We start from the raw sequence: 72089 nt of genomic DNA, 5'->3' as shown, positions 1-72089 counted from the left end.
TACACAGACGTTAATTCCTATTTACTTGATAAGTGAATCCTATTGTGTTTGGTTAAGTCCTAACCTTTTTATCAAGTAACATATTTCGTTGTTGTATTGTCTCGATCTCGTATCCATAAACGATCATGAAAAAGCGGGGGTCTAACAACACCACCCAATATTTCGCTTAGCAATCTGTATGGACTAACTCCGAAATACTTTGCTAGAGAATCAACTAGACAGTCAGACTCAATCTAGATAAAAAGCATCTCAAGAAGTTATTATCTCAATCTCTCGATTTGATCTTTACTCAAGCAAATATAAATCTGCGAGTCTTTATCAAAGAGAGATAACTTGGACGGTACCAAAGACCAATGTCCAAGGATCAATCAATATCAATCAACAATCAAAGGTTGGATTTCCAATTGATGATCACGAACGCACAACCTGTATTATTTCTATTATATAAAATATAATGCGGAAAAGAAATAACACAGACACCAGAAGTTTTGTTAACGAGGAAACCGCAAATGCAGAAAAACCCCGGGACTAGTCCAGATTGAATACACACTGTATTAAGCTGCTACAGACACTAGCGTACTGCAAACTAACTTCAGACTGATCTATAGTTGAACCCCTACCAATCTCCCACTGATACAAGGTACAGTTGTACTCCTACGCCTCTGATCCCAGCAGGACACTGCGTACTTGATTCCCTTAGCTGATCTCACCCATAACTAAAAGTTGCTGCAACCTAAAATCACAGACTTGATAATAAACGAAGCTGTCTCACAAAGAAAAGTATATCGAAAGGATAAATCTGTCTCCCACAGATAAACCCTAGGTTTTGTTCCGTCTTTGGATATAAAATCAAGGTAACATGAATCAATTGATAATCCGGACTTATATTCCCGAAGAACAGCCTAGATTAATCAATCACCTCTCTACAATCCTTCCTGACTACACAAGTGGATTGTCGAGGAATCACAAACAGTGAGACGAAGATGGTTGTGATTCTTTATCTTGCCTATCGGAGAACTCTCACGATCTCAAGTCAATCAATCGATTGTACTCGTACGATAGAAGATGCAAGATCAGATCACACAACTACAATAAAAGTAGTATCCGTCTGGCTTCACAATCCCAATGAAGTATTTAAGTCGTTAACTCGAGTTTAGAGAAGAAACTCAAGAGTTAATGGAGATCGAATCTAGCGAGAGCACTAGTAGCACGCAGACGTGTGGGGATTAAGTTTTGCTCTAGCTAGAGGTCTCCTATATATAGCCTTTCAAATCAGGGTTTTGGCTTAGGTACAAAGCAAACTCTATTCACCGTTAGATGAAAACCTGATTTAGATTCAAGACAATATCTCTCAACCGTTAGATCGAAAGACATAGATTGTCACACAAACTTGGGTACACATTTACTGGGTTTGAGAAAACCATGCCCAAACGAGTACACGTATGTTGGTTCAACATGATAACCCAAAAGGTCAACCATATGAGCATCTCATATTAATCATGTTCTTCTTCACCATAACTAGTTCAATTGACTCAAATGAACTAGTTAAGAGTTGTTCAATTGCTATGAGATCTTATGTAACTACACAAGACACAATTGAAACAAAGATGATTCGATTCGATTAGAATCGGCTCATGAACATTATAGCCACGGTTTGCATAAAACATTCCTTAATAATTAATGTTTCATGTTCAGAGCACATCTTTAGATATTAACCTCTTAAGTTCACAAACAAGTTCGCGGACTTAAGTTAATCGGTTGAGTTTTCCAAACTCAGCAGAAATTCTCGGGTCGAGAACTTCCGCCAGTTCGCGGACTTAGCACACAAATGAGTTTTGGAAATCCCAGCATAAATTCTCGGTCGAGAACTTCCGTCAGTTCGCGGACTTGGCAAGCCAATTCCACAATCCTACCAATTTCTCTTGATCAACAAAGTTCGAAAACTTCGGTTCAAGGAATACATGGTTATATAATATAAACTCTCATTTCAATCATTGAAACATTCTCAAAGGGAGATATTCAGTCGTGAAAGAACAACTGACCTTTCTCGTCAGAGCAATTTCCAAAGTGATTGAAACTTTCATGACTTTCGTCACTAGGTGAAGATAAACCTAATCAAAGCGAAACGCTTTACCAACACATGATTTCGAGTAAAAGATAAGCAATGAATACTCAACTCGAAATATCAAGTTTATATGATCTAGTCTATATAGCATACGACTTTTTTCTCATAAGAAATAGGAGAAGAATAGATAGATTTTCGAGTGATAGATAAGTTCAAGTCTTGACATACCTTTTTTTTGATGAAGTTCCACGGTTCCTTGATGTAGATCTTCGTCGTTGTCGTTGAATCACCATGAAGTCCTTGAGCTCAACTACACTTTTCCTATCCTAGTCCGAGACTTAGATAATAGGCTAGAAATCAAGACTTTATAGTTTTGATCACTAACATTGACAAACATGCTTGATATAGCAACGCATGCGAGGTTGACCGAGCTATGCTCTAACAATCTCCCCCTTTGTCAATTTTAGTGACAAAACTATTAATACATATGGAATACAAAAAAGATAAACTTTAGTGGCTCCTATTCCATAGTCGAATCTTCAACGTTCCTTGAAATCTTCGTCCTTCGAAGTACTCCAATGATCCCAAAGGTTGTAAGTTTAGTATCACCGTTGTTGAAGATCCTTAGCTATAACAATGAGAGAAATCGAGATTCTCGATCATTATTATACAGTGTCATAGTATTATTATGAACATCAAAGTCCAATTGCATCACGACTTTAATAATAATACTATGGTGATATGTATCGCTCCCCCTTAGTCAATACTCCATCTCTATCATGGAAACCACTCCCCCTTACACAATGATCCGAAAACCATATGTATTTGTAGTGTGACCTACAATATTTCTCCCCTTTTTTATCAATAAAATTGGCAAAGGTACAAGAACGGGTTCATAATGAAATTTCCACAAGAGACATTTCATGATTAAAAGAAAGACAACATATCATCTTAATTTAGATGCAATCTTATAGCCGAAGCTAACAACATTCATCAAGGAGTTTTAAGACGCAAGATAACCCCTATAAAATTCCACAGCCGCACTCCCTGCAAGATATTACCATTAAGCACAAGTTCAAAAGAACTCTCCCCCATTTCCCAAAGGAACAACAAGAGCGACCTTAATTTCGAAAGAAAAGAATGATTTTTTATTTGGACACCAAAAACCATGAGAATGATTTTTTATATCCAAAACTCAACCAAAATACTCACAAGTAAACCCATGAATATTCTAATTGGAATACACAATTAAATCAAAACCACAAAAGTGATCAATTTAATTGAAAGTGCTCAACATAAGTAAACTCACAGAGTAACAGGATACGACTAAGTTAATCATATGGAGGTGACTAACTTAACCGTTCAAGTACTCAACATAAGGAAAACCTTACAGAATACGTGACTACATTAACCAATGGAACATGATAGTGTATCCGTTCATATACTCAACACAAGAGCTTGTGGAATATATGAAAACTCAACTAGATTAATTACAAGAGAGACTATAATTAATCTAATCGAAAAGCAAACAACCAAACTAATTACCGAAGTAATCAATTTAATTATTTTGGGCTGAACGTAAGAGATTATGGAACCCCGATTAAGATTATCATGGAACATGACCATCTTAACCGCACATGTACTCAACATAAGAAAGAAAACTTATGGAGTACAAAACTAAATAACCAAGGTTGATTAATTTAGTTCATAATGCTCAACATATAGCATCTTATGGAACAACCAACAAAGCCAAGGTTAATCAACTTAGTTGTAAGGTGCTCAACATAAGACACACAATGGAGCCTTCACGGTAAAACATAGCAAGATGGATCAATGAAGATCAATACCGTGGTTAACATACAAGGATCTATTCTATTTTTGCATCATTATATGCATAACAACTTAATAGACTTTATCCTTGTCACACAAAAGTTTTAATCCTATTTTCCATCAAATTTATGATTACATAGGCATAACTTTTGTATATGTCAAAAGTACATTTGTCCTTTCATCAATTACGAATACCAATTCATGGACGACTTTACTTTTGACCGCAATATGGGACCTTCAAGTTCACGGACGCAAACAATACATATCCCATAAAATTGCAATATCACAAACCAAGAAAATACTGCAATAATCATCATCCTCCAAATATTTTTAGAATTTAAAGCAATAAACCTAAAAAAATAAACATAAGAATATGAACACAAAAATAGCTATGTGTAGTCACAATCTTCGTTATTCAAAGCACTAGTTATTCTTCCAACTAATCCAAAAACAAGACATACTAGGCGACTAGAACCACGAGCAGATGAAAAACTAAAACTTTTCTGCAACCAGGGTTTGAACAAGAACGAGTTCTTCAGATGCCTTTCTTAGTTCGTCTTTTAGGTAGTCTAGATTCCATGTTGTGATATCAAGTTGTTCGCGTACGACCTTAAAGTCTTCAAAAAGATTTCCTACTAGTTGTGAAGAAATCTGAACTGGCAGTTTGTCTTTGTTTTCATGGTCAAGAGCATGAAAGCATGAGATATCAATAGGACACAACTCAACATCATCAAACTTGTTGCTTCCCTTCATTGTGCACTAAAAAGGGATATAGAAAATATTTTTTCACTACTGAAATATTTTATAAATAAATATAAGGTATTCCATCAAACCCTAGGGAACATGACGTTCGTGTGGGTTGGTGCACGAGCAAGATAGTCGGGCCTATGATAGACCAAGGAAGCCCAAGGAGAATAAAGAAAAGATTTTGAGGAGAAAACGGAAATAACATCGAATGCAGTACAATCCTGACAGCTTTCTCAAGATGAAAATCCTGAGAACAATGAGCATCCCTTTTTAACGAGGCACAAATTAAAAAAATATGCAACATGAGCATGTCAGGGTGTAATAGGATGAGCATCTTGCTCATCATTATTCACTTCTTCCTTTTTTTTTCATCGGTAATTAACAAACTACCATATTTAGTTGAAGAAGCATTATCAAGAGAAGATTTAGAAGTACCTGGGTTAACAACATTCCATGTTTTCTTGATATTCCGTCTTAGTCTGTTTATGTGAATCTTCAGATCAGAGACTCGGTTGTTGACATGTAAGAAGTCTGAATTGGAAGTCTTGGATTCACATTCCTTTTTGAGAACATTAGGGGAACTTGACACGTTTTTCTTTCTCCTGTTCCTTTATCTCCTTCCAGACTGATTTACAGCATCTGTTACACTTTTGCTGTTTTTCTTTCCACCATTGTAGGTATCCTTCGGTTTGAATACAAAATTAGGAAAAGTCCTATCACAGTATGTCCCTTGAGATTGAACATGGTTGATTTTAATCTGTGATATAGGTTTAACAACTTCTTTAGACATCCAATTAAGAATGTTGTGAAGTTTTTCATTCCTTATCCGAAGCCGACACCTTCGCTCAGATTGTCCATTGTTTCCGCAGTAATAGCATTTGAAGGACCTACATTCAGTATTTCTCTTTTGAGAAGATTTGGAAGAAGTAGAATCCTTGTTTTTGCAAGCTGACACAGGTTCTTCACATGGAGAAATATTAACAGCTTTAACAAACTTATTCTTATCACAGTTAGGAGTGTCTATTCCTTTATATCCCAATCCACGTTTATCATGAGGTTCTTTACAAGTTCCCAGCATAGAAGACAATTTTGTAGAGCTAGAACCGAACCTATTTAAATTCTCTTCCAGTAATTTCACCTTATTAAGAGCAGCGGTGAGTTTGGTTTCCAAGGATTTTTCTTTGGTAAGAAGACTGCGTTCTTTGTCATTGAAACACTTCTATTGAGATTCACATTTTGCTTCACTTTCAGCAAGCCTCTCTTTTAATATACAGAGGTTACGCAGAAGATTATCAAATTCAGATTTTTTTGAGCGAACCTCTTCTTCATGGTATTTGACGATAGATTGTAATAGTTTGTATCCACCATCATAACCTTTGAAGAGTTTTCTCAACTTTCTGTTTTCTTGACAGAGAGGACTCATATACTTTCTCAAGCAAGCAGTTGTCCTTGTTTCCTTCAATTCACGATTAAACAACTTGATGTATTGAGAAACTTCTTCATCAAGACTCTGTCCTTCTTCATAATCACTATCATCCGAGAGATCAGCCAACTGTTCATCAAGAGATTTCCTCCATTTGGATTTAGATTCGGTTGAAGGAGACGAGAAGGAATTTTCCTCAGTGGTTTCAGATTTTTGAAACTTATCATAGAGTTGTCCTGTACTAATGTTACGTTGTCAGAGATAGTACTCTTGTCCATAGAGTCAGAGCGCTACAAACACAGACTGATGAGGTATTTAACGTGTTTTCCTGCTTTGATACCAATTGAAAAAGCGGGGGTCTAACAACACCACCCAATATTTCGCTTAACATTCTGTATGAACTAACTCCGAAATACTTTGCTAGAGAATCAACTAGACAGTCAGACTCAATCTAGATAAAAAGCATCTCAAGAAGTTATTATCTCAATCTCTCGATTTGATCTTTACTCAAGCAAATAGAAATATGCGAGTCTTTATCAAAGAGAGATAACTTGGAACCAAAGACCAATGTCCAAGGATCAATCAATATCAATCAACAACCAAAGGTTGGATTTCCATTTGATGATCACGAACGCACAACCTGTATTATTTCTATTATATAAAATATAATGCGGAAAAGAAATAACACAGACACCAGAAGTTTTGTTAACGAGGAAACCGCAAATGCAGAAAAACCCCGGGACCTAGTCCAGATTGAATACACACTGTATTAAGCCTCTACAGACACTAGCCTATTGCAAACTCACTTCGGACTGATTTATAGTTGAAGCCCTACTAATCTCCCACTGATACAAGGTACAGTTGTACTCCTACGCCTCTGATCCCAGCAGGACACTGCGTACTTGATTCCCTTAGCTGATCTCACCCACAATTAAGAGTTGCTGCAACCCAAAATCACAAACTTAATAATAAATGAATCTGTCTCACAAAGAAAAGTATATCGAAAGGATAAATCTGTCTCCCACAGATAAACCCTAGGTTTTGTTCCGTCTTTCGATATAAAATCAAGGTAACAGGAACCAATTGATAATCCGGACTTATATTCCCGAAGAACAGCCTAGATTAATCAATCACCTCTCTACAATCCTTCCTGACTACACAAGTGGATTGTCGAGGAATCACAAACAGTGATACGAAGATGTTTGTGACTTCTTTATCTTGCCTATCGGAGAACTCTCACGATCTCAAGTAAATCAATCGATTGTACTCGTACGATAGAACATGCAAGATCAGATCACACAACTACGATAAAAGTAGTATCGATCTGGCTTCACAATCCCAATGAAGTCTTTAAGTCGTTAACTCGAGTTTAGAGAAGAAACTCAAGAGTTAATGGAGATCGACTCTACCGAGAGCACTAGTAGCACACAGACGTGTGGGGATTAAGTTTTTCTCTAGCTAGATGTCTCATATATATACCCTTTCAAATCAGAGTTTTGCCTTAGGTACAAAGCAAACTCTATTCACCGTTAGATGAAAACCTGATTTAGATTCAAGCCAATATCTCTCAACCGTTAGATCGAAAGACATAACTTGTCATACACACTTGGGTACACGTTACTGGGTTTGAGAAAACCATTCCCAAACGAGTACACGTATGTTGGTTCAACATGATAACCCAAAAGGTCAACCATATGAGCATCTCATATTAATCATGTTCTTCTTCACCATAACTAGTTCAATTGACTCAAATGAACTAGTTAAGAGTTGTTCAATTGCTATTAGATCTTATGTAACTACAAAAGACACAATTAAAACAAAGATGATTCGATTCGATTAGAATCGGCTCATGAACATTATAGCCACAATTTCCATAAAACATTCCTTAATAATTAATGTTTCATGTTCATAGCACATCTTTAGATCATAACCTCTTAAGTTCACGAACAAGTTCGCGGACTTAAGTTAATCGGTTGAGTTTCCAAACTCAACAGAAATTCTCGGGTCGAGAACTTCCGCCAGTTCGCGGACTTAGCACACAAACGAGTTTTGGAAATCCCAGCAAAAATTCTCGGTCGAGAAGTTCCGTCAGTTCGCGGACTGAGTCTGCGGACTGGGTTCACGGACTTGGCAAGCCAATTCCACAATCCTACCGATTTCTCTTGATCAACAAAGTTCGAAAATTTCGGTTCAAGGAATACATGGTTATATAATATAAACTCTCATTTCAATCATTGAAACATTCTCAGAGCGAAATATTTAGTCGTGAAGAACAACAAACCTTTCTCGTCAGAGCAATTTCCAAAGTGATTGAAACTTTCATGACTTTCTTCACTAGGTGAAGATAAACCTGATCAAATAGAAACGCTTTACCAACACATGATTTCGAGTAAAAGATAAGCAATGAATACTCAACTCGAAATATCAAGTTTATATGATCTAGTCTATATAGCATACGACTTTTGTCTCATAAGAAGTAGGAGAAGAATAGATAGAATTTCGAGTGATAGATAAGTTCAAGTCTTCACATACCTTTTTGTTGATGAAGTTCCACGGTTCCTTGGTGTAGATCTTCGTCGTTGTCGTTCAATCACCATGAAGTCCTTGAGCTCAACTACACTTTTCCTATCCTAGTCCGAGACTTAGCTAATAGGCTAGAAATCAAGACTTTATAGTTTTGATCACTAACATTGACAAACATGCTTGATATAGCAACGCATGCGAGTTTGACCGAGCTATGTTCTAACAGATCACACGAAGTGTGAACCGGTTAGTTGTATTGTCTCGACCCAGTCCATAGACAATCACTTTCGGAGAAAGGACTTATAGGTAGGAAAAGTTTTAGCTTGAGGTATATTTGGGTACCCTCGCCTTTTCAATTGGCATCATAGTAGGCAAACACGAAAAGATCTAACAATCTGTGTTTGGTGCGATCCAACTTAGAAGAATTGAATCTAATGAATGATTCAGTTAACGTAAACCAAGACATCAAGAGTTTTGAATTAACACTTGATGATGGCATCTACGAATCAATATCTGAAGATATCATCACTAAAGATTCTACTAGACAAGTTAATCTTGTTAATAATGTAGAAACCGATGACGACTGGAAAATACATCTACAAGAAGGGTTAGATGAAATTTCCGATGATGATGATGACTCAGATTTTGAACAACAAGTATAAGAGGATATCTCATAATACTCTAAATTGTTGGATCCTTTGAAAAATGAAAAACTGAGAAATTCGGATTTTATTGGTTTTATGGCTCCTCTTTGTCGTGAGAACAAGAAACTGAGGAAGGTTTTTCAAGGATATTATATTGGTTACCACACCAGTAATTGTCTTCTTAAAGATCGTACAAACGATCTAAATTATAAGAAATTAAAATGTGAAAATCTTCGAAGAGAACTGTTTTTGTCAGAAAAGAAACGTGCTGAATCGGAAGCAATATTTAATTCTCGACAAATACAGGGTCTTGAAGAAAAATCCAGTGCTAGTCTCTCTCAAACAAAATTGTTAGAGAAATATCATGATGTTGCTCTTAAAAATATTCACTTGTTGGAAGAGAAACTTGTTGAATCCGATGCAAGGATTAACTCTCAAGAAAAGAGTTTTGAAGAGAAAGAAGGTGTATATCTCTCACGAGAAAAACACCTTGAGACTGATCTAGCTGATGCTCTTGATAAAATCAAGACGTTGGAAGAAGAAAATTTGGACTTGAAAAAGTTCAATGATAGCACAAACAATTTAACCTCAATGTTAGAAGCAAGAAGAAATCATCGTGATACACGAGGATTGGGCTATTAGGGAATAGATGCTTCAAAAAATAGCAAAGAGGTAAAATTTGTTAAATCTACAAATTCTTCTAAGCCAGAGGCTTCCACTGATGACAAAGATGCTCATATTTCTTGGAAAGAAGAAAAGTCTGTCAAGCCTAAGAATAGTGTTCAACCAGCAGTAATCAAAGAAGACATTTCTGCTAATGTCAAGAAAGCAACAACATTGAACAAAGACAAGAAGAAGAAGAAGAAAACTCGTCGAGCTCCAATGCAAGAGAATCCACAAAAAGGTAACACCAAAACTCATACTTCGTATATTTATACTAAGCATTGTTATTATTGTGGTAATAAAGGACACTTGCAATGGGGATGCAAAGTTCATAAGATGCAAGATGTACTTTCTTTTGTATCAAACGAATTGACTAAGTTTTCTCCTCATAAGAACTCAGATCGTTATTGTTCTAAGTTTAGGCAAAAGAATTATTATAATGATAGTTCAAATTTTACATATCACACGACAAGGTCATTTCATAAAAGACCCAATTATAGAAAGAGAGATGACTTTTTAAATGCAAAAACAAGATCTGATGTTCCAAATTGGAGAAAAGGTGTTTCGCAAAATATTCAAAAGGAAAATGATCCTAATGGCATGAAGGAGAAGGATGCTCCTGTGAAACCCAACTCTAAATGGGTCCCGAAGTCTTCTATAGCTAAGAAGGGACCAATAGTTAGTCACAAGAATGACTCTCAGCTGTTAATTGTTGGTGACAATAATTATAAGAGTCTTCTTGGAAGACTAAAGAACGACATCATGTCTGAAATCTCTTGTACTAGTGAATGTTGTGATAATGACACTCTTCATCACAAGTCAAAGAAGAAAAATAAGAGATGGAAAAAGAGAAAACAAACCAAGCAAGAGGTCAAGAATGATGATATCTTATTCACTCGTGACGAACAAGATAAGGGTCAGCTCAACACAACCTAGTTGTGTTAGAGTGTGCATACTCACCTTGGTGCTCAATTTTTTGAAAGGTGAGGAAGCACATGAAACTGAGCACATGATCTCTCGGTCATTATATGACTAATTAACATCTTTAGGAGATTTCTTTTCTTTTGTACTCATACTTTCTCTATTTATATTTGAGGTTTTGATAGAGACGGTAATTGTGAGTTTATGATGTTGATATCTACTGATCATATATGTGTAGCTCTTGTTTTTACAGTTAAAACGAGCCAAAAATCACTGAATTCGGACATCGTATCCAAACATTATGTCAAAAACAGTTTAGTGTTGTGATCCGTCACAAGTAACACTTAGGGTACCGATCCTAGTGATAGGTGCAATATGGGGAACCGATCCTAGTGAGAGGTCCACATACGAAGAAGTCTAAAACTTTTTTTCCCATAACTTTTTCGTCCGAATTCGGAACGACCTCATTCTTTTTGCGTTGTTTTCGCAATTCAGTTCCCTACAAGATAGAGGTAATTGCAATACTTGATTCTTTATTGAATATTTATGGTGTATTGCATTTGTGTTTATGAGATGTTTGATTTCGGTTTTCTAACCTTGATATTCGATCTCATAATGTTGTAAACCCTTGTGGTTTGGGTGACTTTTTGATTTAGCAGGATTAAGTTCTAGCCCATGTTGGTAGGCTTTATCAAAGAATCATGAGGGGTTCTGGTAGAAACAATATGTGAAAAAGTCACAATATGTTGAATCGGTTTTGGTTTAGCATAAAATCATATGTGTTTCGACAGTTTTCAACTTTTGCTTGCAATTGTTAAAACCGATTTTCAACATTTCTCTGGTAAAGGTTGGTTGTTGTTATTCTTTTGTTTTTGCATAAGGATGACAACATGATGATATTTCGATATCAATTCTCCATGGAAGAAGATGCAATCATATTGGAGAAGTGGATGCGAAATTTGAGGTAACAATCTTGTTAGTTAATTGTTTTCATGTTTAAGAAAAGCCTGAGTTTATTTCATATATATATTTATTGCTTTTGCTTAACAAAATTTCGGTACAATTGATGTTTATTCCATTATGTGTATGTGGATGTGTGTGATTCAATTGGTTCAGGTTAAGAAAAACTATTGTTATCTTGATTTATTGTGTGGTATCAATTGTTTAGGCTTACAAAATTTCGGTGCAATTGCGGTGTTTTAATGCTTATGTTGTTTCAATTGCTTCCGGTTGAGGTGAATAATAATGCAAGTTGATTTATGTTGGGTTGTATGAATTAATTATGGCTTAACGAAATAAAAGGATTACGGGATGAGTTGTTTAGTCCAATTCGATTTAGGATAAGAGAAACTAAGTTAATTCTGATCTTAGTTAGACTTATCGAAGTGAGGTTTCGGTTATTCAAGTCTAATCGAATGCCTTAAAAAGAAATGCTAGTTAACTAACCTAGTACTTATCTTGTTTAAAATTGAAAGGTATAAGTTTATGGATAATTAGAACCTGATGAGAAGAATAGAGTTATCTTTATTTTGGTCTTATCGAATTAAGCGGTTGTTTTTGAACAATGGTTTAGCAAAGGGACTAAGGTGCTTAGTTGATTTTTGTTTTGCTAAACTAAATTGGAAAAATTGTTTTGGACAATTGTTTCCTTGGTAACATATCAAACTAAAACTACTTGTAGTTTCGCTTTTTATATTGGTTATCAGAACATGATGTGTGGAACCCTCGTGCCTAACTCTACAGGTTGCAAGTCTATTTTGAGATTTGTAAGATTCTTTTCGTGTTGTCCTTTATTTTTCGTTTCTTTGTCATTTTGTAACAAAAAGGGGAGAAATATATGGAGTAAACACGTGATACTGGCATTGATTTAATATTGATTGGTATCGCTAAGGAAAAGAACATTGGTGCTTGAGCGTTTTATCTAAACGAAAGAGTGAAAGCACAGACTAAGGGGGAGTAACATGTCATATGAAGTGGTATAACAAAGACGCGTGGATTGAATATCTACCTGTCTTCCTTAGGGGGAGTATTTGCTTTGTTATTATAATGTCAACAGTGACATTTTCAAGGATTGAATGTAAGCAGTTTAATGAGCTGTTGAATCGGGAATCAAGCGTATGTGTACTGAATTCTTGTAATTTATTTATCCATATGATGTAAGAGTTTTGTCACTAAAATTAACAAAGGGGGAGATTGTTAGAGCATTGCTCGGTTGAACCCTCCAAGCGTTGGTATGTCAAGTTTGGTTGTCATATTTTAGTGAATCAAAACTCATGTTAAGAGTCACTTGATTATGTACTAGAGTCAACTTCGTATAGGTTAGCTTGAAAGTATTAGGACATGAGACATTACAAGTATTGCGAAGTCTTGAAGATGTGAAGAAGCAAGGAGCTACAACGACAACAATCATCCTTCCACTTGAGGTTAGTGATATTTGACTTGAACTGTTTCATTCCCTAACGTATCTTTCAAGTCGTGCGTATTGAAAACAAAACTACGAAGCATATTTGAACTCTAGAAAAACATAGTATTAAGGAATACAATACGAGGTTTATTGCTTAACCATTAAACTTTGTAGATAATATATCACCATAATCATTTGAATGCTATTGTGATTACGTATGGGTATGAGGTGAAGATTTCATCCTAGGGAACAATGTTTTACATGTGTTCTAAGGAAGTAAGTTCATAAACTTGTTTGTGAACCGAAAAGGAAATTACCAGGCGTTATTGGTTTTGTTATTCATTGCATATCTTATGAACAAACAATATGTGTGATTGAGTATAACCGTTCACGACTTGTTGTGTTCTTGGTATAACTATTCACAAAGGCCCGACTTATGTATTGGTATGACTTTTATTAGTGAAACCGATCTTAAATAATCACCTGAGATGGTATGATCGGGTTTGTGATTTTATGTCTGACCAAATATGGGAGAGGAGAACCGATCCTAGTAAGAGGTGCAACAAGGTTTATAACAGAAAGGGGAACCGATCCTATGAACATGTGCAACACGTTTTTAGGCAAAGGGGAACCGATCCTATGGACATGTGCAACACATATAAGTTAGATACCATATATATGTGGGGAACCGATCCTAGTACCTAGTCAACCGAATTTTGGAAAGCTAGTGTGACTATGCACAATACTCATATGGAAGGTAGAACCGAAACTTGTTTTGGTAGAACCGATAAACCCATGATTATGATTGAATGTTATTTGATCAATTGCGTAGTTCTTGAAAGTCAGATGAACCAATTATAAACTTGTTTGGAAGTGTGGAAAATCGGTTTCAAGGTTGTAAGTGTGAAAGAGAACTTACAAAGTAAGGATGTCGACATACTTTGAACACGTGTTATGAATGTTTATTATTTAATTGTTCAAAGTTATTCCTTAATAGCTAAGGGAAGACAATCCCAGGATCGAAACATAAATAAGTTAAGAATATTTTAATTAAGGTATTTAACTTTATTTTGTAGGGAAATAAGAATTAGTAATGTGCATTTACTAATTAGAGATTTTCCGAGAGAATTCAATCATTATTTTTGGACAGAACATTTCCAGAAATTATGAAAACCGAATTTGTGCTTTAATGAATATCTTGAGAATATTTTCGGTTTTGGAAATTCCTTGGTGTCCAAACTTCCTTGTCTATAAATACTTGAAGTTTGCCTTTCTAGCAAACTAATCCTTCGTAACAACAAGATTCCTCTTTGTTGTGTTGTTACTGGTGTAGCCTCCTATTCGGAGAGGAGAGTAACCTAATTAGGCAAAATCTCTTACGTCCGCTCAGTTTAAAGTCTTCTTTGGGATTGAGAAGCTCTAGCGTGTACCGTTAGTGGGAAACTAGATAATTGCGGTTTATCTTTTGTTTTCATTGATTTGATTGACTAACGGTGGTTAAACTTTGATTGCACCTGGTTTGTTTATGCTTGAGAATCTTCTCTTCTGATATAAGATTCACTCAAACTAGTTCAAAGTTTCGACAGGGATCTTTAGACTGTTGTTAGTTCTAAAGACGATCTTGTGATAATCCATTGTTAACAGACTCCGTTCTGTACGTGATTGATCACAAGAGATTCAAGTGATTGTGTGCAGGTTATTATTGAAGATCTAAGAAGATTTGATAACGAAGAAGATATTGAAGATTTCTGATTTGTGGGTTCATAATCTTTGGTGTGCACAATACTTGTTTCGGTAAAAGTGGATCTAATTAATAATTGGTCTATCCTTGTGATAGATTGGATTGATTGAGTAGATCGGCATCAACACAATTCTTTGGATTAATAGTGTTGTTGGCTTAATCTTAAACGATTACTTCGGTAATTGAATATAAAATAGATCTAAGAACCTGACGAAGGAGTTTATGTTAAGATAAACAGAAGAGCCTTTGTCCGACTCATATCACTTGGTTGAATAGAGTTGATACCTAACAGAGTTGTTGTTCCTTTACTGTTTGGAATACGAACCAAAGGAATTGTTCCAAGTACGTGATTAAGGTCGGAGGCGTGGGAATACAGACATAACTAGGTTAACTATAGGTTTATTTGCTTGGTCTCAACTATACGAAGTTAGGTGTAATTTTGTGTAGCGTCTTAATCCTGAGAGTATTCAATTCTGGACAAGGTCCCGGGGTTTTTCTGCATTTGCGCTTTCCTCATTAACAAAATCTTGTTGTGTCATTTACTTTATATTTCCGCATTATAATTGTTTTAATATAATTAAAGTAAATTACGCAAACGTTAATTCCTATTTACTTGATAAGTGAATCCTATTGTGTTTGGTTAAGTCCGAACCTTTTTATCAAGTAACATACATCGTTGTTGTATTGTCTCGATCTCGTATCCATAGACGATCACACGAAGTGTGAACCGATTAGTTATATTGTCTCGACTCAGTCCATAAAAAATCATTTTCGGAGAAAGGACTTATAGGTAGGAAAAGTTTTAGCTTGAGGTATATTTGGGTACCCTCTCCTTTTCAAAGTTTACACTCCAAAGGATATGGGAAGGATGGGATTCCTTAATCTGCAGAAGTTTAACAGTGCCATGTTAGCAAGATCACTTGGAGGCTTGTGAAGGAACGAGATGCTCTTAGGGATAAATCTATGGAGTACACGTACTATCCTCACCACAACATTCTAAACAGCGAAAAGATGTGTCCGACAACTGCTTCATGTGATTGGAAGAACATTAATAGAGAAATGCCCAAAATCAGAAACAACTGCAGTTGGAAGGTGGGAAGTGGAAAGAAAATCAGAATATGGGAGGATGTGTGGTGTACCGTGATAGTGGGTAATCTGCAACCACTTAGCCAATAAAGTCAATGTCTCACCTTTGTTGCTGAGCTAATGGAGTGTACTGATGGAAAGTGAAAATGGAATTCTAGTGTATTTTTGAGCACTTGTTCCAAAAGGAAGCGAGGACAATAGTTAATATAGTAAGAATCAATGATGTGGAGGAGGATACGCTGGTCTGGAAGCTACATGCCAATGAAAAGTTCACAACTAAGTCCCTTTACAGTCAGATTGTCACAAGTGGTAATCAGGTGCAACAACATGATAGAGGGTTATGGAGAAAGGTGTGGAATCTCAACACTAACCCGAGAATTAAAACATTCTTGTGGAAGTATTTAACTCTATCTATCCTCTCAATGAGAGGATTGAAAGGATCTAATAAACATGTTATGTCCAATGTGTAGACAACAGGAAGAAACCCTTAACCATATTTTCATGACATGTGATTTCACTTTAAGTATTTTTATGAGTATTGGGTTTCGTCAGAGCATATCTCGGTTGAACCCACCAAGCGTTGGTGTGTCAAGTTTGGCTGTCGTATTTTAATATGAAAACTCATCTAGAGTCGGTTGATTAAATACCAGAGTCAAATTCGTTTAGGTTCGACTAGAAAGTCTAGGAATGATGAGACATACAAGTATTACTCCGAAGACGTAAAGAATGAGAAGAAGTAACGACTATAACAAAGACATCATCCTTCCACTTGAGGTTAGTAATACTGACTTGACTTGTTTCTATTCCTAAGGTATCTTTCAAGTCGTATTATATTGAAAACATAACATGTGAAGCTGTATACATATAATACTCTAGTGATTAGACTTGGTCATATCATTACGATCAAAGTGTCAAGGAATTATATTGAGTTACGAAGTATAACGCTTATCTTTTGAACTTACGACATCAACATAATCTATGTATTTAGTTACTTGATCATGTGTAAGATATAAGTGTGATTTCATCCTAGAAAACTATGTATTATTACATTGGTTTAAGTAAGTAGATGTATGAACTTGATTCATAATCGAAAGGGAAATCATGATTGGTCCAGTTTCTTATTGAATATCTTTTGGATGACTAATACAAGATGACAAGGTAGAACCTATCTTGACTTATGTCGAGAATTGAGGTATAACCGCTCATAGGCTATAATGTGTAGCATGTTGTAATCGGTCACATGCTACTTTATGAAGCAAGGTGTAACCGGTCACAAGCTACATTCGGAAGTTAGTTGTAATCAGTCACAATCTACTTTGGGAAGCAAGGTGTAACCAATCACAACCTAATTTGGAAAGTAAGGTGTAACCGATCACAAGCTACTTTAGGAAGCATGGTGTAATCGGTCACAACCTAATTTTGGAAGCATGGTATAACCGGTCACTACTTAAATTGTGAGTCATGGTATAACCGATCCCAAGGAGCAAAACCGAGTTTCCAATATTCACATATCTCTTTATGTTTTGTGTGATTTTGGAATTAGGGTTTGCTGAGAGAAACCTCTAGATGTCGACATTATTTGAACATGTGCATAACTCTTATCATTAATTGTTCAGAGATATTACTTGATACTCAAGGTGATCCCAAACCGAAATATTGGAAGCATTTAATTATGATTTTCAAATATATATGTTTTAGTTACTATCAATTAAAGCATATCCTCTGGAAAAGGTTATTAGTTAATGTGCAAAGCTAATAAGAGAAGTTTTCTAAGAGAGATTTCGGAAATATGGTTTGGAATTTAATTGGAAATAGGAAAATCGAAATTAGGTACTTTAATGAATATCTTGAGAATATTTTCGGTTTTGGAATTTCCTTGTTGTCTAAACAACCTTGGTCTATATATTTTTGAGTTGCATTTCTTGCAAACTATCCTAAAATCCAGGCAAACTTCATTCGTGTTGTTTCTGGTAGAGCCGTCTATCCAGAGAGAAAAGTACCCTAATTAGGCGAATCTCTTACGGCTGCTCGTTTAAAGACTTCTGTGGGATCAAGAAGCTCTACGAGTACTGTCGGTGGGAAACTAGATAATTGCATTGTTATTTAGTTTTCGATTATTGATTTGATTGACTAACAGTTGTTGAAACTTTGATTGCACCTAGTTTGATTATTCTTGAGAACCTTCTCTTCCGACATAAGGGTCACTAAAACTAGATCAAATTATCGACGGGATCTTTAGAACCATTTGTGGATCTAAAGACATCTTGTGATAATCCATTGTTAACAGGTTTCGTCCGTGTGTGATTGATCACAAGAGGATTCAAGTTTGTCTTGTACAGGTTATTGAGAAGGCATTTGAAGATTTGAAAACGAAGAAGACTTTATTTTTAGTTTTCGTATCTTGTGAATTTTATGCATAAACCTTGATCGTCTGGGATCCAACTAGAATCGTGTTTATCTTTGATAGACTTGATTGTCTAGTTGTGTAAGACTGGCATCGATTTATAGTTACTCTTTGAGTTCTATATTGATTGATTGCGAATCCGGAAATTGGTTATTTCGGTAGTCAAGTTTTGGATTGATCTAATCATACAAAGGAGTTTATTTGTTAAAACGTAAGAGCCTTTTTTTGTCAACAAATCAACATATCTTTTACCAAATATTGTTTGAGTGGTTACCAAACAAATTCATTCCTTTGCTATTTGGAATACGATCCAAAGGAGTAGCTATTCACGTGTATTACTCTAGAAATCGTAGGCATGGGGATACTGAGGGAACTAAGTAGCTAGGGGTAGTCAAGTTGGTCTTAACTATACGAAGTTGGCATTAGATTTTGTATAACGGCTTAATTATGAGATTATTCAAAACTGGACTAGGTCCCATTTTTTTTTTGGCATTTGCGGTTTCCGTGTTAAAAAAATCTTGTTGTGTCATTTACTTTATTATTCCGCAATTATAATTTGTTTATTATAATTTAAAGTAAATACACTTGTACGCTAAACCAAAATACTTAATATTGATCCTAATAGTCAATCGGTTTTTACCATAACAAAACCCCTTTGTGTTACTCTTGTTCAGTTGTAGTAAGATCGTAGCTTCAACTTTACACCCACCTTGTCCCTAAGGATCGACCTGTATTTGCACCTTACACAATTAGCCATGTGCACTTGAAGCCATTGTAGGTACTGTTCAGAGACCTACCACTATGCTTCAAGTGACCGTGGAAAATAATAAGTTTCGTAATGTTTTGGGTCATGGAATCTACGATTACCTTTTCTTCATCAGTCAGTTGTGCTGCATAAGGATGTGTCAGCAAAGTCTCCGGGATTAGATGGTTATGACGACCGCATACAACTTTCTCCAAGAATCACATTTTTTCAATGTTGGCATTACATTCGAGCTTGAAAGAGTATTCAGTCTTCTTAGTGAAAGTATTATTCTTCATTTTCGTATTTCCTTTATACTCGTTACCCTTTTTTGCATGACTTTTATGCTTTCCACTACACTCGCAAACCATTTGAAACTGGCGGTTATTTGTTTGATTGCTACAAACTATCACACGCATAATTAACTTACCACATTCTCTAGCACATTGATTTGCATCGTATTTCTTTTCCCATGTCTATATGGTCCAAGAACATAAAGTTAAAAAGAAGAAACTTAACAATATGGTCCAAATGAATGAGCAACATACCTTTCCATCAGAATACAAACCTATCAAGTCATTTAAATAGTGATGAGTATTATTTTCAGTTGGAATTCGTTCGCCAAAGGTTGATCATCCATTGGGTGAGGTACAAGCACGATATATCAACCAAGATGTCACAACATTAGTAAAAAAGCAAAAAAAACTAAATTTACGGCTAGGTTATTAGAACATCGAACCCAACCGTGAAGCTTATTATGAACACTAACTATTCGATTCCCGATGTAGAAACTTAAAACAACCCACAAGATTATTTACAGTCGATAAAGAAACAACTGAACCTAACTCTAACTGTATATGTGGTTGGTTTTGGTTTTAAATACCCAACCGTAAATGCTGCGACAAATAACACTTAATAAATCCATGGACGTAATGAGTTATGGTCGGGTATGAAATACCCAAAACCCAACCCTAAATATGTTACGATTATGTTTTATTCCAATTATGGTTCCGAGCTCATCCAAACCTAACCGTAAAAGGGAGTTACGGTTGGAAATGAGGGGGAAACCAACCGTAATCTAATCTGCAAGGCTAAAAATTACGTACTTTAGCTAATTTGGAGCAATAAAAAAGATATTTGAGCTTAATTTAGAGGTATACCAGATCATTTGTAGACATTCCTCGTCAGTTTGTAGTTTTATTTCTTCATTGGTTGAGATTCACCATCACTGCGGGTAATAAGCTCTTTACCATCTAAGAGATCAACAATCTTAAAGATTCTCTCACCTCAAATTTGTGTTTGGAATCACTCATTTTAGTTGAGTGAATCAAAACCTAGGTTTTCTTAACAAAAATCTCCAAAATTTTCTTTTTTCTTTTTCACCTCTACTTTTCCTTCCCACCAAAACTAACAATTAATCTGATTTAGTTCTAAGTATAGAAAAAAAATCATTAATCTAATTATTAGATAATTAGATTATTAAGACTAATTAAATGGGTGTTGTTTAGCCATTATGAAAAATATTTAGAAAAGGGGGTTTTGAAATTACTAACTTGCGACTCAATTTCATCTTATTATAGCAGCTTCTCCATTGAATTGTGAAGCCCCTGTACTAGGTTTCAAAAAGTGAAAACTACTGTCACGCCCATTTTTCATTTTTCACTTTTTGAAACAACAATACCATACATCGTCGATTTTTTTGCGATGGGAAGGCGATCACCAAGTCTTTGGATTTTCATCTGATCAAATCAATTCTTCTTGATTCCTTCCCTTTGCCTCGGTTCTTCATTTGTTTTTCCCCTTCTGCCAAGCTTCGTTTTGATTGTTTTCTCGACTCGAACAACAACATATACTTCATCTAGGGTTTCATCGTCGGGTTTCTATAATGCTTGTTTCCGCATCCTGTACATATCCTACAACTTCCAGTTCCAATACTTCTACTGCTACCCCATTTGTTAACCGGGAGAACTCGTCTTCTGAAGGTTGTAATGTTTTCTTCCATTGCCCATATCGGGGTTTGGATGGGTGCAGGAATGGCGTTGGGGGAAGGGGACTATTGAAGGCTTTTTTGTTCAACCATCTGAAAATTCAACACTACAAGGGTGTGGAAGGTTTAAACAGATGCCGGAAGAGGATAGGAAGTTGTGCAGTTGTTTATCGAGCTTGGGATTCTGTCTTGATGCAACTGAAGAGCTGGCTTTGCTCACAGTTTATGCATGCTAATGCTTGGAGTAAGAACTGTAAGCTGCATCAAGGAGAAACTGTGTTTGCCCCAGTTACTGTTTTAGGCATCGATGCTCCCATCATCTCTATTTCCTCCATTACCGACGAGACTGAAAACACAGATATAACTCTCCCCACCGTGAGTTTGGAGCTTTTGAACATGGTGTTTCGAGCTAACATACCCACGGTGTCCAGTATTCCTCCCAAGAGTAAATTACACTTCTCGCGCACCTTTAAATCAGTGCTTCAGAGAGTGGTTGCTTCGCCCAAGGAACTTTCTTCTTGGATTCATCTGTTGTTGTTTCCAGTATGCACTCTTCATACATATATTCCGCAAAGCAGTCATGAAGAGAAGTTTCGCAACAGACGGAAGATGTAGGTTTTGTCCATCAATTCGGCCTTGAACCAGTGGGCTGAACCTAATGGATGTATGCGATTAGTTGAGAAGGTGATGGATGAAAACAAATCGCGACAACAACTGCTTGATGAGAGGAAGAAAACCCAGCCAGAGAAACTAGAGGCAACTAACTTACGACTGTGTAGAAAAAAGTTAAGAAATGGTCTTTATGCGGATGCAATTCGCACTCTCACCTCTAGTGGAGTTGCATCTGATAATGAAGGTACCCTGGCTGAGTTACGGAGTAAGCACCCTATAGCTACACCACCCATGATTCCGTCTACCCCCGTTGCACATGAAGCTATATATGGTGGCTTCACCTGACCTTGTTTTGGGTAGGCTTAGAAATTTTCTAAAGGCGACTTCTTGTGGAAGAGATGGGTTCAGGTCACAACACTTTTTAGATGCCCTTAGTGGTTATGCTACTGAAATCTCATAGGATCTAATCGCTTCTATCACAGACGTAGTTAACTTGTGGCTATCGGGTTCTTGTCCTCCTGCCTTGGGTGAATTTGTGGCAAGTGCTCCTCTTACTCCTTTGACTAAACCAGGTGGTGGTCTACATCCCATTGCGGTTGGCACAATTTGGAGAAGGCTCATCTCCAAATGTGTCGCAACTCATGTTGTCAAAGAAGTAAATGCATATTTGAGCAATTTCCACTTTGATGTTGGAGCTAAATGTGTGTGGTGGGGGGGGGGGGGGGGGGGGGGGGGGGTTTGGGTTTTGTTTTTTTGTGTTGTTTGTGGTGCATGCTATAGGTGAAAGGAGGCTCATACAATTTCCATGTTACTTGTAGATTTCTCGAATGCGTTTAACCTCATTGACCATACGGCCATGCTTTCTGAGGTACGTAATCTTTGCCCTTCGATCTCTCGCTGGGTTGAATTTTTCTAGCTTCTCCAACTCATTTATATTACATGGATCATGTACTCTCCTCTTCCCAAGGGGTTCAACAAGGTGATCCCTTAGGGCAACTGTTGTTTGCCTTTACTCTTCATCCCTTGGTTAAAAATATTGTTAGCAATGTGAGATTGATTTGCAAGCTTGGTACCTAGATGATGGTACCTTGATAGGTGACACTCTAATGGTTGCCAAAGCTTTGAAGATTATCCAAGATGATGGGGTTGAAAGGGGTTTATATTTGAACACCGCTAAAACTGAGTTGTTCTGGCCTACCCCGGATCCAAGATCTTTGATTACATGTGTTTTTCCTCCCAATATTAGTAGGCCATATAAGGGTGTGAAATTGCTTGGTGGTCCGGTCAGTCTTGATGCTCAATTCAATAAGGATTTGGTTGTTGGTAGAGTGCGAAAGACTATGGATCTTATTGATGCTGTTGAGAAGCTAAAAGACCCTCAATGTGAACTGCTCTTGTTTAGAAATTGTACGAGTGTGTCGCGGCTTTACTTCGCTCTAAGAACCACTAGACCTGGATGTGTACTCGAAGCTCAAGATTTATTTGACACTCGACTGTTTCAATTCCTTAGGAACATTATTACTGGTGATGGGCCTGGTTATGGACTTCTTTAGCAGAGACTCTCTACCTTGTCGTTCAAACATGGAGGTATGGGTGTTTATACTATGCAGGACACTAAGCATTATTGTTTTCTCGCTTCGTGTTTACAGACTCTAGACTTGCAGTCCACTATTCTCAGACGCTCAGGCGCCGATGGCAGTAGCCTTTCTTTTCAGCGAGCTTTGGAATCCTTTAATTCTCTGTGTGGAAATGTTTCTCCTATTTGCATTGGTAATTTTTCCACTCATTCAATGAACTCCTTGGAAACTATTTTTACTTTGATGCTATGAAGAAGAACTTACCCACCAGCTATGTTATGTCTGAACGTGATTCCGTGCTTTGGAAATGCAACCAAACAAAACACGTCTGGGATTTCCTACTGGCGATTCCAAGTTTGGGGCTCAATCAAGTTATTGAAGCTAGGCAATTTAGTGCAGTTCTCCGGTACAGGTTAGAGATCCCCTTGTTTGAGGCTGATGGTGCTTGTCCCTTTTGTAAAAGAAATATGGATGTCTTAGGTGATCATGCCTTGCACTGTGCGAATGAAGTTAGGCTTAAGTTTAGACATGATTTGGTGCGCGACACTATTGCTGACATGTGTTTCCGAGCGGGTGTGCCTGCTATAGGAAGGAAGTTGACTTGGGTTTTCTTGCGAATAATGGCACTGCTCTACGACCTGCTGATATATTTGTATACAATTGGGACAATGGTCCTGATGTGTGTTTGGACGTGGGGTTCGTTCCTTTGTCTCAGGTATGGCCATCAATAATGTTGTTACTCGTAAGAATAACTTGGAGAAGTGTACGTCTCAAGGCTATGGTTTTGGGACACTTGCCTTTACCACCTTAGGTAGCTGGGGGATGAAACAATAGACTTCTTGAAGCGCTTACGCAATTATATTGCTAGCCATGATGCTAATGTTCGAGTTGGAGAATTTATTTTTCATAAATTGGGTGTAGCTATCCAAAAAGGTGTTGGAGCTCAGCTTGTTGCTAGGCTTCCAAGTAGTTTCTTACCGGATGATAATCCTCTTGAGTTGTAATTCAAAAGGAATAAAGATAAAATAGAAAGATATATTAGAACGGGCACCTAGCTCAGCTAGTCATCCCCGTTCCCCAAAGTTTCATGCGTTTCAGGAGGTCCCAGGTTCGAGCCCCCAATGGCGTAATATTGCAGAAATTAACATGGAAGGTAGAGTTAGTTTGTCCCTCTTGTGACACAATCTCATCCCCCTCATTCGCTTCGGCTCCTTTGGCTAGGTTACCCATGAGGCTCGCTGGTAGGCTAGCACAACAACCTGTTCAATTAATGTAGTAGTATGTCGTTGGAGCCTAACTTGTTAGGCTTCCAACTAGTTTCATGTAATAATCGTTATCCAATAATATAATAATTTAGATTTAATAAAAAATAAATAAATACTAAATGAAATCTATATAAGAAAAACAAAATGTTTGGGCTGTCACCTAATTTCTCCTTTTAAAAATTAGGAAACCTATTTTGAGGCATACTAGATTTTTTTGAGGCATACTAGATAATGCCAAAATAGGGTCACTAAATAAAAAACAACATCACCCCTCATCCACCATTTTTGATAATGGCATAACTATCCTTATATAATTAGTGTAAATGATTATGATTAGAATTGATTAATTATGAATTTTAAGGATTGATTAAACATTAAATTATTAGTGGTGAATTAGTAGAAAAATCAAATTTATGTGAGAGAGTTGGGATTTTTGAGAGGAAGAAGAAGAAGTGAAGAAAAAAAAGTTTGGGTTTTGACTTTTGAGATTTTAGTGATTAGAAGTGACCAAAATGTGTGATTCAAATCAGAGGTAAACTTCTATCGAGGTTTAATTTCCTTTTATAAGTTGAATCTGCCAAAAAATTGAATTTTTAAAAACCAGATCTGCTGACCAGATGAACAGTTCGGCTGATAACTTATGAGCCGAACCTCTGTTTTTTTGAAACTCAGAAACTGAATCATCTACTAGGTTCGGCTTGAAAAATTGAGGTTCGGCTGGAAAATTGAGGTTCGGCTGAAAAATTGAGGTTCGGCTGAAAATATTGTAAAGTCGCATTAGCCGAACATAGTGTTTCTCTAAATCATACACTAAGTTCAGCTCAAAATTGATACTGCAAGATGAGCCGAACTGATCTTCTAAAAACCCTAATTTCATCTTTGAAATCATATTCTACTGATCAAACAAAATAAAATCAATCAAAAACAAGATGGGTTTGTTACGCATACATTCTAAAATACATCTAAGAGCAATTGAGATTTGGATTTCGCATTCCAACATCGCTCACTTCGATTCGTGTTTCCTTTGTTTGATTAATTTCTTTATTGAATTGGAGTCCTAAATGTTTAACTTTAAAGTTTATTTTGATTTTTAATTTTAGGTTTTTGAGGATAAAGGAACTATGACAAATTGAAATTATTTAGGGATATATAGATAATTACATTACCTTTAGAACCCCTTATAAACCTACCCTAGATAATATAATGGATGAGTATGCCTCAAAAAAAAAATGTGTATGCCTCAAAATAGGTGTAGACATAGGCCAGAGGGCTACCTGGGCTAAAGCCCAAGTTAGCCCTCTCATAGGTAAACTATCCCTGATTGAAAGTAGTCACAGAATAGCTTGCAATATTGCATTCAATGAGGTCTGAATGCAACTTATCTGCTTTGAAATGTGTTCGAATAATTGTATCCTGGCATCGTAATTATTCTTTTGTGACGTCTACCCATAAGTGCGAATGGACGAGATATGTTTGACATTTGACAGTTGAAACCGAAGAATAAATGGTTTTCACAAAGAAGATTACATCTAAATTTGAGTTGATTTCCGGCAAAAATGTCTTAAGCTACATACAAAGTGACTGCAAGAAAACAATCCAAACAATCCATTTGTATTTCATGTGTGTGTTTGCATATATGTTTCAGCCGATATATATGACACTGCCTTCAAATAAAGACGTAATCCAACCATGAACCATAAATACGGTTTCTATGCCAACAATTGACACATCTACAAAAAAGTATGGCGGTCCATAAATTTAAATTAATACGTAGGGACGCAGATAGAGAATTATTTGGCTCTTCATAACATTATAAATAGAGTTCCACCAAAGCAGAATTGAAGGATACAAAAATCAAGAAAAATAATAGAAATGGAGCGTAAACTAGAAATTAGGACGTCATCATCCAGGATCGGTGAAGGAGATGAAGAGATGGAACCATGTACTCCAACTGGACAATATTACAGCAGTTCTTCGCTCTCTGTGTGCATTCTTGCGGTTTTAGAATGGGAAGTTCCTGTTGACGATGACTCCAAAATAATGTCGTTGATTCAGGATGTCTTCCTCCCCATCAATCCACGTTTTTCCTCTATCTTGGTACTCTCTCTTTCTCTCTCTAGTAGGAGGCTGGCTTGTATTCGGTCGTCGATAATATAGATCGTTCCATCTTTAAATTAAGGAACAGTTGTTTAATGCAACATTTGATCAAATGACGAATTGTCAATGTCACATATTTCAGGTTACAGGAAAAAGTGGAGAGAAAAATTGGAAGAAGGTTGCAGTTAAGCTCGAGGACCACATCAAAGTACCGGTATTTGAAGAAGGTTTAACAGTGGAGTGTTACGATGAGTATTTCCAAGAATATTTGTCGGAGATAGCGATGGAGAGGCTGAACAAGAGCAGACCATTATGGGAGATTCACATATTCAAGTACCCTACTAGTAATGGAGCTGCGACAACTGTGTTCAAGCTTCATCATGCCCTGGGGGATGGATATTCGCTCATGGGTGCTCTGTTTAGCTGTTTACAAAAAGCTGATAATCCTTCTCTTTCTTCAACTTTTCCTTCTATTCGGTCGGATAATCACATGAATAAAAAGAAGAGTGTTTTGGAGCTTCTCTGTGTGTTCAAGAACACTGTAACAGATTTCACTTGGAGTCTTTTCAAGAGTAATGTGTTGGAAGATCATGTTAGTCCAATAAGATCAGGTAGACAAGGAATTGAGTTTAGGCCAGTTTCAATCTCCACTATCACTTTCTCTCTTGATCAAGTCAAAGAAATCAAGCCAAAGCTTGGCGGGGTAATATTCCCTCAATCCTGTTAAATTTTACTAAGTTCTAAATGTAAATGCAAGCATGCTGCATGCTCTCAGGCATTAAGTTCTAAAAATTAGCTAATTCTTTTACCTGTTTTTCTTCCGCAGACGGTTAACGATGTTATCGTCGGTATAATATTTTACGGAATCAGATTATACATGGAGGCGACAAACCAGGGTTCTGGTAATGCACGTTCGACTGCACTAGTTTTGCTCAACACCAGGGAAGCAACCGCATATCAATCACTTGAGGAAATGGAGAAACCTGAAACCAAGGGTCCATGGGGGAACAATTTCGGCTATATCCATGTGTCCATCCCCGAGGCAACAAATATTGATACTTCCGACCCACTTGAATTTGTTTTCGAAGCTAAGAGAATGATCACAAAGAAGAAGAACTCCTTGGTTGTTTACCTAACTGGTACACTAATAGAGTTAATGAGAAAACTAAGAGGTTCAGAGGTAAATACTGCAATCATTTAATGGTTCAAAACTTCAAATCGACTAATAAACAACCAATATCAATATCCTCTGCTCGATATCAAATATGAATAGCTTTATATATCTGTTAACATTTTTTCTTAATATAGGAAACCTCCAAATACATCCGGGGGTGATATGGAAGACCAGCTTAGCGATATCAAACTTGATAGGACCTGCGGAGAAAATGTCTCTAGCAAAGTATCCTCTCAAGGGTCTCTACTTCATGGTGGTGAATATTCCCCAGGTAATATCAATCCGCCTGAGCTGTCAGAAACTTATGGTTTACATCTGTTTGAAAATCCGCTAACAGATAATAAATTGTCCAAGATAGATAGAATAGAGAAGAAGCCAGATTTGGCTAAGGTAAAAATGTGGGGACTCTTGTAGATAGGGAAGGCTTGGTGAGGCCTAGTGTGATTTATTTACCTAGCTTGTGGAAGCAAACAAAGATCGCAGAAGTACTTTGGCGGTTTGGCCTACGCAGGGACGGAGCCGGACATCAGGTAGACTGGGCTTATATATTGCAAATTTTATGCTTGGGAGCCAATATATTACAACCCGTGCCAAACTGGCTTCGCCCCTGGTCTACTGACATGCAAAATTTGATAGTTTGTTGGTCTTAAAATAACATGTGTTTGTTTAATTTTGTTTTGCTGGGCTAGTTATAATTAAGGGTGTCGTAATACTATTAGCACCCAAATTATTATACGATAATCTGAAGATAAAATTGGACAATTTGCAGAGTCTCATGGTAACAATAGTGAGCTACATGGGCAAGCTGAGGATAACTATTGGATCCGAGAAAGAGTTGATAGATCAAAAATTATTCAACACTTGCATGGAGAATGCGTTTGAGAGGATTTATAAAGCTTCTATGAAGACCGTCTCTACTTAATTGAAACATATTATCAAAAATTTACTTTTGCTTCGCAAGTGTTTACGTGCCTTTAAATAAAACCAAATGAATCTAAAGTAAGAACAATATTACATTTGCTTGAAGGCTCGGAGCAAACATAAGGAACAACAAGGACAAAATATAATTCACCCGCATGGTTCCATAAAAAAATATAATTCAACTATAAAATGTGTGGTGTTGTGCCGATAAAGGACACAAATAGGCGTAAAAAGTGTGTCACATGTTCTTCTGTACTATGCAAGAAATTAAAGTGTGTTGTTCCAGAAAACTTAGCTCGTGGTGTTGCATAATCTTTCGTTAGAACTGAAATCGACCAAAAAATGATTGCATAATCTGATAAGCAACTACAAAAATGTCTACCTAACTTGTTATGCACGCATTATACGGCCCACTAAAATAAAATAAAAAGGTTGCATAATTTGTTATGCATCCGGAAAAATAGCTGAATATGTAACATATTATGCATCAACTTTTTGTTTTGTTTTGTTTTTGTTAGCACTGAAATCAACCAAAAAATGGTTGGACAACCTGTTGTGCAGCTACAAAAATAGATGCATAATTCGTTATGTATCATTTGATAGAGTATTGTTTTTCAGACATATACATTGTTTTAGTGGTTGTGTAACCAAATTGGTGGATGCATGAACTAAAATATGGTTGCGAAATTCGTTATGCATCATTTTTGCTTGTTGGAATGTTATTTTTTTTAGGTATATACATCATTTTAGTGGTTGTATAAGAAAACGCAGGGGTATAACATCCACACCCAATATTTCGTTCGACAATCTGTATGGACTAAACTCCAATGTAATTCCGAGAGCACCAACTTAAAATTGAGCCTCAATCAAGAAAGATATCAAAGAGCTTTATCTCTTTCTCAATACAACCAGTAAATCAACTAGATAGAAATCCGTGAGATTGATTGTTATGAGAATAAATTGGATGGTGTCAAGTCCTATCCAACAAACAAGGTCGGATTTATCAACTATGATTGAACTACGCGCAGCCTGTGATATTTCAATTGATAATCCGGTCTTATATTCCCGAAGAACAGCCTAGAAATATCAATCACCTCGCAATAACTTAAATATATGGTAGTAGAACAAGTTATTGTGGAATCACAAAGAATGAGACAAAGAGTTTTGTGATTACTTTTTATATCCCACATATCGGAGATAAATCTCGAGCCAATATTAGAGAAGATAGTACTCAATACGATAGAACAAATTGTTAGAGCATAGATCGGTCGACCTCGCATGCGTTGCTATCTCAAGCATGTTTGTCAATGTTAGTGATCAAAACTATGAGTCTTGATTTCTAGCCTACATAGCTAAGTCTCGGACTAGGATAGAAAAGTGTAGTTGAGCTCAAGGACTTCACGGCGATTCATCATACAACGACGAAGATCTATACAAGGAACCGTGGAACTTCATCAACAAAAAGGTATGTGGAGACTTGAACTTATCTATCACTCAAAATTCTATCTCTTCTATCTCCTACTTCTTATGAAACAAAAGTCGTATGTTATATAGACTAGATCATACATATTTGATATTTCGAGCCGAGTATATCTCGCCTATCTATATCTCGAAATCATGTGTTGGTAAAGCGTTTCGCTTTGATCAAGTTTATCTTCACCTAGTGACGAAAGTCATGAAAAGTTTCAATTACTTTGAGAATTGCTCTGACACGAAACGGTCTGTGAATAACGGCTATATAACGTCCTCTGAGAATGTCTCAATGATTGGAATGAGAGTTTAGATTACATAACCATGTATTCCCGAAGTTTTAGAACTTTGTTGATTGAGAGAAACCGGAGGAATTGGCTTTGCCAAGTCCGCGAACCCAGTCCGCGAACTCAGTCCGCGAACTGATGGAAGTTCTCGACCGAGAATTTCTGCTGGGATTTTCCAAAAACTCGTTTGCGTGCAAGTCCGCGAACTGGCGAAAGTCTCTTTGCCGAGATTTCTGCTGAGTTTGGAAAACTCCGCCGGTTGTCTTAAGTCCGCGAACTTGTTTGTGATCTTAAGTGGTTATGATCTAAAGATGTGTTATGAACATGAAACTTAAATTACTAAGGAATGCTTTATGCAAACCGTGGCTATAAAGTTCATGAGCCGATTCAATCGAATCATCTTTGTTTCAATTGTGTCTTGTGTAGTTACATAAGATCTCATAGCAATTGAACAACTCTTTAACTAGTTTATTTGAGTCAATTGAACTAGATATGGTGAAGAAGAACAAGGTTAATATGAAATGCTCATATGGTTAACCTTTTAAGTTACTATGTTGAACCAACATACACGTACACGTTTGGGCATGATTTTCGCAAACCCAGTAAACGTCTACCCAAGTGTGTGTGACAAGCTAAGTTTTCGATCTAACGGTTGAGAAATATTAGATTGAATCTAAATCAGTTTTTCATCTAACGGTGAATATGGATTGCTTTGTAACTAAGGCAAAACCCTGATTTGAAGGCTATATAAAGGAGACATCTAGCATTGTGCAAAACTAATCCCCACACGTCTGTGTGATACTAGTGCGCTCGCTAGAGTCGATTCTCCTTTAAAATTTGGTTTTCTTCTCTAAAACCATCTTAACGACTTAAAGACTTCATTGGGATTGTGAAGCCAGACCAATACTATTTTTATTGTAGTTGTGTGATCTGATTTTGCATCTTCTATCGTACGAGTACAATCGATTGATTGGCTTGAGATCGTGAGAGTTCTCCAATAGGCAAGATAAAGAAATCACAAACATCTTCGTATCACTGTTTGTGATTCCTCGAAAAACCGCTTGTGTAGTCAGAAAGGATTGTAGAGAGGTGATTGATTAATCTAGGTTGTTCTTAGGGAACATAAGACCATATTATCAATTGGTTCCTGTTCACCTTGATTTCATATCTTAAGACGGAACAAAACCTAGGGTTTATCTGTGGGAGACAGATTTATCCCTTGATAGACTTTTCTGTGTGAGACAGATTTGTTTATTATCAAGTCTGCGATTTTGGGTTGCATCAACTCTTGGTTGTGGGTGAGATCAGCTAAGGGAATCAAGTGCGTAGTATCCTGCTGGGATCGGAGGCGTAGGAGTACAACTGTACCTTGGATCGGTGGGAGACTGATTGGGGTTCAACTATAGTCTAGTCCGAAGTTAGCTTGGAGTATCCTAGTGTCTGTAGCGGCTTAATACAGTGTGTATTCAATCTGGACTAGGTCCCGGGGTTTTTCTGCATTTGCGGTTTCCTCATTAACAAAATTTCCGGTGTCTGTGTTATTTCTTTTCCGCATTATATTTTATATAAATGAAATAATACAGATTGTGCGTTCATGATCATCAATTGGAAATCCGACATTTGGTTGTTGATTGATATTGATTGATCCTTGGACATTAGTCTTTGGTACCGTCCAATTATTCCTTGTGTTTTATTAGGACTCGGTGATTTCTGTTAGCTTGAGTAATATCAAAAACAAGAGAAAGATATTAACTCCTTGAGATACTTTTATCTAGATTGAGTCTGACTGTCAAGTTGATTCTCTAGCAAAGTATTTTGGAGTTAGTCCATACAGATTGCTAAGCGAAATATTGGGTGGTGTTGTTAGACCCCCGCTTTTTTAATTGGTGTCAGAGCAGGCAAACACGTTTAAGACCTAACAAGTCTGTGTTTGTAGAGATATGACTCTATGGACAAGAGTACTATCTCTGATAAACGCGTCACCAGTACTAAATATTGTCTCTCGTCTAATTCTATTAAAGAGAAAAGTTTAATCTCGAATATAGATAAACCTTGTAGTTCGGCGAGACAGACAGACAATGACATGAGTGTTCATGACTACCCTTCGAAAGAGACCTTCTCTTCTAATAAATGAGAAGCAGCTAAAGAGAGTAAATTAGTTCTAAATCTTGTTAGAATTCAAGATGTTAGAATGAATCAGTTAAAACACCATGTCAATGTTCTTCTTAGTATTGTAAGAGATTGGAAAGTCCATGGCAACGCTGAAGATCAGTCTTCGTGCTTGACTCTTGAGGATAGCCTCGAAAATGATGCCTTGGATATTGAACGCCACTTGAATAAACTCTCCATTCAAGGATGTTCAAAGCAATCTAATGTACCAAGAACTTCTGATGCTTCATATTCAGAAGTATATACAAATGTTCCTAATGGTTCCTCCAGTCTTGAACTTGGGACATTCTGTAAAAGAGACAACTCTTCTGACGATGATATTAAGACTGCATCCTCCAATCATTCTTATGATCAAAAGGTATGTCTTGTTTGTGAGACCAAGTGTTCTGTTAGACAAAAGAGAAACTCCAAGTTGAATAAAGACTCCTTAGTTCAACTTCAAAACACCATAGATTTGATTCTCAAAGGTGTGACTGACATCCGTATGATTGAGCCAATTGGTTTTCAAACTTATCCTGTGTATGCAACCAGGAAAGTCAGTACAATGAGTTCCTCCAATGTTCAAGGGCAGAATAGACGTCTTAATAAACATCGTCCAAAGAGAGTTCAATACTTTGTGTCTAAAAGCAACATTGTTCCTGTTGAGAAAGTCATTCCAGAAGAAAGGAAGATTGATGACATAAGAAAAGATATTAAAGAGATAATTGTAAGATACAAAGAGCTTGTCAACAGATTATCTCCTTCCTCATGTCAATGCACTTCTGGTAAGAACTCTAACTATGTCTCTTATTTTGATGACAGTAAATTTTATGACAATTTCTCATGTCAAACAGGATCCCTCTCTAAGACTAAGAGGAAAAACAAACTTAACCAAAGACATAAACCTCGCAATGAGACCGTGGATCGTACTTGTGCTAATTAATCACAAGGTTCGAGAACTTACCCATATAAAATCTTGTTGAGTAAGTTGTGTTAAAAACAGGTATACATGTTACTTGCATCTGTTAAGTTAAGTTATTTTCTTATCGTCCATAGCTAAACTTGTGTTGACAGATCCGCTAAGATCAAGTATTGATTAAGTCAAAAGAAGATGTTGCATACTGTCTTAAAATTTGTTTTTAGGTCCTGTTTTCAAAATGTGTGAAGGACTTTATTTCTTGGGTATTTGTTGTACTCAAACGGATTCCGTTCTGGCCCGAGTCAACAGTTTTTTGTTGAAACCCTAAATTGTTGTCCTCAAGGATAAAATATCGAACCTCTTAGGGTTACAAGCCACGTACGTGTACCTCTGGTGGTTTTTGGTTTTTCAAAGAATGTCTTCCTCCTCTTCTTGCTATGGTGGTTTCGAAAAAGGGTTTCTTGACAAAAGTGTTGAGGTTGATTCCAGGAGGAAGAGAAAAATTGTAGATGAAGATCATCCCAACCCTTCATGCTTCTTTGCTTATTCTCATGAAGATGTTGAGAAGGATGATATGATCTCTGCTGAAGTTGTTCATGATTTTCTTAAATATTTTGGGGAAGCAAAACAACAGCTTGTTGACACTTTAAAAGGTCTTGATAAGGTGAAAACTGAGTTGGAAAAGGTTGTGTCTAACCTTGGTCTCATAAAATCTCAAATCAATGATCTTCGTAAAGAGAATCATCTCTCTGAAGATGCAGAGAAGGATGGCGTTCACAAGCTCGAAGACTCCATGTCTTGTGAGGATCCTGTAATGCCCATATCCCTATTCGCTGTCAGGGAAACGATGGAGTCTGATTCTTTCTAGCTTGTGTTTTTTGTTTCCTAGTATGTCTTCTTTTTGGATTAGTTGGAAGAATAACTAGTGCTTTGAATAGCGATGATTGTGACTACACAACTATTTTTGTTTTCATCTTCTTGTGTTATTTTTTAGGTTTATTGGTTATTAAATTCTAAAAATATTTGGAGGATGATGTTATTGCAGTATTGATCTTTATGATTTTGTGATATTGCAATTTGATTATGGGATATGTATTGTTTGCATCCGTGAACTTGAAGGTCCCATATGTGTCAAAAGTAAAGTCGTTCTTGAATTGGTATTCGTATTGATGAAAGGACGAATGGACTTTTGACAATTACAAAATTTATGCCTATACAGTCATGTATTTGATGGAAAATAGGATAAAATTTTTTGTTTAATAAGGATAAAATCTATTATGTCATTATGCATATAGTGATGGAAAATAAAATAGATCCTTGTATGTTATCCACGGTATTGATCTTCATTGATCCATTTTGTTATGTTTTACCGTGAAGGCTCCATTGTGTGTCTTATGTTGAGCACGATACAACTAAGTCGATTAATCTTATTGGCTTTGTTGGTTGTTTTATAGGATGCTATATGTTGAGCATTTATGAACTAAATTAATCATTTTGGTTGGTTATTTAGTTATTTGCTCCGAAAGTCTTCTTTTGTCGAGCAAAATCTTTTGACAATTAAATTTATTACTTTTGTGATTACTTTGGTTGTTTGTATTCCAATTAGATTAATTATAAGTTCTCTTGTAATTAGTCAAGTTGAGTTTTCATATATTCCACAAATTCTTGTGTTGAGTATATGAACGGCTATACAAATCATGTTCTATTGATTAATGTAGTCGTATATTCCGTAAGGTTTTCCTTATGTTGAGTATGTGAATGATTAAGTTAGTCATCTCCGTATGATTACCTTAGTCGTAGCTCCGTAAGTTTACTTATGTTGAGCACTTTCAATTAAATTGATCACTTTTCTGGTTTGATTTAGTTGCGTATTCCAATTAAATTAATCATGGGTTTACTTGTGATTAATTTGGTTGAGTTTTGGATATAGAAAATCATTGGAGTACTTGGAAGGACGAAGATTTCAGGGAACGTTGAAGATTAGACTATGGAATAGGAGCCACTAAAGTTTATCTTTTTTTTATTCCATATGTATTAATAGTTTTGTCACTAAAATTGACAAAGAGGGAGATTGTTAGAGCATAGCTCGGTCGACCTCGCATGCGTTTCTATCTCAAGCATGTTTGTCAATGTTAGTGATCAAAACTATGAGTCTTGATTTCTAACCTACATAGCTAAGTCTCGGACTAGGATAGAAAAGTGTAGTTGAGCTCAAGGACTTCATGGCGATTCATCATACAACGATGAAGATCTATACAAGGAACCGTGGAACTTCATCAACAAAAAGGTATGTGGAGACTTGAACTTATCTATCACTCAAAAGTCTATCTCTTCCATCTCCTACTTCTTATGAGATAAAAGTCGTATGCTATATAAACTAGATCATACACATTTGATATTTCAAGCCGAGTATATCTCGCCTATATATCTCGAAATCATGTGTTGGTAAAGCGTTTCGCTTTGATCAAGTTTATCTTCACCTAGTAACGAAAGTCATGAAAAGTTTCAATTACTTTGAGAATTGCTCTGACGCGAAACGGTCTGTGAATAACGGCTTAACGTCCTCTGAGAATGTCTCAATGATTGGAATGAGAATTTAGATTACATAACCATGTATTCCTTAATCCGAAGTTTTAGAAATTTGTTGATTGTGAGAAACCGGAGGAATTGTCTTTGGCAAGTCCGCGAACCCAGCCCGCGAACCCAGTCCGCGAACTCAGTCCGCGAACTGACGGAAGTTCTCGACCGAGAATTTTTGCTGGGATTTTCCAAAAACTCGTTTGCGTGTAAGTCCGCGAAGTGGCGAAAGTCTCTTTGCCGAGATTTTCTGCTGAGTTTGGAAAATTCCGCCGGTTGTCTTAAGTCCGCGAACTTGTTTGTGAGCTTAAGTGGTTATGATCTAAAGATGTGCTCTGAACATGAAACTTAAATTACTAAGGAATGCTTTATGCAAACCGTGGCTATAAAGTTCATGAGATGTTTCAATCGAATCGAATCATCTTTGTTTCAATTGTGTCTTGTGTAGTTACATAAGATCTTATAGCAATTGAACAACTCTTTAACTAGTTCATTTGAGTCAATTGAACTAGTTATGGTGAAGAAGAACAAGTTTAATATGAAATTATCATATGGTTAACCTTTTGGGTTACTATATTGAACCAAAATAGACGTACACGTTTGGGCTTGTATTCGGTCGTCGATAATATAGATCGTTCCAGCTCTAAATTAAGGAACAGTTGTTTAATGCAACATTTGATCAAATGACGAATTGTCAATGTCACATATTTCAGGTTACAGGAAAAAGTGGAGAGAAAAATTGGAAGAAGGTTGCAGTTAAGCTCGAGGACCACATCAAAGTACCGGTATTTGAAGAAGGTTTAACAGTGGAGTGTTACGATGAGTATTTCCAAGAATATTTGTCGGAGATAGCGATGGAGAGGCTGAACAAGAGCAGACCATTATGGAAGATTCACATATTCAAGTACCCTACTAGTAATGGAGATGCGACAACTGTGTTCAAGCTTCATCATGCCCTGGGGGATGGATATTCGCTCATGGGTGCTCTGTTTAGCTGTTTACAAAAAGCTGATAATCCTTCTCTTTCTTCAACTTTTCCTTCTATTCGGTCGGATAATCACATGAATAAAAAGAAGAGTGTTTTGGAGCTTCTCTCTGTGTTCAAGAACACTGTAACAGATTTCACTTGGAGTCTTTTCAAGAGTAATGTGTTGGAAGATCATGTTAGTCCAATAAGATCAGGTAGACAAGGAGTTGATTTTAGGCCAGTTTCAATCTCCACTATCACTTTCTCTCTTGATAAAGTCAAAGAAATAAAGCCAAAGCTTGGCGGGGTAATATTCCCTCAATTCTGTTAAATTTTACTAAGTTCTAAATGTAAATGCAAGCATGCTACATGCTCTCAGGCATTAAGTTCTAAAAATTAGCTAATTCTTTTACCTGTTTTTCTTCCGCAGACGGTTAACGATGTTATCGTCGGTATAATATTTTACGGAATCAGATTATACATGGAGGCGACAAACCAGGGTTCTGGTAATGCACGTTCGACTGCACTAGTTTTTCTCAACACCAGGGAAGCAACCGCATATCAATCACTTGAGGAAATGGAGAAACCTGAAACCAAGGGTCCATGGGGGAACAATTTCGGCTATATCCATGTGTCCATCCCCGAGGCAACAAATATTGATACTTCCGACCCACTTGAATTTGTTTTCGAAGCTAAGAGAATGATCACAAAGAAGAAGAAATCCTTGGTTGTTTACCTAACTGGTACACTAATAGAGTTAATGAGAAAACTAAGAGGTTCAGAGGTAAATACTGCAATCATTTAATGGTTCAAAACTTCAAATCGACTAATAAACAACCAATATCAATATCCTCTGCTCGATATCAAATATGAATAGCTTTATATATCTGTTAACATTTTTTCTTAATATAGGAAACCTCCAAATACATCCGGGGGGTGATATAGAAGACCAGCTTAGCGATATCAAACTTGATAGGACCTGTGGAGAAAATGTCTCTAGCAAAGTATCCTCTCAAGGGTCTCTACTTCATGGTGGTGAATATTCCCCAGGTAATATCAATCCGCCTGAGCTGTCAGAAACTTATGGTTTACATCTGTTTGAAAATCCGCTAACAGACAATAAATTGTCCAAGATAGATAGAATAGAGAAGAAGCCATATTTGGCTAAGGTAAAAATGTGGGGACTCTTGTAGATAGGGAAGGCTTGGTGAGGCCTAGTGTGATTTATTTAACTAGCTTGTGGAAGCAAACAAAGATCCCAGAAGTACTTTGGCGGTTTGGCCTACGCAGGGACGGAGCCGGACATCAGGTAGACTGGGCTTATATATTGCAAATTTTATGCTTGGGAGCCAATATATTACAATCCGTGCCAAACTGGCTTCGCTCCTGGTCTACTGACATGCAAAATTTGATAGTTTGATGGTCTTAAAATAACATGTGTTTGTTTAATTTTGTTTTGCTGGGCTAGTTAAAATTAAGGGTGTCGTAATACTATTCGCACCCAAATTATTATACGATAATCTGAAGATAAAATTGGACAATTTGCAGAGTCTCATGGTAACAATAGTGAGCTACATGGGAAAGCTGAGGATAACTATTGGATCCGAGAAAGAGTTGATAGATCAAAAATTATTCAACACTTGCATGGAGAATGCGTTTGAGAGGATTTATAAAGCTTCTATGAAGACCGTCTCTACTTAATTGAAACATATTATCAAAAATTTACTTTTGCTTCGCAAGTGTTTACGTGCCTTTAAATAAAAACAAATGAATCTAAAGTAAGAACAATATTACATTTGCTTGAAGGCTCGGAGCAAACATAAGGAACAACAAGGAAAAAATATAATTCACCCGCATGGTTCCATAAAAAATACAATTCAACTATAAAATGTGTGGTGTTGTGCCGATAAAGGACACAAATAGGCGTACAAAGTGTGTCACATGTTCTTCTGTACTATGCAAGAAATTAAAGTGTGTTGTTCCAGAAAACTTAGCTTGTGGTGTTGAATAATCTTTCGTTAGAACTGAAATCGACCAAAAAATGATTGCATAATCTGATAAGCAACTACAAAAATGTCTACCTAACTTGTTATGCACGCATTATACGGCCCACTAAAATAAAATAAAAAGGTTGCATAATTTGTTATGCATACGAGAAAATAGCTGAATATGTAACACATTATGCATCAACTTTTTGTTTTGTTTTGTTTTGTTTTTGTTAGCACTGAAATCAACCAAAAAATGGTTGCACAACCTGTTGTGCAGCTAAAAAAATAGATGCATAATTCGTTATGTATCATTTGATAGAGTATTGTTTTTCAGACATATACATTGTTTTAGTGGTTGTGTAACCAAATTGGTGGATGCATGAACTAAAATATGGTTGCGAAATTCGTTATGCATCATTTTTGCTTGTTGGAATGTTATTTTTTTTAAGGTATGTACATCATTTTAGTGGTTGTATAAGAAAACGCAGGGGTATAACATCCACACCCAATATTTCGTTCGAAAATCTGTATGGACTAAACTCCAATGTAATTACGAGAACACCAACTTAAAAGTGAGACTCAATCAAGAAAGATATCAAAGAGCTTTATCTCTTTCTCAATACAACCAGTAAATCAACTAGATAGAAATCCGTGAGATTGATTGTTATGAGAATAAATTGGATGGTGTCAAGTCCTATCCAACAAACAAGGTCGGATTTATCAACTATGATTGAACTACGCGCAGCCTGTGATATTTCAATTGATAATCCGGTCTTATATTCCCGAAGAACAGCCTAGAAATATCAATCACCTCGCAATAACTTAAATATATGGTAGTAGAACAAGTTATTGTGGAATCACAAAGAATGAGACGAAGAGTTTTGTGATTACTTTTTATATCCCACATATCGGAGATAAATCTCGAGCCAATCTTAGAGAAGATAGTACTCAATACGATAGGACAAATTGTTAGAGCATAGCTCGGTCGACCTCGCATGCGTTGCTATCTCAAGCATGTTTGTCAATGTTAGTGATCAAAACTATGAGTCTTGATTTCTAGCCTACATAGCTAAGTCTCGGACTAGGATAGAAAAGTGTAGTTAAGCTCAAGGACTTCACGGCGATTCATCATACAACGACGAAGATCTATACAAGGAACTGTGGAACTTCATCAACAAAAAGGTATATGGAGACTTGAACTTATCTATCACTCAAAATTCTATCTCTTCTATCTCCTACTTCTTATGAAACAAAAGTCGTATGCTATATAGACTAGATCATACATATTTGATATTTCGAGCCGAGTATATCTCGCCTATCTATATCTCGAAATCATGTGTTGGTAAAGCGTTTCGCTTTGATCAAGTTTATCTTCAACTAGTGACGAAAGTCATGAAAAGTTTCAATTACTTTGAGAATTGCTCTGAGGCGAAACGGTCTGTGAATAACGGCTATATAACGTCCTCTGAGAATGTCTCAATGATTGGAATGAGAGTTTAGATTACATAACCATGTATTCCCGAAGTTTTAGAAATTTGTTGATTGAGAGAAACCTGAGGAATTGGCTTTGCCAAGTCCGCGAACCCAGTCCGCGAACCCAGTCCGCGAACTCAGTCCGCGAACTGACGGAAGTTCTCGACCGAGAATTTCTGCTGGGATTTTCCAAAAACTCGTTTGCGTGTAAGTCCGCGAACTCAGTCCGCGAACTGGCGAAAGTCTCTTTGCCGTGATTTCTGCTTAGTTTGGAAAACTCCGCCGGTTGTCTTAAGTCCGCGAACTTGTTTGTGAGCTTAAGTGGTTATGATCTAAAGATGTGCTCTGAACATGAAACTTAAATTACTAAGGAATGCTTTATGAAAACTGTGGCTATAAAGTTCATGATCCGATTCAATCGAATCATCTTTGTTTCAATTGTGTCTTGTGTAGTTACATAAGATCTCATAGCAATTGAACAACTCTTTAACTAGTTCATTTGATTCAATTGAACTAGATATGGTGAAGAAGAACAAGGTTAATATGAAATGCTCATATGGTTAACCTTTTAAGTTACTATGTTGAACCAACATACACGTACACGTTTGGGAATGGTTTTCGCAAACCCAGTAAGCGTCTACCCAAGTGTGTGTGACAAGCTAAGCTTTCGACCTAACGGTTCAGAAATATTAGCTTTAATCTAAATCAGGTTTTCTTCTAACGGTGAATATGGATTGCTTTGTAACTAAGGAAAAACCCTGATTTGAAGGCTATATAAAGGAGACATCTAGCATTGTGCAAAACTAATCCCCACACGTCTGTGTGATACTAGTGCGCTCTCTAGAGTCGATTCTCCTTTAACCTTTGGTTTTCTTCTCTAAAACCAGCTTAACGACTTAAAGACTTCATTGGGATTGTGAAGCCAGACCAATACTATTTTTATTGTAGTTGTGTGATCTGATCTTGCGTATTCTATCGTACGAGTACAATCGATTGATTGGCTTGAGATCGTGAGAGTTCTCCAATAGGCAAGATAAATAAATCACAAACATCTTCGTATCACTGTTTGTGATTCATCGAAAAACCGCTTTTGTAGTCAGAAAGGATTGTAGAGAGGTGATTGATTAATCTAAGCTGTTCTTCGGGAATATAAGACCAGATTATCAATTGGTTCCTGTTCACCTTGATTTCATATCTTAAGACGGAACAAAACCTAGGGTTTATCTGTGGGAGACAGATTTATCCCTTGATAGACTTTTCTGTGTGAGACAGATTTGTTTATTATCAAGTCTGCGATTTTGGGTTGCATCAACTCTTGGTTGTGGGTGAGATCAGCTAAGGGAATCAAGTTTGTAGTATCCTGCTGGGATCAGAGGCGTAGGAGTACAACTGTACCTTGGATCGGTGGGAGACTGATTGGGGTTCAACTATTGTCTAGTCCGAAGTTAGCTTGGAGTATCCTAGTGTCTGTAGCTGCTTAATACAGTGTGAATTCAATCTTGACTAGGTCCCGGGGTTTTTCTGCATTTGCGATTTCCTCATTAACAAAATTTCTGGTGTCTGTGTTATTTCTTTTCCGCATTATATTTTATATAATTGAAATAATACAGATTGTGCGTTCATGATCATCAACTGGAAATCCAACATTTGGTTGTTGATTGATATTGATTGATCCTTGGATATTAGTCTTTGGTACCGTCCAATTATTCCTTGTGTTTGATTAGGACTCGGTGATTTCTGTTAGCTTGAGTAATATCAAAAACAAGAGAAAGATATTAACTCCTTGAGATACTTTTATCTAGATTGAGTCTGACTGTCAAGTTGATTCTCTAGCAAAGTATTTTGGAGTTAGTCATACAGATTGCTAAGTGAAATATTGGGTGGTGTTGTTAGACCCCCGCTTTTTTAATTGGTATCAGAGCAGGCAAACACGTTTAAGACCTAAGAAGTATGTGTTTGTAGCGATATGACTCTATGGACAAGAGTACTATCTCTGATAAACGCGTCACCAGTACTAAAGATTGTCTCTCGTCTAATTCTATTAAAGAGAAAAGTTTAATCTCGAATATAGATAAACCTTGTGGTTCGGCGAGACAGACAGACAATGACATGAGTGTTCATGACTACCCTTCGAAAGAGACCTTCTCTTCTAATGAATGAGATGCAGCTGAAGAGAGTAAATTAGTTCTAAGTATTGTTAGAATTCAAGCTGTTAGAATGAATCAGTTAAAACACCATGTCAATGTTCTTCTTAATATTGTAAGAGATTGGAAAGTCCATGGAAACGCTGAAGATCAGTCTTCGTGCTTGACTCTTGAGGCTAGCCTCGAAAATGATGCCTTGGATATTGAACGCCGCTTGAATAAACTCTCCATTCAAGGATGTTCAAAGCAATCTAATGTACCAAGAACTTCTGATGTTTCATATTCAGAAGTTAATACAAATGTTCCTAATGATTCCTCTAGTCTTGAACTTGGGACATTCTGTAAAAGAGACAACTCTTTTGACGATGATATTAAGACTGCATCCTCCAATCATTCTTATGATCAAAAGGTATGTCTTGTTTGTGAGACCAAGTGTTCTGTTAGACAAAAGAGAAACTCCAAGTTGAATAAATACTCCTTAGTTCAACTTCAAAACACCATAGATTTGATTCTCAAAGGTGTGACTAACATCCGTATGATTGAGCCAATTGGTTTTCGTACTTATCCTGTGTATGCAACCAGGAAAGTCAGTACAGTGAGTTCCTCCAATGTTCAAGGGAAGAATAGACGTCTTAATAAACATCGTCCAAAGAGAGTTCAATGCTTTGTGTCTAAAAGCAACATTGTTCCCGTTGAGAAAGTCATTCCAGAAGAAAGGAAGATTGATAAGATAAGAAAAGATATTAAAGAGATAATTGTAAGATACAAAGAGCTTGTCAACAGATTATCTCCTTCCTCATGTCAATGCACTTAAGGTAAGAACTCTAACTATGTCTCTTATTTTGATGACAGTAAATTTTATGACAATTTCTCATGTCAAACAGGATCCCTCTCTAAGACTAAGAGGAAAAACAAACTTAACCAAAGACATAAACCTCGCAATGAGCCTGTGGATCGTACTTGTGCTAATTAATCACAAGGTTCGAGAACTTACCCATATAAAATCTTGTTGAGTAAGTTGTGTTAAAAACATGTATACATGTTAGTTGCATCTGTTAAGTTAAGTTATTTTCTTATCGTCCATAGCTAAACTTGTGTTGACAGATCCGCTAAGATCAAGTATTGATTAAGTCAAAAGAAGATGTTGCATACTGTCTTAATTTTTTTTTTAGGTCATGTTTTCAAAATGTGTGAAGGACTTTATTTCTTGGGTATTTGTTGTACTCGAACGAATTCCGTTCTGGCCCGAGACAACAGTTTTTTGTTGAAACCCTAAATTGTTGTCCTCAAGGATAAAATATCGAACCTCTTAGGGTTACAAGCCACGTACGTGTACCTCTGGTGGTTTTTGGTTTTTCAAAGAATGTCTTCCTCCTCTTCTTGCTATGGTGGTTTCGAAAAAGGGTTTCTTGACAAAAGTGTTGAGGTTGATTCCAGGAGGAAGAGAACAATTGTAGATGAAGATCATCCCAACCCTTCATGCTTCTTTGCTTATTCTCATGAAGATGTTGAGAAGGATGATATGATCTCTGTTGAAGTTGTTCATTATTTTCTTAAATATTTTGGGGAAGCAAAAAAACAGCTTGTTGACACTTTAAAAGGTCTTGATAAGGTGAAAACTGAGTTGGAAAAGGTTGTGTCTGACCTTGGTCTCATAAAATATCAAATCAATGATCTTCGTAAAGAGAATCATCTCTCTGAAGATGCAGAGAAGGCTGGCGTTCACAAGATCGAAGACTCCATGTCTTGTGAGGATCCTGTACTACCCATATCCCTATTCGCTGTCAGGGAAACGATGGAGTCTGATTCTTTCTAGCTTGTCTTTTTTGTTTCCTAGTATGTCTTCTTTTTGGATTAGTTGGAAGAATAACTAGTGCTTTGAATAACGATGATTGTGACTACACAACTATTTTTGTTTTCATCTTCTTATGTTATTTTTTAGGTTTATTGATTATTAAATTCTAAAAATATTTGGAGGATGATGTTATTGCAGTATTGATCTTTATGATTTTGTGATATTGCAATTTGATTATGGGATATGTATTGTTTGCATCCGTGAACTTGAAGGTCCCATATGTGTCAAAAGTAAAGTCTTTCATGAATTGGTATTCGTATTGATGAAAGGACGAATGGACTTTTGACAATTACAAAATTTATGCCTATACAGTCATGTATTTGATGGAAAATAGGATAAAATCTTTTGTTTAACAAGGATAAAGTCTATTATGTCATTATGCATATAGTGATGGAAAATAAAATAGATCCTTGTATGTTATCCATGGTATTGATCTTCATTGATCCATTTTGTTATGTTTTACCGTGAAGGTTCCATTGTGTGTCTTATGTTGAGCACGATACAACTAAGTCGATTAATCCTATTGGCTTTGTTGGTTGTTTTATAGGATGCTATATGTTGAGCATTTATGAACTAAATTAATCATCTTGGTTGGTTATTTAGTTATTTGCTCCGAAAGTCTTCTTTTGTCGAGCAAAATCTTTTGACAATTAAATTTATTACTTTTGTGATTACTTTGGTTGTTTGTATTCCAATTATATTAATTATAAGTTCTCTTGTAATTAGTCAAGTTGAGTTTTCATATATTCCACAAATTCTTGTGTTGAGTATATGAACGTCTATACAAATCATGTTCTATTGATTAATGTAGTCGTATATTCCGTAAGGTTTTCCTTATGTTGAGTATTTGAACGATTAAGTTAGTCATCTCCGTATGATTACCTTAGTCGTAGCTCCGTAAGTTTACTTATGTTGAGCACTTTCAATTAAATTGATCACTTTTCTGGTTTGATTTAGTTCCGTATTCCAATTAAATTAATCATGGGTTTACTTGTGATTAATTTGGTTGAGTTTTGGATATAGAAAATCATTTCTATGGTTTTTGGTGTTCAAATTGAAAAATCCTTCTTTTCTTTCGAAATTAAGGTCGCTCTTGTTGTTCTTTCGGGAATGACATCAAATGGGGGAGAGTTCTTTTGAACTTGTGCTTAATGGTAATATCTTGCGGGGTGTGCGGCTGTGGAATCTTATAAGGGTTATCTTGTATCTTAATACTCCTTGATGAATGCATTTAGCTTCGGCTTTATGATTGCATCTAAATTAAGTTGGTATGTATTTTTCTTTTAGTCTATGAAATGACTCTTGTGGAAATTTCATTATGATCCCGTTCGTGTACCTTTGCCAATTTTATTGATAAAAAAGAGGACAAATATTGTAGTTCACACTACAAATACATATGATTTTCGGATCATTGTGTAAGGGGGAGTGGTTTCCATAATCGAGATGGAGTATTGACTAAGGGGGAGTGATACATATCATCGTAGTATTATTGTTAAAGTCGTGATACAATTGGACTTTGATGTTAGATAATAATACTATGTCACTGTATAGTGATGATCGAGAATCTCGATTTCTCTCATTGTTATAGCTACGGATCTTCAACAACGGTGATACTAAACTTACAACCTTTGGGATCATTGGAGTACTTGGAAGGACGAAGATTTCAGGGAACGTTGAAGATTAGACTATGGAATAGGAGCCACTAAAGTTTATCTTTTTTGTATTCCATATGTATTAATAGTTTTGTCACTAAAATTGACAAAGGGGGAGATTGTTAGAGCATAGCTCGGTCGACCTCGCATGCGTTGCTATCTCAAGCATGTTTGTCAATGTTAGTGATCAAAACTATGAGTCTTGATTTCTAACCTACATAGCTAAGTCTCGGACTAGGATAGAAAAGTGTAGTTGAGCTCAAGGACTTCATGGCGATTCATCATACAACGATGAAGATCTATACAAGGAACCGTGGAACTTCATCAACAAAAAGGTATGTGGAGACTTGAACTTATCTATCACTCAAAAGTCTATCTCTTATATCTCCTACTTCTTATGAGACAAAAGTCGTATGCTATATACACTAGATCATACACATTTGATATTTCAAGCCGAGTATATCTCGCCTATCTATATCTCGAAATCATGTGTTGGTAAAGCGTTTCACTTTGATCAAGTTTATCTTCACCTAGTAACGAAAGTCATGAAAAGTTTCAATTACTTTGGGAATTGCTCTGACGCAAAACGGTCTGTGAATAACGGATTAACGTCCTCTGAGAATGTCTCAATGATTGGAATGAGAGTTTAAATTACATAACCATGTATTCCTTAATCCGAAGTTTTAGAACTTTGTTGATTGTGAGAAACCGGAGGAATTGGCTTTGGAAAGTCCGCGAACCCAGCCCGCGAACCCAGCCCGCGAACCCAGCCCGCGAACTGACGGAAGTTCTCGACCGAGAATTTTTGCTGGGATTTTCCAAAAACTCGTTTGCGTGTAAGTCCGCGAACTCAGTCCGCGAACTGGCGAAAGTCTCTTTGCCGTGATTTCTGCTTAGTTTGGGAAATTCCGCCGGTTGTCTTAAGTCCGCGAACTTGTTTGTGAGCTTAAGTGGTTATGATCTAAAGATGTGCTCTGAACATGAAACTTAAATTAATAAGGAATGCTTTATGCAAACCGTGGCTATAAAGTTCATGAGATGATTCAATCGAATCGAATCATCTTTGTTTCAATTGTGTCTTGTGTAGTTACATAAGATCTTATAGCAATTGAACAACTCTTTAACTAGTCCATTTGAGTCAATTGAACTAGTTATGGTGAAGAAGAACAAGGTTAATATGAAATGCTCGTATGGTTAACCTTTTGGGTTACTATATTGAACCAACATACACGTACACGTTTGGGCATGGTTTTCGCAAACCCAGTAAACGTCTACCCAAGTGTGTGTGACAAGCTAAGTTTTCGATCTAACGGTTGACAAATATTAGCTTGAATCTAAATCAGGTTTTCAACTAACGGTGAATATGGATTGCTTTGTAATTAAGGAAAAACCCTGATTTGAAGGCTATATAAAGGAGACATCTAGCATTGTGCAAAAATAATCTCCACATGTCTGTGTGATACTAGTGCGCTCGCTAGAGTTGATTCTCCTTTAACCTTTGGTTTTCTTCTCTAAAACCAGGTTAACGACTTAAAGACTTCATTGGGATTGTGAAGCCAGACCGATACTACTTTTATCGTAGTTGTGTGATATGATCTTGCATTTTCTATCGTACGAGTACAATCGATTGATTGGTTTGAGATCTTGAGAGTTCCTCGACAAACCGCCTGTGTAGTCAGGAAGGATTGTAGAGAGGTGATTGATTAATCTAGGCTGTTCTTCGGGAATATAAGACCATATTATCAATTGGTTCTTGTTCACCTTGATTTCATATCTTAAGACGGAACAAAACCTAGGGTTTATCTGTGGGGGACAGATTTATCCTTTGATAGACTTTTCTGTGTGAGACAGATTTGTTTATTATCAAGTCTGTGATTTTGGGTTGCAACAACTCTTGGTTGTGGGTGAGATCAGCTAAGGGAATCAAGTGCGCAGTATCCTGCTGGGATTAGAGGCGTAGGAGTACAACTGTACCTTCGATCGTTGGGAGACCGAGTGGGGTTTAACTATATTCCAGTCCGAAGTTAGCTTGGAGTAGGCCAGTGTCTGTAGTGCCATAATACAGTGTGTATTCAATCTGGACTAGGTCCCGAGGTTTTTCTGCATTTGCGGTTTCCTCGTTAACAAAATTTATGGTGTCTGTGTTATTTCTTTTCTGCATTATATTTTATATAATTGAAATAATACAGGTTGTGCGTTCGTGATCATCAATTGGAAATCCAACTTTTCGTTGTTGATTGACATTGATTGATCCTTGGACATTGGTCTTTGGTACCGTCTAAGTATTCCTTGTGTTTGATTAGGACTCGCTGATTTCTATTAGCTTGAGTAATATCAAATACAAGAGAGAGATATTAACTCCTTGAGATACTTTTATTTAGATTGAGTCTGACTGTCTAGTTGATTCTCTAGCAAAGTATTTCGGAGTTAGTCCATACAGATTGCTAAGAGAAATATTGGGTGGTGTTGTTAGACCCCCGCTTTTTCACAAATAAGATCAGAACACACAACTACAGAGAAAATAGTTGGGTCTGGCTTCAGAATCCCAATGAAGTCTGTAAGTCGTTAACCTATAATGGTTTTAGGAAAAACCTAGGTTAAAGGAAAATCGACTCTAGTACGCAACTAGTATCACACATGAGGTGTGTGGATTAGGTTTCCCAATTGCTAGAGTTCTCCCTTACATAGTCTTCAAATCAGGGTTTGATAGCTTTGAAACAAAGCAATCAATATTCACCGTTAGATGAAATCCTGATTTAAGATTCAAGCTAAGTTTGCTTAAAAAAAAAGAAATATCTCTCCACCGTTAGATGGTCTTATCTTGTTACACACAAATGAAATATACCTTCATTTAGATATAGGTAACCGTACCTAAACGTGTATATTAAGTTGGCTTAACAATAGTTAACCGAAGTTATCCATATGAACACTTTTCTATTAGCCACATTCATCTAACACTTCTAGATCAAATGATAATCAAATGAATCTAATTGTGTTACTCATAGATTTTTTCAATTATTTATATTCTCATAGAAGTATTACAAGACACAATTGTAACAAAATCGGATTGGTTCAAGAGAATCAATTCATGAACATTAATCCACGGTTTGCAAGGATTGCATTCCTTAATTTATATATATACTTGTTCATGAGAAATCATATTTAACCGACTTTAGAACTTAAACCAACTCAGTTTTCAAACGAGTACGCAAACTTAAGTTCTGGACTTTGGTCTTGTCCAACAGTTCGCAAACCGGTATGCATACTTTCGTCTCAGACCTAACTCAGATGAAACCGTTCGCATACTGGTATGCATATTTGGTTCCCGGACTTTAACAATTAAAACCGTTTGCATACTGGTATGCGAACTTGGTTTCCGGACCTGAATCATACCAGAACAGTGTGCATACTGGTATGCATACTGTGCTATATCGGACAATGGTTAATTTTTCTAAACTCACATTTCAGTCATTGAAACACCTTTAGAAGATGACAATAGCTGTCTCACACAAACTATTAGCTTATAAGTAATTTTCAAGAGATCGAATGATCAGTACGAAACATTCCGAGTCGACATCAAATGACTGTCTCACACAAATCATATAAGATGTTTCAAGACAATTTTCAGATGATCATCTTTTGACTCATTATTTGGTTTCTAACAAATAAAAATTTTCTTACTAAACTCGTCAAGAATAATGATGAATGTAGCTAAAGCAAAAATCTTCCAACACATATTTCGAGAAAGATATAAGCGAGTTAAACTCAGCTCGAAATATCAAATGTGTATAATGTAAAAGTACGTATAGCTATACGACTTAGTCTCAATAGGAGATAGAATAGAATAAACTTCTGAGTGATAGATAAGTTTTAGTCTCCACATACCTTTTGTTGATGAAGTTCCTCCAAGCTCTCCTCAGTAGATCTTCGTCTTCAGTCGATGAGCGCCGTGAAGTCTAAAGGTTAACTACACATTCTATCCTATTCCGAGACATAGCTATAAGTAGACTAGAAAATCAAGACTTATAGTTTCGAACATATAAACTTGACAAACAATCTTGAGATACCAACGCTTGCGAGTTCGACCGAGCAGTGCTCTAACAGTTCGCAAACAAGAGTTCCTTACCTAAACTAGAACTTCACGGTTCGCATACTAGGTACGCATACTGTGTTATATCCAGACATTGCTAGTAGTTCTAAAACTCACATTTAATCATTGAAACATCCTTAGAAGACAACAATGGTAATCTTACACATACCACTAGCTTCAAATAATTTTCAAGTGATTAATTGACCAATACGAAACTTCCCATGTTAACATCAAATGATTGTCTCACACAAATCATGTAAGATGTTCAAGGTAATTTTCACATGATCATCTTGACTTAATATTTAGTTTACAACAAATGAATTGTGCACAACTAAACTCGTCAAGTATATGATGAAGTTTAGCTAAAGCTAAAAAGCTTCCAACACGTATTTCGAGAAATATATAAACGAGATAAACTCGGCTCGAAATTTCAATTATGTATAATGTAAAAGTATATATAGCTATGCGACTTAGTCTCTTTAGAAAATAGAATAGAATAGACTTCTGAGTGATAGATAAGTTTTAGTCTCCACACACCTTTTGTTGATGAAGTTCCTCCAAGCTTTTCAGTAGATCTTCTTCTTCAATTGGTGAACGCCGTGAAGTCTAATGCTCAACTACACACTTTTATCCTAATCCGAGACATAGCTATAAGTGGACTAGAAATCAAGTATATAGTTTTGATCAACTAAACTTGACAAACAAGCTTGAGATAGAAACACTTGCGAGTTCGACCGAGCAGTGCTCTAACAGTATAACCAAATTAATGAATGCATAAACCAAAATATGTTCTCCATAAAGTGTTATACATACTTTGTGGTAGCTACGTAACGTATTAATATGCATCCTTTGTGGTGTGTACATAATGTGTTATGCATCTATTTTGGTCGTTGCATAATGGTTATGTATCAAGTTTTTAAATTTTTTGCCTAAAAGAACAATCACTTCCGACTTTTTTGTACAAAACTTAAATTTGATATTGTTGTTTGTAATCGTTGTATAGATATTGTTAAAAGCTTCCCAACGAGATAAAATTTGTAAAATTTCAAGGAACGATTTTTTATGTGTTATATTCTAGTTTGCTTGCCAATTATATCCCCGAAAAATAGAACGCATAATGAGTTATGTAGACATTTTAATAACCTCAAATAATTATAGGTGCACAAAAACTGAAAAATACTTTGGACTTATAAAATCTTTTTTGGGCCCTAGCCTCTTCAGGGACTGGCCCAATCTGAATGGTTCCACAATTGGCCTGTCGGCCCATATCCCAGAAATTACCTTCTCCTATGTGAAGCACGTGAACCCATGCGTGTGGACATGAGGCCGTAAGAAAAGGCTATATAGACCGGAGAATATGCCATGAAACCCTCGTCATATGCATAAATTTCAATTATGCTAATTATTTCTATTAGTGTTGTATGTACACCTTTCATCATCCACCACGTGTACATGAAGATACACGTGGAAGGCATGCAAAACGAGATATCAAAACATGATAACAAACATCTCATCAGAAAATGTCACCGGTCAGCAGATCTGACGGTCAGGGACAGAGGATAACAGAGGTATGATGGCTTAGAGGAGCACCAGATAATACCCCTTGAGTGTTAGTACATCCAATCCCGAGGAAGATCCCAGATCAACGGCTGAGAGAGAGTTTGACTGACGCAGATGTGACCAGACTAAGAGACACTTGTCTGACACAAGCAGACATCCATCTATCCGCATTAAATACCAAAGAGATATACACGTGTCAATCAGCTCTTGGAAGAAGCGAGGATAACCCTTCGTATTCAAGCTTAGACCGCAACATATGCCGAAGACCTCTGCGTAATGGGAACAAAGCACAAGAAGATAAGGTTACAACGGCACCTCAGAAGTAGGACCCACGTTCCTTCCCTATAAATACCCCTCTCCACTAAGAGATAAGGGGTCGACCAATCCAGAGCAAATATAGGAGAATATAGGAGACAGAAATAGGAAGAGTAAGTGATCCCCCTACTTCCGAAGACCTATGTATACTCTAAAGTCATTCGAATATCTTTGTAATCATTCAATACATAGTGAAACACCAGCCCCGTGGATGTAGGCCTTAGTGCCGAACCACGTAAATCTTTGTCTCATTTATATTTCAGTACTTTACATTCATCATTGAACGTCATGTGATTTACATTTATATTTGATTCTCTGTTTACCCCTTTATACGAACATTATTTATGATAATATTCGACCAGACAATGACAAGCCCGAAGGCTTAGAGTCGATGAATCGATATATTCATCCCCTTTACATTTACGACGTACAATTTCAGAATTAGAATGTATGAAAATATTGTTTGTGAACACGTGGATGGCTTCGAGATTTATGTGTTCACAATCTGGCGCTAGAAACAGGGACTTTGTCCCGGTGAAAGATTTATCTTATCCTGTGATTTCACCTTAAACACGCATTATGGCTGTGCTCTATTCTGGGTTCAGCGTACTTTCAAAACCTTTTTTATTCTGGGTTCATGGTCTTTATTTTCACAAACACCATTTCAAAGCAGACAAATCCATGGCTATCTATCACAGATTTGCGCGTGAGGCGTTTTTCTTTTTAAAACTAAGTAAGACTTAATAATCAGATTCATGAGTTTTCGCTACGGATCTGCCTTTTCAAAAGTTTTCCTTTTCAAAAGTAGTCTGAAAACAAGATCCATGATTGTTTATTAGAGGATTTGTATTGCGAAAACAAGACCGATGAAGTCTTTATGTTTCTCTTTTATTAAGGCCCTTGGGCAACTCATTTCTTTTTATTCCACAAATTTTGCGGGTACGAATGGCGCTAACCCGATCCTCGTGGATATCTTTGGTTCTCTTTATTTATTCCCCTATGCAGAAAAGGACTAAAAATGGAAAAGACACTATAGGCAGGAAAAACCAAAGCCTCATCAAAGGAGACACCGAGGACTACCCCGGTCATGACCCGAAGTAAGCAGAAAGGAGACAAAGCTAAAACAGCTAATCAGAGGCAGGATGCTGCGGAAATCACCTCACCTATGAACACTAACTCCATTGCAGCCGCGGCTCTCAAAGAAGCATCCACAAAGAAGAATGCAACTGTTGCGTCCCTCCAGGCTGCAGAAGCTAACAAAACTTTGGTTTCAACCCAAGTCCATCAACAAAGAGAAGGGGTGGCAGAATCTATGACACATCAGCCCGCGCATCCGCCAGCCTTCGGAATGCCGTCAACCAACGGTCAGAATCAAACCATACAAGTGGTTTTAGCACCGCGGGTGGAAACTCAACCGAGGGGACCAAACTTGGAGATACCAACAATTGAAGCTGATCCTCTACCACCCTTAATACACATAGTAGACGAAGGGGGAACCACGGCCGTAGGGGTACAAGCCGGAACTCCCAATCAGGGATCTAACCAGTCCCACGACTGATGGTAGAGCTCGAAGAATTGAAAAAGAGCCAGCAGGTCTACGCATATGCCGTAGCTCTTCTGGCCAGAGAGAACTAAGACTTAAAAGATCGGATTTCCCAAAGAACGAAGACCAGCCAACAACTGGACGAAGCAAATTCTAAGCACCAGAGCCTAATCGAGACCGAAGAATCATCCTAGCAAACGCCGCTAGGGGAAGCAGTGCATCCGATCCGGAATATGCCGCCGAAGACTTAGACTATTATGACAGTGAAGTTCGAAGAAAGAAACGCTCAACTGAGCATGAGAACGTGGGACATTACCGCGCAATGGAGAGCTGCGTGATGAGATGATGGCTGAGATCAGGCAGTTAAAAGCCAGACAAGGCGGAGGAAGGCTTGAAGAGGTGATGAAAGAAGCTAACTCCACGCCCCTAACTCATCGCCTGGCAAATACCCCCATTCCGTTAAAGTGCCCTGTCCCAACTTTTGAATGCTATGACGGATCCAGTGATCCCGCGGCACATATCCGGTATTATAATCGTATCTTAGCCCGATGGAGTCAAAACGACGCCGTCCTCTGTAGGTATTTCCCATCAAGTCTGAAGGGATCGGCTTTGTCTTGGTTTGACAACCTGCCACCTGATTCCATCAACTCCTACGATCAACTCGCAGAGAAATTCTTGAGAACCTACATGTACAACAAAGCTGTCAACACCGGAATGGATAAACTTTTTTCTCTGGCAATTGGTTACAAGGAGAACACGAGGGAATACACCAACAGATGGCAAGATCTGCCAAGCCATAGGGAGTGTGGATCCCGTAGTAAGCATCAACTGCTACAAGTGGGGATTAGACCGAATGAGTCCACTATTTGTTGAGATCCACGGAAGCGTACCTAAGACAGAAGGAGATCTTCGAATAATTATTGAGAAGTATGCTCGTCTTGAAGAAATCCAGCGTGAGAACCCGAGGGCACAAACGCAGAGGTCTCACCGTACCAATTCCGCAAACAAACCAGCGGGGCCAAAAGAAATAGCTCAGTGGAACGACCGCACGAAGATAGGAAGGAACGAAGAGATGAACGACGAAAAGACGATCGAAAATTCGAAGATCAGGTTTACACGAAGCTCAATGCTAGCTACGCTCGGATCTTGCGAGAGATCAAAGGAAGGGAAAATTTGGAGTGGCCGTGGTCTAAGGGAAAACACCCCAAGGACCGAGAAGTCTAAAGATTACTGTGAGTATCATTGCTTCAATGGACACCAGACCGAGAAATGCAAAAACCTCAAAATAATGATCCAAAAATTGATTGATGCTGGCGAACTCAAGCAATACATACGAAAGGAGTCACCGAGGACAGATCCAAACGAACCAAGCAAGTCCAACTTCCAGAGGGAAACCGCACAATCAACACCATCTCGTGTTCCGAAGCCGCAGGGCCCTCACTTACAGCGCAGATAGGAAAGAGGCTACGAAAGCAATTCGAAGACCACTGCGAATTATATAAGATTGATGGCGTAGAGGTGGACGAGCACGAAGAGTGGATGGACGCACCTATCATCTTCGATACTGAAGATATCGAAGAAGATATGGAAGACCATAACGATCCCTTGGTCCTCACACTACCAGTGGCCGGATGTAACCTCAAAAAGATCCTCATCGACGGGGGAAGCTCAGTGAACGTTCTATTCTACGACGCCTTCAAACGGATGAAGCTCCATGATGAACAACTGATGACCTCTTATTACACCATCTACGGGTTCAACGGAGCGCCCACAAAGCCATTGGGAGACATCGTGTTGCAGGTGAACGCCGGGCCCATGAAAGTAGAAACACGATTCAGCGTGGTAGACGCCCCATCCCCCTATAACGCCATTATTGGACGAAAGTGGGTACATAAACTCAAGGGAGGGCAACTTACTACCAATATCTCAGGTTCCCTACACCCGAGGGAGATGGAAATCAAGGGAGATCGGGTCTCTGCAAAAGAGTGCCAGGCCACTCAGGATCGTATCAACAACGAACAGGAAGAGCAGCGAAAAACCCGAAGGATCAAAAATAAAGAAGCTGCGAAAGAAAAGGCCATAGACCTGTTCCTCAAGGAAACCGCAGGGAAGGGCTTGACAAAGATGATAATGTCCTTAACACAGAGGCAAGTACTTCAGCAGCCAACGAAGGACAGAAACATACCAAATAGCAATTAAAGAACGTCCCAGTCCTTGGGGACCCGAAGCCGGTGTTCACACCAGTGGAGCCCGTAAAGAAATCAACATAGGAACGGAAGAAAACCCGAAGATGATCAAAGTAGGGACCATAATGGACGAAAAAGAGAAGATTCCTTAACCAAATTACTTAAAGAATACGCGGATGTATTCGCCTGGAAGTTAGGAGACATGCCGGGGATTGATCCAAAATAATCCAACACGAGCTGCGCATCAAACCAGGCACGCCACCTTTCAGGCAGAAAATAAGAAAAGTTGCACCAGAGTATCATAAGGCAGTAGAAAAAGAACTTCGGAAACTACTAGAAGCAGGCTTCATCAAGGAAGTCAAATACCCTACATGGATCTCCAACATGGTCGTCGTTCCTAAGAAAAATGGAGGGGTTAGGATATGCATCGACTTTACTAACCTCAACAAGGCATGTCCAAAAGACAGCTATCCCCTACCGAGCATAGATCAACTGGTTGAAGCAGTGGAAGGTACGAAGAGCTGTCATTCATGGACGGATATTCTGGTTACAACCAAGTAGCCCTGGCAGAAGAAGATCAACTACACACACATTCTACACCCCGCATGGCCTTTATTGCTACACTAGAATGCCCTTTGGACTTCGAAACGCAGGGGCAACTTACCAGAGAATGGTCGATGCTATCTTCAGGCCATGGATTGGTAGTACCCTAGAAGTCTACGTTGATGACATGCTCGTCAAAAGTAGGCTGCGCAAAGATCACCACCAGGACCTGAGAGTATTTTCGAAGCAATGAGGAAACATCACATGAAAGTAAATCCAGAAAAATGCACTTCGGTGTCACCTCAGGGAAATTCCTCGGATATCTGGTAACAAAAAGGGGTATTGAGGTAGACCCCGCGAAGATTCAGGCCATAGTGGAAATGCCATCTCCGAAGAATTTAAAAGAAGTGCAAAAGCTCAATGGGTCCTTAGCAGCCTTGGGCAGATTTATTGCCCGATCCTCGGACAAATGCAAACATTTTTTCAATATTCTCAAAAAAGGGAGTAAGTTTGAATGGACCGCAGAATGCGAAGAAGCCTTCCAAAGAATCAAGGAATACCTGGCTTCAATTCCAATCCTGCAGAAGCCTGATCCTGATGAGGTTTTGGCATTGTACATAGCAGCGACAGAAGACGCAGTTAGCGCAGTGTTGGTCAAAACCAATACGAAGATAGAACAACCTATCTATTATGTCAGCAAGACCCTCAATTCTGCGGAAAGGAATTACACGAAGATCGAACAACTCATCCTGGCATTAGTATGGGCTACTCAAAAGCTGAGAACCTATTTCCTAACTCACTTCATCCGCGTCCCATGCAAAGCACCACTGGAAGCAGTCCTCAAAAGCGCGGGAAAAGTAGGTAGAATAGCCAAGTGGAACACCCACCTGGACCAATTCAACATCATTCATGAAATTCAACATTCCCAAAAATCCCAAGTTTGGCGGATTTCTTAGCAGACCTCCCCCTGGACAACGATGAAGAGATTAGGGGAATACCAGAAGCCGACGAGGAAAGCAAGGATCCAGTTGATGTCCTCGAACCCGCGAGTCAAAGACAATGGGAAGTCTTCGTTGATGGTTCCAAAAATAAGGAAGGGGCAGGAATAGGCATTGTCATCACCACCCCAACTGGAGAAAGGATCGTACAGGCACTCAGGTTAGAATTCAAAGAGCATACTAACAACATCGTCGAATACGAGGCAGTCGTACATGCCCTCCGCTTAATAGAGATGGGGGTAACTGATGTAAGACTGACAAGTGATTCGCAGCTTGTCATACGGCAAATAGGGCTCGAATACAATGTGTACGACGACACCCTCTCAGCTTACATGGCCTTGGTCCAAACATTGGCATCACAAATTCCGAACATCAAGTTCCGGCACTTATGCAGAAGGGATCTCAGGCACGCGGATGCCCTAGCATATATATCATCCATGCTGAAGGACAAGAGTATCGAAGCTATCAAAATAACAAGGGTATACGAGCCTTCGATTGCATCACAATTTTCCTTTGCTACAAATCAAGATACAGTGGAAGAAAATATCGAAGATCAGGTGGGAGAAGACATCCGTGACGATTTTGACGAAGAAGATATCCTGTCAAGAGCAAATCAAGACGAAGATTTCAACAACGAAGATGATTGGAGAATGATGATCCATGCGTTTCTCAAGGATGGAACCTTACCCGCGGATCACAAACAAACCAGGAAAATACTCTCCAAAGTAGGAAGATATGATCTTCGGGATGGGTCCTGTACAAGAAATCTTTCCTCGGACCGTTACTACGTTGCTTATCCAGGAAAGAGGGGCATCGAATTCTAAACGACATCCATTATGGTGACGCAGGGAATCATAGCGGCATGAGATCACTAGCCGACAAAGCAAAAATGCAAGGATATTACTGGCCCACAATGATACAAGATGCTGCAAGAATGTCCCGACGATGTGAAGAATGTCAGCGTTTCGCCAAAAAGATACACGCACCAGCAACAACGTTGAATTCTGTGGATAGTCCGTGGCCATTTGCAAAATGGGGCATAGATATCGTTGGGCCTTTCATCGAAGGATCAGGGAAAAGACGATTTTTGATAGTAGCCACGGACTACTTCAGTAAATGGGTGGAAGCCAAAGCCTTAGCCAGGATCAGAGACGTGGACGTGTTTACTTTCATATTCCAAAACATTATTTGCAGGTTCGGCATACCAGCGGAAATCGTGTCCGATAATGGTAAACAATTACAGGGGAAAAACATAGACATGCTCTTCGACACTTTCAAAATAAGGAAAAACAAGTCCACCCCCATATACCCTCAAAGCAACGGACAAGCGGAAGCTACTAACAAGACCCTCGCCCTTATCCTCAAAAAGCAATTAGACGAACACAAGGGGCGATGGTGTGAACAGCTACACAATGTATTATGGGCATACAGGACAACACGAAGATCTGCCACTGGGGAGTCCCCATTTCTCCTCACTTATGGAGCTGAAGCAGTCATCCCAACAGAGATCCTCATGCCAACCACAAAGACCGAAGCATGGGAGAAAAATCTCACAACAGACATGATGTTAGAGAGACTGGACGACCTGGAAGAAAGGAGGGAAGCAGCATTGCAAAAGATGGAAAATTATCAACGGAGATAGCGAGAGAGTACAACAAAAAGGTTAAGCTTCGAAATTTTGTAGAAGGGCAGTATGTGCTAAGAACAATCCCGCAGTATCAACGAGAGAAGAAATGGGGAAAGTTAGCACCTACATGGGGAGGACCTTTTATAATACACGACATTGCGGGAAACGGTTCCTACTATCTTCGCAATCTGAAAGGCGAGGTCCTCCGGCACCCTTGGAATGCTAAATGGCTCAAACCGTACTACCCATAGGAGCAGCGCAGCTTTGCATCTGCGTGAAGAATACCAGAAGAAGAAGGCAGCGTAACCGCTTTACATGTTTCTATCTCTGGACGAGGAGTAGCAGGCCTCAACCTATCAATCAAACAAACTTTTTGGGAAATCTTCAAGCAAACGAAATGGTCAAAAGGCCCGCTGGGTGAACGCATGTACATTACATAATAAATTAACAATATTGGGGAAAGTAGTTAATCTACAATCTCTCAGGGCTCCCCTATCAGTGTCTATGAGTGTAAGACCAGGGGGAAGGCACCCAGCAGAAAGAGATACCCAACCAATTTTAAGGCAGCGGGTCGACGGAATGGGTGCATGTAAATATTTCAAATAAGCATCACATATCCTAGAACGCTGCCTCGGCCCCCACCGTTTGGGAATCCTCTGGCCCAGGATTCGCCAGCGGGGTGACAGGTCTCAAGACGATCACGAAAGTATTTACCTTCGATGTCGCACCCAAACACTCTTTAACTTTTTACAAAACAAGTTATTTCTAATTTAACGCTTCACAATATTTAAAATAAAAATGAACTTATAACGCAGGTGTGCCCAAAGGATGATCCATTCCATAAAGAGTTGGTTACAAGTTCAGCAAATAAGAGAGAGCGAGAAACACATCAAAAAAAAAAAGAAAAGATCCGAAACTATACAATCAACAAGGATCAACTTTCTATGACTAATAAAAGAAATCTACTTGGACGATACAGCTCCATCAGCAGAGTTGTCTTTGCGAGAAGAAGGTACGCTACCACCTGAAGAAGGCCCAGAAGAACCAGGCAAGGGCGCGGGAAGGGGACGACACGGATAATTCTTGACAAGACCATATTCGACTTTAAGATCAATTTCAATCTTGTCTAGGACATTGTTGGTCTCTTCAGCCAACTGACATCGAGCTTTATAAGTGATAACAGCAGTCCGCTGGTTGGCCTGAGACAACAATGCAGATAGGCGTTCCGCCTCTTTGGAGGCAATTTCTGCTGCTTCCTCACGTGACACGGCCAACCCTTTTAAATAGTTGGCTTGTCTTTCCTGCTGCACTAAGGCAGATTGAGCTTTTTTAAGCTCATCATTTGCTGCGTGAAGCTGTCCCTCGAGTGCTGAAAACAAGAAATACCAAGGGGTTAAAACAAAGAAATAACAGAATCACACTCGATAAAACGACGTTCTACCTTCGACATTAGCCGAAGCCTCTTCATACTCATTAACAACTGCGTCCCGTGCCTCATCAAGAAAGTCATATTCGTCGGATAGTTTCTTATAATCCGTTTGAAGGTTCGTGAGAGCAAATTGACTCGCATCTAAGTCTAACTGCTTCATTGAATCCAAGTGACGAAGATGGTTGACTTCATCATTCATCTCCCCCATCCTTTTATGGAGTCGATACACATTCACTTCAAGATATCTCTCAGACTCCACTTGGCGAGCAACATCAGCTCGAGACGCTGCTAGGTCTTATTTCTACGAGCCTGCTCCAATTCGTTGCGGACTATAGCAAGTTCCGAACGGAGACTCTCCTCAGCATTACCCAGCCGTTCCTTTTCCTTCAGGCGACCCCTCAGTTCACTTATTTCCATTTCGGTCGCAGATAGTTCTTCTTCTCTATGACGAAGCTTAGCCTCCAACTTTAAAGACTTTGCTTTAAAGAATTGGTATAGAACATGGTTACAATGTTCGCTCCTCATCATCTATTTCACAAACAACAAACATTATTATACCCAAGGGATCGGATATCGCGAAGAATACAATGTTCAGATATCATGAGGGAATCAGTACAAGGATTTACCTCTAAGACACGCTGCTGGGGAAAACCGTATTGATACCCATCAGCTATGGCCATCATATCAGCAACAGATGAGGGAGGGTCAACCACTAGGTTAGCTTCCGAAGCTCTCAGATTCTTCTCCCACATCTCAGCAACGCGGGCTTCAGAAGACACTTGCATCATCTGACGAGTATAAGCGTCGGAATTCTTCTCACCAGAGACCACTGGGCAGGGTTGGGGACGAACATCAGATTCTTCTTCTTAAGCCAAGACAAAATGGCATCTTCACCTTCAGGCATTATCGAGTAAGGGAAATCCTATGAAGGAGACTCAACCGCAGACTTCCCTTTGGCTGTTCTCCCCTCACCCGCGCAAGTCTCGACATCACCAGCCTCAGTATGACCACCTGCGTTTTCAGCCTGCTGACCAGTAGCACCTTCTTTACCAAGATCCCCAAGCACATCCCAATCATCATTTGGGGAAAGCAATGAGAAGTCTTCGGCAAGACCCATGGCATCGTTCACATTAAAGGATTCCCCCGCGGAATATATCCTACCAAAAGAAAATTCAGGGGAAATAACGGGCAGAGTACCCACACCACCAATATTATCGCCAACAGGGGCAGATCCACCCCCGCCAGTACCACCTACGGTAATATTACCCTCTGACTCACCATCACCACCCGCGATAATTTCTTCTTCACCATCACCACCCGCGACAACTTCTTCTTCACCATTACCACCTTCTTCATCAGGATGAGAAGTATCGGTACGCTCTTCTCCATCGGACATTTATTCATCCTCAGCATACCCTTTGTTTACAGGACTCGTAACCTCCTCATAAACCTCAGCCTCACCGGTCACCACAGTAGAAGATTGTTTGGGTCCAAGTTTCTTCTTCTTCGACACCTACAAACCAGTACACATCCCAACAAAGGCTCATTTTTTCCCTCACTTCAAAAATGAAAATTATTTCAAGCAAGGAAAAAGGGGCAAATAGAATAGAGAGTATAAGAAGAAACTATACCTTGGCAGCAACAACACTATTCGGTGGATGGGTAGCACCAGAACCCTCCTCCTCATCTCCATCAACGACATCAAGAGCGTAAGGAAAATTCATGCCCGCGAAATTCGGACGCCAAAGACAGAAATTTCCATAACGAGCAGGAGGATTTTCACGAGGCTTGCTGTCATCAGAAGGACGCCAACCGCGCGGACCAGGAATCCAACCATAAGCCCAAGGACCAACTATCTCAATAACAGTAGCATGCCATTCATAATCATGATCACGCTTAATCCTTTCACGAGCAGGAAAGAGTTTCCGTTTAGCAGATCCCTCAGTACCAGAAACATACTTCAGCTTGGCATCACTCACCTCACTCAAAAGACGAATTTCACCACGAGGAGCAGCAATGTTATGAAGACTAACACTCCACGGCTTACGGTTTCTACTGTTGACATAATCCTCAAAGGAAATATTAAAATTCTGAGGAGTGTACCACTCTCTCTCAGCAGGATTTGAAACATAAAAGGTCATCATAGTCTCTCCCTTGCTCCGCAGGTAACATTCCTTCAGTGCACGAAGATAATTCCCAGACAGTTGTGACACAGAACGATTATGAGTGTTTGTGGAAGAGCCTTCGCGACTAGCCAGCACGTCATAATAAAAGGAGTCACCCGACTTATGTAGGGGCAACATGAGACCCGCCTCGAAGGCTCCAACCGTAGTCAATAGATGAAACTCATCAAACTGATACTTAGCAAGGAGCTCGTAAGTGATATCATCGTCAGGGGCATAGAAGCGAACCTCAAAAGCTTGAAGCTCATGTTTTTCCTTGAACATCTCAAGATCAATATGCTTGAAAGTGACCTTCTTCTTACCAACTGAAACGCTGCGTATCACGGGGGCAGTTTCTTCTTCGTCTGCGGAATCTGAAGTAGGACTCAATTGCGAAGCTTTCCTTTTAGAATGAAGATTTTTAGACGGATCAGCTCTCGACATAGTACCCTTGGAGTACTTCCCTTTGAAAGAAACCGTTGGAGGAGGCGGCAAAGATTTCTGCGGAGGCACTGAAGGAGGAGCCATTGAACGAAGGGGCGGAACATCCAATGTTTCATTACGAGGAGGAGGAGCCCGCGTACTCCTAGAGTCATCACGAGGAGGAGCCTGCGTACTCCTAGAATCTTCACGAGGACGAGAAGGGGCGCGGTTAACAGCATACCTAGACCCAGAAGGACCCTTCGGAAAATCCCCTTTCTTAGTAGGCAAAGCCTTCGCACCAGAGGAAGATGAAACCTCATGACCCCGAGGATCTGATTGCGAAGACTTATAAGAACCTTCCCCAATTGGAGATCTGTCAAAATCTCGACGCGGAGGGGATCTTGGCGGACTAGACGGCGGGGTTTGGTAAGGAGCCCACGAACGATCAGACATATCTACAAGGAAACACAGAAAAAACAGTTTAGAGAAGAATACGAGGAGATCACTAAAGATCAAAAAAACCATAATTGATGGTTCATCCGGATAAACATTAAAAACCCTAAGAACTAAAAATAAACAGAAATACCCCATCAGACTCCAGGGATAATACTTAGATAGAGACTCACATACTTTGTAACAAAGAACAGGGGCAAGCATATATGCTTCGACATGTGTGTTCTTCATCACAAAGCCAAGAATACAGCAGCAGGAAACAAACGGGTAGATAAATAGATAAATCAATGATGAGCAGCTAATGAAAAACCCCATACCTGTATAGAAGAGGACGACAAGCACCAACCACAGTCGAAGATAGAAGGATCGGAGATATCAAAAGCTAGTTATCTGTGATACAGGGGCAACAGCAGTCGAGAGCGAAAGAGACAGAAAATTGAATGCTGTTATCTTCCTCACAAGAACGACGATAATAAATGACTAAAGAACAAGAATAAAAAACAAAGAAAGGATGAACACTGACAAGAAGAGGATGAACACTGACAAGAAGAGGATAAAAGTTTTTTTTTTCACATTCTCTTTCGTATTTATAAAGATAGAGAAGACAATAAATGTCTCTCGTACCAAGGAGCAGTTATGGGGAAAGTTAATGCAAAGTGGGAAACGTGCCCGTATTTATAGGGGAAGTTATTTCAGGAGAGATAAACGTGTATGGCGACCTTTCTTCTTCTAAATTGCAAAATACGCCCAAGTCAGAAGAAGAGGGGCAAATTGTATGTACACCTTTCATCATCCACCACGTGTACAGGAAGAGACACGTGGAAGGCATGCAAAACGAGATATCAAAATATGATAACAAGCATCTCATCAGAAAATGTCACCGGTCAGCAGATCTGATGGTCAGGGACAGAGGATCACAGAGGTATGATGGCTTAGAGAAGCACCAGATAATACCCCTTGGGTGTTAGTATATCCAATCCCGAAGAAGATCCCAGATCAACGGTTGAGAGAGAGTTTAACTGATGCATATGTGACCATACTAAGAGACACTTGTCTGACACGAGCAGACATCCATCTACCCGCATTAAATACCAAAGAGATATACACGTGTCAATCAGCTCGTGGAAGAAGCGAGGATAACCCTTCGTATTCAAGCTTAGACCGCAGCATATGCCGAAGACCTCTGCTAATGGGCACAAAGCACAAGAAGATAAGGTTACACCGACACCTCAAAAGTAGGACCCACGTTCCTTCCCTATAAGTACCCCTCTCCACTAAGAGAGAAGGGGTCGACCAATCCAGAGCAAATATAGGAGAGAGAAATAGGAAGAGTAAGTGATCCCCCTACTTCCGCAGACCTATGTATACTCTAAAGTCATTCGACTATCTTTGTAATCATTCAATACATAGTGAAACACCAGCCCCGCGGATGTAGGCCTTAGTGCCGAACCACGTAAATCTTTGTCTCATTTAAATTTCAGCACTTTACATTCAGCATTGAACGTCATGTGCTTTACATTTATATTTGATTCTCTGTTTACCCCTTTATACGAACATTATTTATGATAATATTCGACTAGACAATGACAAGCCCGAAGGCTTAGAGTCGATGAATCGATATAATCATCCCCTTTACATATACGACGTACAATTTCAGAATTATAATGTATGCGAATATTGTTTGTGAACACGTGGATGGCTTCGAGATTTATGTGTTCACAAGTGTATGATTTAATCTATACGCAAAATAATACACATAATTATTATTTTTAGCTTACAAGTGATCAGGGCTCGAACGCGGTAAGAGGACTTGAAAACTGAATTCATCAAACTCAGCGAACTTATAGTTAAGACTGAGCTCAATTTTGTTAGCTTTGTAATCCGAAGCTAGTGTATATTAATTGTGTTGCCCATAACAATTCAAGTAATAGGCATCTTACTCCTTTAAAATCCTAAGCTCCTTAGACTCCACGTTGAAGGGTGACCGTCACCCTCTCACAGAATTGCTCCGTTTCACTTTTCCTCGAAGAAGAGAAAAACAAGGTTTTCTTCACAAAATAAAGAATTCACAAAATAAAAAAATTTCTTTATTTATCCCGAAAAAAGAAAACGAAAAAAAATTGAGAGAAAAAAAAACTAAAAAAAATTCTTCTTCAGTCTTCTTCCTTCTTCTCCTCTATTCTCCCCTATCCACCGCAAAAAAAAAAATCTTTCTCCATCGCGTCTCTTTTCTTTTCCGTTCCTTATTTTTCAAGTTCTTTTTGAGAAGGAAGACTACTGCAGGTAATTTTTCTGATTACAATCTAGGGTTTTTGTAATAATCACTCTAATTGTGTGATTATGTCATTTTCACTTCCACCTCTCCCCCTCTGTTTTGATTCTCCGTTTTCCCATGATTTTCTGTTGATTTTTTTTCTTCTCTTTTTTACCTTGAAATCATATTAGAAGGTTTGATTTAGATGTGTTTTGATTTTGTAGGTGAAGGCTTATCAGTTCTAACGTGATTTAGGGGAAGCGCCTTCTCAGTTAACAGGGGAAGCTAAACAAAAAACAAAAATTGATCTGATTCATTCCCAGCCCTGAAATTCCTTCCTCGATCTTCATCAACAAGTTTTGATCAAGGTAATAAAAAAAGAATCTCCTCCTTCAATTTCTGATTTCAAATCGATCGAAAAAAACAGGCATAAAAAAATCTAGGGTTAGGGTTTTGGTTTTCTCCCATTAGTGTTGCTTCTCTTGCTGTAATTATTGTACGATTGAACCTATGATTGATGTTAATTTTTTGCTTTTTGATGTATTATCCGGGAGAAATAATGAATTAAATTACTTTGCTTCAATTTTTTTTATACCTGTTCTAGTTGTTTTCAAGTAGGATTCTGTTGGTGTTTTAATTGCTTGATTAAGTAGGATCGGTGTTTAGTGATTCGCGTCACCCATACAAGTTTCTTTGATTTATTTGCTAATGATTTATTTTTGTTTTGATTTTACAGGTGATGGGAGACTGAAGAATGGGTGTTCTGATTTGATTTGTCGTAGAACCATGAGGTAATTAATTCTGTCGTAGAACCATGAGTTTTACATAGACTCCATTTTTTTTTCACTGATACTAAATCTAGAGTTTGTTGTTTTTTTATTTTCTAGGTCCTAAGGAGCAAGGAGTGCAAATCATTTCAGCTCATGACCAAGGATTCAAAAGCACCAACGGGCTTGATGCTTAAAACTAAGGTGTAGCAAATTCGGTTGGTAATACGCTGGAGATTGATGGTAAGAATCCCAGATGAATCAATTTATCTTATTGTTCCAGTAAGTAAGTGCATGGGTATATTAGATTTGTCCCCTGCAAGCTGGCTGCTAAACAATTGGAATAATGGTACTTTCAGAACTGAAATGATAATGTGAAATCAAACAGTTGCGGTTCTTTATAGTTTGAACAACGTTATGTGTTTGCATAATTGTGTATATATGGACTTTAATTCTACATCTAATTCTTATGTAGAAAAGGTCGTCTACCTGCAAACTGGAGGGGTTCTCTTCAATATCGGTGGTACGTTGAAAATCTCTTGCTTCATTATTTTATTTTATTTTGTAATTTCTATTGAATTTACTGTCCATAGGACCCTTATTGTGAACATTCTAGATTGCGATTGTGCGTGTTGTGTGCCTTTGATGTGAACCCTTTGGTCAGTTTATCCTGTATAGCTTCTTTCCTAATACATTTCCTTTACACTTCTCTTGCAAAGGTTTTGTTTTAATTTTTGATTTTCTCATGTTGAATGCCATGTTTGTGTCATGTGAACCTATGATTGATTAGATATGCTATCTCCTTTTGCTTTTAAAATACCCCTTTGCGCTATAGTTTCCGAATATATATTGCGATAATTAATTAACGGTTGATATAAGTTACGGCTGATTTTTTGTAAATTAAGAGCGATTTGATTTTGAAAGTTAGGGTTGATAATGGTAATGCTTTTGTTCTTTCTATTTCACAGGTGTTTAGTTTCTTTTGTCAGTTGGTTGTTCAATATTACAAATTTGGCTTAATTATAGTTATTAGATCTAAATCCATGACAATGTAGGTGAAACCGGGGTTCCATTATATGATTTCAGTCTATCTATTTCATATACACCAAATGGGTTCAATGTTGAGGGGATGAAGATGGCAGTTAACAACCACAAATCTGGGGCTGTTCTGGTTGTCCTTGGTTCGTTGTTGTGCTTAAACGTTTGTGAAGAATTGGAGCTTCTGTTGCAACGAAAAGAAGGTAAACACTAAAGCAATTAAATTTTGCAAGATCTTTTTAACTATTTTTTCTGTTAGCATTCCTTGCTGATAATCATATCTGAAAAAACTAATATAACGTGATTCTGAATTTTCAGTACGGTTGCAGGGACATCTAATCGTGGGTACAATACATGGAATGAGTCTCCTGTGCTTTAGGATGCAAAGCGGTGTCTCTTCATCACCAGCCAGGTAAGTATTTTTTTTGAATTGTTGTGCTATTGTTGATCATAAGTATTTTGAATTGTTGTGAGAGATTGAAACTAATGTCGGGTAAGCTTTTATACTTCTTAATTCGAGTTTTTATTCTACTGGAGACTTTATCTTTTGCAGGGTATGAGAATGAAACACAACTAAAAAAAAGCGTATGGGTGGTGGGAATGACCAGCAAGGTGATATGTGCTGGTCCCACAACACATAAAACCAAAAAAACACATACCAAACTCTAAGAAAAAAGAAAAAACATAACTCTTCGTTTCCTCAACTCTGTCTTTTGATTTCGAAAAAATTCTTCGCCTCCTTCACTGAATCTTTAACCTTGGGTAAATCTTTTGATTTCAACAACCTAGCCCTAATCTCTAACCTTGCGTCAATCTCAAGTAGTTGTTTCGAGGAGGATTGGGTTCTATTTCGAATCAACAGGTAAATTGAATTCAACCCCGATCTCTTTCGATCTCAACAGGTACACAAACGATAACTCTTAACCAGGTATGAATTTGATTTTTTACTATCCTCTTTGCTTTGATCTTGATACTGTAGCTCAAGATTTTGATGATTTTATTAGGTTTTAATCTAAGGATTTCTATTGTAATCTGGGGTTTGGTTTTGGGAAGAGCTACTGAGAATGAGTCTAAATCGGTAAGAATGAGAGTGGGTTAATCGTAGATGGGGGTTTGAGAGTTCTTGGATGATGATAAGAGTTTGGTTGAGATTGATTTGCAACCAGATGAAGAAATCAATCGAGAAAAAAAATTCCAGGTTCAAATATTTCTCTATTTTTTTCCCTATCAATTTCAATTGAATTTCGATTTCAGAATTACTTATACATTCAATGGGGCAATGGGTAGTTGCAAAGCTGTTGTTGGTGTTGCTACCATAGAAGCTACAACAATGGGGCAATGGATTCTGGTGTGTGCCATAGGCCCCGGCTCTGTCCAGATACTATGATCCAATACTTTGAAACTCACTTTTTATTGATTCGGTACGTTAAAACTCACTTGCATGGGTTGTTGTTGGTGATGGATGGCAAAGTGTCATAGATTATGTGAACCTAGCCTGTTATTACTTGGTCAGAATTCATGTTGTAATGATCCTCGGTTACCTTATCAACAAAAGCTAAATCCAGAGATCGTCCAGACTTCAAACAACTAATGATATGCTTCCAATCCAGAGAACAATCCTACAATCCAGAAACCATAAACTTTCCAGAAGCTTAAGGCTTTCCATTATGTACCTCTCCCTGTTCTACTTCTCTATGTTTAATTCATCGTCGTTATCCTTTATTTTTAAAACTTTTTTTGATTGTTGGTAGTGGGTTCTTTTACAAATTTTGGAACAGTAATTACGTAAACCCTAATTTATGTTCTACAACCACGGCAACCCTTTACGTAAACCCTAATTTATGTTCCATGTGCAGTTGAGATGAACAAAACTGGATCAAGTAGAAATTAGTTAGACTTGATCAAGGTTGAAGGATGAACTTTGTGGCGCTATCAAACTTGAAGTCTAGATGCATTCTTAGGGATTACAGGTATTCAAGGTAAGATGATGGATGAAGAATATTTAGTTGTTTGTTATTTGTTTTGTTATAGTTGTTTTTATTTCGTTTTATTTTGGATTTTTCTGTTTGCGAACCGAACCCTAACCCTTTTGTTTGTGTCTCTTTGATTCTCTGAGTCTATAAACAGTACAAAGAAGTGAGGCGCATAGATTAAGCAACTTTTTTTTTTCATCAGGTACGATTTTTCGTCACACCAAAATGGTGCTTGGCTTATTACAGGGAGAATTTCGCTTATGAGCACTGGGATGATATCCTCGACATCCGTAATCAATATTGAGGTGGCTTTATCAATAGGTGATGGACTGAGGCCTGGATCAATTTATGATGCTAATGACACCGCTCAATTTGCTGAGCTTTTGACACAAGAAGAGTTACCACTTCGAGCGTGGGAGAAGGACGTACAGGTAAACTACATTCTGATTTTGCAAGTCAAGTGATCATATGCTTCACGGTTTCTTCCTATTTTCCTTTTTGTTCATTAGTTTTTTTCTCTGTCAAAAGCACCCTTATGTACCATAGCATGTCTATGGAAAATGTTTGGTTAAGCCAAGTATTATTGTTTATGTGCTCATAGGTGATGAATGAAGGACCTGGGCATATTCCACTTCATAAGATCCCTGAAAACATGGACAACAAGTCTACAAGGCAGAAAATATAGGTTTTGTGCTTATATACTGTCTAAAGCGTCTCTTCAATAGTTTTTATTCTTTACTCTATATTATTTGCTTAGACTACATTCAATTTGTACATAATGAATTTGTTTGAATAGTCTTTCTTTTGTTTGCAACTTTTAATAGAACCCTAAACAGTTAATGTGGCATTCTTTACTGCAAGGTTCTGGAAATCCTAAAAGGAATTCCCGCGGGGATAAAAGAAAAAACAAAAGCTTGATGCAAAAGGATAATTTCCTTAGGAGTGGTACATTCTACAAAAACTACCCGTGCCTCCCAATTTTCTCTCTGTACCAGATATTGTAGATGAACTACTATCAAATCTTTATAGTAAGTTGTTACCAATTTTCTTCTTCATTGATTGTGTGTATGTTTAGCTTCTGTCGTTCAGCTAATAAACTTGGCAGTATATTAAATCTGGAAATTTGTTTAAGAATATTTTTGTGTAAATGCTTAAGAAAGTTCTCAAGCTAGCTGAAATCAACAAAAACTGAATATCAGGCCCTCCAAATTTTAAGTCTCATGATGTGGAAGCCAAAGAATTGCGCAATACCTTCAAGTTAAGGGTATAACTAAGGTATGTGTATTTTACATTGGTTAGGTTGATGATGTCCTGTTACTTATGCAAACTGTGAATCACTATTAACTGTTTTATAGGACAGAAAAAGGAATAGTTATTGAACTCTTTTCATGCTATAAATGGAGAAATTGCTGCTCATATATGAACTTGGTTAGCATTTGTACGTCTACGGTTCCTTTCCCAAATCCTTATATCTAGTTAGACGTGTTAATTCTAACCCAATTCTAGCTGGGAAAACTAATGCCTTTCCAGTTCATATTGCTGCTCGGCTAGCTTCCAAAAGTAATTGATGTGGCAGTCATTCGTTTCATTGTCCATATATATTTGGTGAACTGGAAAGTAGTAGATATATTCAATTTTTCAGGACGCCTATCGACAGCAGTAAAGGGCGATACAAAGGAACGATGAGGTCTATAATAAAGCTTAAGCATTATGCAGCATCAAGAATGGGAACTATGAGAAACTATGTATAAATCAACACCAACATATGGCGCTAGCCTTCTCGGTGTAGCTGTTACATGTTCATGACCCAACAATCATGAATCCTAAAAAACATTATTGTTGAAAGAGGTTAACACAAGCGGAGAATCGGTTTTATCTAACTCAAATATATATCTATTGTTTTTATTTTTTGTATACACATTATGTTTTAGTTCATGTTCTAAATGTGAGCTTATTTTTCTTATTTTTCTGTTATATGACATTTAGTTATATCTATTTTTTTGTATACAGAGTTTGTGACAAAGCACACCTTCTTGGTTTTGTCGTACAATTTCCTTCATATTTGTTGCGGTGCATGTTATGTATCATACGTAGGTACTGAATGTATCTGTTCAACTTAGAAAGCACATTGTAGTTTCCAAGTATACTAGATTGTGGTGCCCTTTTGTTCTTAATGAGAAGCAGAGTCGGACCTTCATAATCTTATCTCATGTAGTTACCACAACATATTTGCTTTTACAATTCTTTTCTATCAATTTTCAGTATACACAAGTGGGGGATTCAGGGGCAGTACCAGTTGCCAAAGCATTCGATTTTGCAATGGCACTATCATTTAGAGAACTTTGCAGTGTAAAACCACTCAATCAAGCTACCGGATAATTTCACGTTCTCTATTGAACCACTTCCTTTCTCAGTTGAAGAG

General features: G+C 37.9%; 1 long non-coding RNA gene and 2 pseudogenes across 20 annotated transcripts in view; all 3 read left to right on the top strand.

The window, feature by feature from the left end:
- Positions 1–23617: 23617 nt before the first annotated feature.
- On the top strand, positions 23618–28870 carry LOC113353620 (annotated as a pseudogene).
- An 8040-nt stretch (positions 28871–36910) lies between these two features.
- Positions 36911–38895, top strand: LOC113353614 (annotated as a pseudogene).
- Positions 38896–65754: 26859 nt separating this feature from the next.
- The window catches only part of LOC113307080, a 6479-nt gene continuing 144 nt past the window's right edge, over positions 65755–72089 (top strand). The window contains exons 1-11 of one of the 20 annotated variants that reach the window (XR_003339055.1): positions 65755–65918; positions 66114–66257; positions 66626–66680; positions 66777–66899; positions 67132–67179; positions 67712–67897; positions 68013–69673; positions 69870–70098; positions 70269–70695; positions 70867–70942; positions 71310–71717. This is a non-coding gene — a long non-coding RNA (uncharacterized LOC113307080). Of the gene's footprint in view, positions 65919–66113; positions 66258–66625; positions 66681–66776; positions 66900–67131; positions 67180–67711; positions 67898–68012; positions 69674–69810; positions 70099–70268; positions 71762–71929 lie in introns of those variants that run through there. The other 19 variants (XR_003339030.1, XR_003339057.1, XR_003339032.1 and 16 more) reach the window with 19 other exon arrangements.

This window comes from Papaver somniferum, chromosome 1 (assembly GCF_003573695.1).
Source record: "Papaver somniferum cultivar HN1 chromosome 1, ASM357369v1, whole genome shotgun sequence".
NCBI lineage: Eukaryota > Viridiplantae > Streptophyta > Magnoliopsida > Ranunculales > Papaveraceae > Papaver > Papaver somniferum.
The sequence above is the reverse complement of the archived record's forward strand: the minus strand, read 5'-3'. Positions and strand labels throughout refer to the sequence as shown.